Source organism: Apodemus sylvaticus, chromosome 23, assembly GCF_947179515.1.
Source record: "Apodemus sylvaticus chromosome 23, mApoSyl1.1, whole genome shotgun sequence".
In the NCBI taxonomy this organism is placed as follows: Eukaryota; Metazoa; Chordata; class Mammalia; order Rodentia; family Muridae; genus Apodemus; species Apodemus sylvaticus.
In genome coordinates, this window is record NC_067494.1 from 32,488,362 (window position 1) to 32,560,450 (window position 72,089).

Genomic DNA, 72,089 nt, shown 5'->3' on the forward strand with positions numbered 1-72,089 from the left:
GCCCTGATTTTAGTGGGATTGCTTCAAGATTTTCTCCTTTTACTTGATGTTGGCTACTGGTTTGCAATATATTGCTTTCAATTTGTTTAGGTATGGGCCTTGTATTCCTGATCTCTTCAAAACGTTTAAAATGAAGGGGTGCTGAATTTTGCCAAATTCTTTTCAGCATCTAATGAAATGATCATGTGGTATTTTTTCTTTGAGTTTGTTTATGTAGTGGATTGCATTGGTGGATTTCTGTATATTGAACCATCCCTGCATCCCTAGGATGAAACATACTTGATCGTGGTGAATTATAGTTTTGATGTATTCTTGGATTCCATTGTCAAGAATATTATTGAGTATTTTTCCATCAATGTTCATAAGGGAAATTGTTCTGAAGTTCTCTTTCCATGTTTGTTCTTTGTTTTGTTTAGGTATAAGTGTTAGTTTGACTTCATAAAATGAATTGGGTTGTGTCTCGTGTGTTTCTATTTTGTGGAATACTTTAAAGAGCATTGGTATTAGGTCTTCTTTGAAGATCTGGTTGAATTCTTAACTAAACCCATCCTGTCCTGGCCTTTTTTTGGTTGGAAGGCTCTTAATGACTGCTCCTACTTCCTAGGGATATATGGAACTATTTAGATGGTTTATCTGACCCTGTTTTAACATTGGCACTTGGGATGTGTCTAGAAAATAATCCATTCCATCTGGATTTTCCAATTTTGTTGAGTATAAGTGTTTGAGGGGGGATCTGATGATTTTTTGAATTTCCACAGTTTCTGTTGTTATGTCTCCCTTTCCATTTTATTAATTTAGGTAGTACCTCTGTACCCACTGTACTCTTCCTAAGGGTTTATCTCTCTTTTTGATTGTTTTTCAAAGAACCAGCTCCTGGTTGTGTTGATTCTTTGTATGGTTCTTTGTTTTCTTATATGGGTGATTTTGGCCCTGAGTTTGATTATATCCTACTATTTCTTGTATTCTGTTACTGATGCCTGTGTCTATGACTCTTAATTTCTTTCCAAGGTTTTCTATCTCCAGAGTTATCTCCTCTTGTGATTTCATTATTGTCTCTACTTCCATTTGTAGGTCCAGGATGGTTTTGTTCAGTTCCTTCACTTGCTTGTTTGTGTGTTACTGTAATTCTTTAAGGGATTTTTGCATTTCTATTTAAGAGCTACTACCTGTTGACCCATGTTCTCTTGTGTTTCTTTAAGGGATTTTTGTGTTTCCTCTTTAAGGGATTCTACATGTTGACCCACAGAAGGAACAGAAAAGGAGTAGTATTTGGGAGGGCAGGGGTTTTGGTGTTGTTGGGTAGCAGTCTCACTGAGCCCCCAAAACCAGGTCTGGGACTCCAGAGTTGGGAAAAGGTTCTTACCAACTTCTCAGAGTGCAGTGGGTTCTTTAGGATGGATCAGGAGATGGTGTCTTTGCTGTTGTACACCCACCATGAGTCTACACCCTCTTTCAATGTAGAATAAAATATTTGCCATTCAAAAAGTAACTCTTTTTGAAAAGTATTTAGTTAATGTTTTAATTAGGTGAAATAATAATATAAATCATAAGACTTTTCAGAATCTGTTTGTATATGAGTAATGAACCTTTCAAAAACTTTATGTAAATCCACACTGTTATCTTTATTATAATAATCATTGAAACATCTTTACTATTTGTAGAGTAGTTAACAGGAAAGAGTGTATCTTCATAAATACAGGAGAGATGGCATATTTGGATACATTTATAGGATAACATGTCATGTAATATTAAAATGAAAAATGAATGTATGTGCTGATCTATGATTATCTTGAAGATACAGATGGCAGACAACCTGGACAGTGCTTCCTGTTAGTTTTTGTTAAAAGAAATCTTTTTACAAAGACATCAAAAACTCAATGAGGAAATAGTTTTCATCATTTACTTCAAACATTTTTATCTTTTTATAAGAAAAATAAATATAATAAAAACACCCACAGTGGTGTTAAATAGTCATAAAAGCCTATAATATTAGTTTGTGTTACAGTGACTAGGCTGAGTCAGTCAATAGTGATGAGAGTGAAAGGAACAATGATATTTCAGGGAGAATCTACTCAAGCCTCAGTGTTGTCCAAGGCATCTCTCTCTCTCTCTCTCTCTCTCTCTCTCTCTCTCTCTCTCTCTCTCTACTGATGTTCCCTCAGGGCCCAGGGCCCACTCTCCTGGTGTGCTGCTGTCTACACAGAAGCTTGTGCCACAGTCTGAGTCTGCTCTCTCCTCTCTCATTGTCTGTTTTTCATTGAGTCCAGCAGGATTTCTTTAGGCCCAGATCTGTTCATCTTCTGCTAACCTGTCCCTCATGGTACAGATTTCCTCTACTCTATGTCCTGAAGCTCTGAGTTTAACAGAACACCTCTCTGAGTTACACCCAGGTGTGCTCTGTCTGGTTCAGCCTGAATGAGAGTTCCCAAGAACAAATGAAAATTTAACATCTTGAAGATCTATCCTAGGCTCTGGCACCCCTTTCGTAGCAGCAGGAATCTATTTTCAGAACCTACATGGTGACCTATAACTGTCAACTCTAGGTTCAGATCTGATGCCATCTTTTGGCCTCTTCAGACACCAGACTTATACATGATGCACAGATATATATGGAGCGAAAACACCAACACACATAAAAATAAAAGAAATTCTAGACTTGAAGTGGGTCTATATCTGTGATAACCTGAATTTGTTGATGTGGAGAGGAATAGATGTGGGAGTCTTTTGAATTTGGGGCTGGAAACACTACTTAACTTATACTCAGAGAGAAGGGATTTGTTGGATATATAGCATTTAGGGCTGAGTGGTCCAAGGTCTCTCACTGTCTGGCTGTGGGTTGCTAATTCAAACAAGGCATTTGTAAACACAGTCTTTGTGTTCACTGAGCTCGTCATTCCTGGACATGTGGGTGTTGATCATGATCACAGCCCCCACATTCCCCTCACTCTTTTCAGATCCACTCTCACCACCCCCCAACTTTCTGTCTTTGTAAAAATGATATTTTAGTGATGAAGAGATGTTGCAGTAGTTAAGATCACTGAATGCTATTCATGAGTACCTGAGTTCAATTCTTAGCACTCACATTTTAGCTCATAATTATGTGTAACTCCAGTTCTAGGGTCTCAGTTGTCTCTCTGGCTTCTTTCAGCATTGCATGACATGGTGCCCATATGTATGTGCAACCATCAACTGTTCATAACAATAAACACTGAAGATGAAAGCATAAAATAACAAGAAATCTTTAAGCTAGTGAAGCAAAACTTACTACTGTAAAGACTGGATCAGCTGTTTCTTCTTCATGATGGCTCCTTCAGGGCAGGGCATATGACATAGATGTGCCATTTGTATTCTGCAGACACGTTCTCTGCGCTTTGACCAAAACCAGCACATTTCTTCTTCCTTTCTTTCTCTTTTGGTTTTTCAAGACTAGATATCTATGTATAGCCCTGCCTGTGCTGGGACTCTCTTTGTAGATCAGAGAGGATCCTCTAACTGGTACATCTGCCTGTCTCTGCTTCCAGAATGCTGGGATAAAGGGCATGAGCCAGCAAGCCCATCCAACAACACATTTCTAATCAACATATATGAAATAAAACAAAAGGGATATGAATAAATAATGATATGCATACCCAATGTAAAGCAAGAAAGGTTGAGTATGTCTCAGTAGGAATTTAATATGGAACAGAAACAGTAAAGAAATTCAATGGAAACAAAGACCTTTCAAACGTTTACTGAATTTCACAGATCATTATACAGAAAAAGAACAAAAAGAATACTACAAACATGTAATCACAAATGAAATAGAATCCCAAAACCCTTGTAAAGAAATATAATCACAGGAGAATACTCTGAAAGTATTCTGAAATTTTCTAGTAAAAATGGTATAATATTGAAAACACCCGTTCACAGCAACCTGAACACCTGTAAACCAATCACATGAAGACAATTTACAAACATCTGAGTAGAAAGAGATCCCTTTAAAGACATTAAGTCAGCAACTAGACATCTGGGACCTGCTGTAAGAACCTTCTAGTAAGGAAATTGGAGCATGCACATTACTGCTCTAAGAGAATTCAGCAGAGAAAACTGCTCAGATATTTAAAAGAATTAATCAATTACTTTACTTTATATCCTGACTGCAGTTCCCCTCTGTGCTTTGTCCAGTATGTAAATCCCCACCACAGGTGTTTAAGCCAATAGAAACTCTTCATTAGCTGGTCCTGATTATTCAAAATGTTAGGAATCCCAGTGTAAAATGGAGCCTTTCCCAGGGAGAGCTTTTAAATGCAAAAACCATGTTCACTGTAGACATACCTCAGTTAATAGGAAGAGTTAGCCAGAAGCAGAACTAGAAAAGCCAAAAAGTGAAACTATTACAATTAGAGACATTCTCAGAACTGTGGACCTAGGTGGATGAGGTCATTGTTTTCATTCACTCCCATCATGGAGTGAGTTGTGCTAAGGTCTGGGGACCTGCTGTCATCACCACTGACCTCTACTAAACAAACAGTCCTCAATTTCTGATTCCTCTGCTTAGTTGTTGCAGCTTTTCTTTAATGATGCCTCAGATATATAATGCCCATCTCTGTGATGCTGCTAAAAACTGCAAATTAATCTGTGTGAAATAGGCAATTTTGAAGCTCTAATACTTTAGTGGCACACTATTAGAACTTAAAATCCAATGAGCAGTCAGCCATGGTGGCACACACCTTTAAACCTAGTGCTGGCAAGGTAAGGAGGGAATGTCGGTGTTTTTCTGTGAGTTCCAGGCCAGCCTGGTCTACAGGGAGACCCTGCTTCAAAAAACAAAGTGTTTCAACAGTGAACTTTACAGTCTTTAATCTCCACATTCTTAGGATGTGTGAGCACTAGTGCACTTGTGCCCACGTGGAAGTCAGAGGCAACCATCTTTAGTTCATTCTCTTCCCCCCAGCTTCTGAATGTGTACAGAGAAGTTTCTCTGAGCACTGTGGAGAGAAGCACCGACCCAGAACCTGTATCAGAGGGTGTGACTCAGGAGTGACAGCTGCCCAGGACCTTCCAGCTTTCACTGCCAGATTGCCACTGCAGGGGTAGCCAGCCTGTGGGATGGAGTCAGTTCCAAGTTCTCTGCTGCTCCAGTGTGCATGTGGCCATGGCTGGACTACTTAGTGCATATCACACAAAGTATTCTATAATACTAATAATATTAAAAACTATCACCTTATGCTCAGAAGTTGTTTTGTGTCTTTTATATACAGCCATATAGAATAGCATATATGTATAATATGTATATTGTTGGTGGTATAGAGAATGCCACCATGTACAGGCTCCCCCTAGTCTGTCTCACTTTGATTTAGACACTTGTGAGTTATATACACAGGAATAAAGCTTCACACTCCTACTAGAGAGATCTGGACATTCTGTTTTTTTTGTTCTGGGTACGGATACATAACAATGTTTTTATCCAAATCTCTAGATCAAGTAATTCCATGTTATGAGCAAATCATGCAGAGAAAAAGTTGCCCATGATTATATTAGTAGTCATGCCATTGGGCCATCTCACAATGTCTACGTTTATTTTCTAGTTCTGTGAGATGGAATCTTCTTCCCTCTACACATTAAGAACACACATGTGTGTGTGTGTCCCCACAGTTTCCACATCTACAGCATGGGATCCTCCTAAGTAGGAACCTGTTCTGACCATGCACCTGCTGTGTGCCCTTGGTTTTCCTCTACTCTGTGAACAATTCCTCTCCGGTCCAGGATGAGCATGCACAAGCCTTTGCTAGCAGGTGACCCGAACTCTGGGTCTCCTGCCTCCTGTCTCAGTAAGACTCTGCAACTGAGGGACCAGAACAGGACTCCTGGAACTCACTCACTCCTGCTTCCTCAGTCCTCACCCCTCTGTCCCTTCCTCCATGTCCAACATTGTGCCCAGTACCTGTCGTTGTCAATGATTCTCCTCAGAAAACATACAGGAGGAAGCAGCTGAGCATTATCAGCAGAATAGAGGGATTGGACATACACTCCCAGGTTGCAGATTTGTCCACATGTGCAGTAATGATTGGTAAGGCTAAAATGAAAAAAAAAAGTTGAGTCTCTGAATAGGACTCAAATATGGACAAATCTTACCTCAGCTTCGCTATCCTCCGGAAATTCTATAACACACAGGGTTGCAACCACTTTATTGTGCAACAGGTATTTGTGTGGGTCCTCACTTGGAAGGGAAAAACCATGTCCCTGACCTCAACAGACTCATGTAAGAAAGGGAGCAGGGTAATGATGGGGCCTTATCTCTCCTGTTGGCAGAAGAGGAGCTGACCCGTGAGAGGGTGAAGGGAAGAAGAGAGATTGGTTGAGAAGAGGGCAACAGCATTCTAGACTGAGGAGAAGGCAGGGAGTAGGATGCTCAGTCTGTGAGAGTGGAGAGACACGAGGACAGTGACCAGTGTGAACACAGTGAGTGAGACAGGAGAGGATAAGGAGGGAAATCAGAGATGGAAAGAATTCATTAACGCAAAGACTCATGGGGAATACATCACATACACATGTACACACACACGCACAGATAGATACATGGACACAAATGCTCATGCACACAGGAATACACACAGACATACACACAACAGAGACATATACACAACACAGACAGACACACACAGAGAAAGTGAGGGAGATCGAGAGAGAGCAGATAGACCGACGGACAGACTCTCCACATCTGCAGAAAGATTTACCCCCCTCTTCCCAGTTACCTGTAGGCACCAGGTTTTCTTTACACTGCAACATAGACTCCTTAAACTTGTTCTTGAGTTCACCGTGTGAGGTCTGGTTTACGAAGTCATTCATATTTCTGATATCATCCACATCTCTTTTGTCCAGTTGTCTCCGGAATAGATGTGAAGCCTTTTCTTAGTGTCACCATGGAATATGATGCTTCCATTGAGGCGTACCTTCCAGGATCCCCTGAAACATCCATCTTCTGCACACCAGCCACACTTGATGCACTGCAGAGTCTGGGGCTCTGTGCACATTGGAAAGAGATCAGTCTCTGGTGTTGTTTAATCCTATCTGCCTACCTCCCCTTTTCCCATCCTTATCTGGCTTTATCCTCCACATTTTGCCCCTGATAATGGACCTCTTAGGTGGGACTAATACTGGTTCATTTTGTTTGTTCACACAAACAATGAATGTCCCCAACCTGTTACAAATTCTGTTCTTTCCTTCATGGGGCATCTGATATGTTCTTTTACTAATTTTGTAGCAGTGGGGATGGAACCTAGAGCCTCATGCATGCTAGGCAAGAACTCTTCCACTGAGCTACAGTCCCAGCTCTATGAAGCCATTTGAAACTTACCTGTAATTGCCTTATTCTTCCCCTGTATTTGGTACAGCATATCTTGCAAGTGATCAACTTGTCTTTTTAGACTGTGAAACTGTTTTTCACAGATCTCTGTGGCATTGAGTCTGTTCAGAAGAACACCAGTGGCATGACATTTATTATTTCTGCTCAGAAAGAAATGCTATGTCTTCACTTGGCCTTCGACTTCATAGCTCGGCAGTCCAGACACTGAGTTGCTAACACTGAAACTGCAGCAGAGAGTAGCAGTCTCTGTGGAAGAAACATTCAGTGCGGTTAGTGGAAGGAATCAAGGGACTCAGAGATGTTCTCTACCTTGGGATCTTCTGGAAAAGTGACTTGACAGGTTGGAGACCAGAAGGAATCCCTGACCAATCTTCACTGTGCTAAGTCTTGCTCATTCTCTCCTGCTCTTCATCTGGACGATCCACCTGTCTGTTATTATATAATCTTGTTAGCCCTGGCTACTGTCAGTCAAGGTGAGAAATTTAAGGCTGTCTATTCCACATATGTTTACTCTGGAGAGTCTCCAGAAGCTGCCCACATAGATTGTGAGGAGACAGGATGGTGTGTGAGGATGCTGGGTCACAGGGGAGCAGGGCAGGGGTGTTACTGAAGTTGCATGGAGACAGTTTTTCTTATCTGTACTTCCCCATCATCGATTGAACATCTATAACAAGTTTTAACTGTCAGTGTGATCCAGCCTAGAGTCTCCTAAGAAATGGGTCTATTAATCTCATCTAATGAGACTGTTTTTGATGGTGAATGATATAAGAATGCCTATATTAATGTGGACATTATCATTCTCTGGTCAAGTGGTCTCTGGATGGATAGGAAATCTAGCTATTCATGAGCTCGTGATCCAGACTGCAGCTACTATCCTTTTCTGTTCCCTGTTCCACCTTTCCAGCCAGGAAGTAAGTTCCTTGGCCATAGGTAAAGCTCTGTGGAATAGCAAGTGAGCCTGCCTCTGAGATCCTGTCCTGACTTCCCTCCATGGCAGACTACAACTTTGAGGAGGCATCTAATAAATCAGTTTCTCCCTTAAGTTCCTTTTGAGAAGAGTGTCTTATCATAGCAACAGAAGGGAACTAGAACAAGACAATGCCAGCTCTTCTGGACCTAATGTAGCATTCCAAGGATGATTTTCTGGAACTGGTCAGAGGATGGTCCTCACTACAAGAACAGCACCAATAGCAGAGAAAATCTAAGATGGTTAAATATGGTATTTAAAGAGTGGAGATAAAAAAAATCTCAGAGATATTCATGGTCTCAGATGAATGTAAAAGCAAACATTTCTGGGGAAATGTGAAGAGCCCATGCTGCACTGTGAGATGCTGGAGACCCTTGTTCAGAAGCATATTTAGAAAGACCAGAGTGCTGGACAGTGGTGGCACATGCCTTTAATCCCAGCACTTGGGAGGCAGGGGCAGGACGATTTCTTAGTTCGAAGCCAGCCTGGTCTACAAAGTGAGTTACAGGACAGCCAGGGCTACACAGAGAAACCTTGTCTCAACAAACAAAAACAAAAACAGAATGACCAGAGAGAAGGACATTAGCATGGTGAGAAACTCAGGGAGGGTGCTGATTGTTGAAGGCTGGGTGGGGTAGTAAGTATTTGCATCTCTAACCTGAAATCCCAGCAGTGTGGTACAGAAAATCCCATCATGTGCAGTGGTCAGGAGACAGTAACATCAAGGACAGTGGTCCTCTGATGTGTAAAGGGTACAACAACAGATGCCTGACTGATTAAGAGGACTATGGCTAACAGAACACAAGAGACTAAAAATAGATGGATGGTTAGTCCACACATTAGTGGCTGGATTTAAAATATTAAAGACAAAACAGATGGTAAAGAATCTTAGAGCTCCTGTCCTAGGACAACCCCAGGCTCCTGTGCTCATGGTGTGAAACTGAAGCATTGGAGTTAGAAAGGTGAAGCATCAGTTAGGGCACTTGTTGCCCTTGCAGAGGATCCAGGGTGATTCTCAGGAACAACACATGGTGGCTCTCCACTGCCTACAGCTTTAGTTCCAGGAGACCTGATGTCCTCTTTTGGCCTCCAAGGGTACCAGGGACATGTGTGCTGAACATGCATACATGCATACATATACACATACATACATACATACATACATACATACATACATACATACATACAAAACGCTCATATGTATAAATGTAATAAACCTTTTAAACTGAACCACCTCAAAGACAGATCCCAACTGACATCCTAGGCGGGCAGATCAGGTCCCAATAAGCAGAGAGCACTCATCCCCACAGTATGTGAATTCTTTCTCTCTGAGTTGCTTCATTTACTGCTCTGTAACTTGGGTATGAACCCCTACACTCTAATATTAATGTGTGGTGTGTTATTTTGAATGAAACTCTACTCTATAGAGGAATACATTTGCCCGAAGTTGTAGAAGCTGGACGTTTCTACATGTTTGTTTAGGTTTAGGAGGTGTGGCCTTGCTGAAAAAAGTAAGTCACCAGTATGAACTGGCATTGTGTTGTTCTAGTGACATACGTGACAGACATTCCCATTTACTCATTTCTGGACCTTGCTTGAGGTTTAAGATGTTGTCTCCCAGATGGGCATTATCTCACATGGCTCTAATTCCAGCACTTGAGAGGTGGAGTCACGTGGTTTTTTATGGGTTTGAGGCAGGCTGGTCTACATAGTTCTAGATCAACCAGAACTGAACAGTGAGACTTTGCCTCCAAAACAAACGCAAGTAAAAATAGGTAGAGCCTCAACTTGCTACTGGAGCCACCATGTCTGCCTGCTGCAATGCTCCCCTGCTGTGAGATGATATTGTCCTTGTGAATTATAAGTCTTCTCAAACTCTTCCTTTTGTATGTTACCATGGTCATGTGTCTTATCACTGCAGTAGAAAGTAACTAATACCATTATCATATAAGTACTGGAGTGTTTATAGGCCAGAAAATCTGTGTTACACCTGCTACATTGTGTTCTTGATGGTTGAAAGCAGCCAGAGAGAAAGCATCTTTGAAAAGGAAGGGTACACATGCCGCAAGGGACCCATGAGCCAGGTAATCTGTCAGCCTGAGGTGCCAGTGCGAGAAAAATGTCCCTTGGCTGGAGTTCATGGCAGTTCCTAACTGGAGAATGACCTTTCTTGGGCAGAAGACACCATGACCCTCCTGCTGCAGAGAAAATGCTCTCCATTACAAAATGGCCCCTGCCATGGTATTGGACTCTGAGAGAGAGAAGTTTCTGGTTGTAGGCTATCAGGAAAGGCATCATGATCTGAACTCTTTCTCATTTCAGTATTAGGTGAACAGGTCATAGTCAGGCAAGATATACCAGAATGTGACATTGCTGCAGGAACATAAGAAATCACTTGTGTGTTAAGATTGCTGTAGGAGGGAGAGACAAGTACATTTTTCTGACAGAACATCTCCTGCTCCCTAGAAGGCAGTAAATCTTATCTTGATAAAGTGACTAAGGTCAGTTCTCAAGTCAGCTGCCTCCTTTCCCTCAGCAAGAATCTGAGGCATCAAGGAGAGTTTTCTGTGTTCCATGGGAGCCTAGGAATCCACTGGGTAGCAATGGAGAAGTGAAGAGGCCTTAAACCCAGGGCTTCCTCCTGCCATTTCTAGATGACCCAGAAGACACAGGCAGTAGAGAACCCACTGCTGCCTGGGACAGAAGCAGCTTTCACAGACCTCTTGAAGACACTCTGGGGGGATGGGCACCAATACTGGTCCATACAAAAAAACTCTAATCTGGGTTAGAGGACAAATCGCTACACTTTCATCAGCTTGTTGTCTTCTGCCTCTGTCAAAGCAAATGCAGAATTGAGTAGATGATGCGGGGATATACAGCATACCTTGCCTAAAGACAGTGAAGATTCAGTGTCTTCCATTTACACAAAAAAGAACCCTCTCCTGCCTACTGACTCCATTATCTGATGCCATTTACCTAGGAGATATATTTCTTGGGACTAGGACCAAGGGCAGAAGCTTCCATAGGTTCCCACCCAGTACCATTGTCAGGCTCTTCCACAGAGGACAAGACTTTCCACCTCCACATTAGCTGAGGTCTACTCAGGCATCAGCACAGATATGCCTCATGGTGGACGAGGGTCTAAAGGACATTATTCTGTGGATGGACAAGTGGGGAAGGCTAGATGGGCAGGGAAGGGAGCCAAGCAGGCTGATGACTCATGAGCCATGTGGGCATTGAGGCTGAGCCTGCTGTCACTCACACACTGTAATCCCAGCTCTTGGTACCAAAGGAGAGAGGGTTTGTTTCAGATTCTCATGTGGTGATAGAGTGAGGCCTCCAAACATTATAAAACAGAACAAAAGAAGGGAGGAGGAAAAATAGTAAGACTGAGAGTGGTGGTGGCTGCTTTTTCCCTGGAAGTCTCTACTGTTATCTGCTGCACAAATACCATGGGAAGTGGGAAGAAAGGTCAAGTACAAAGAGCTCCCTGAATGGTGGAGGGCTTGGGAGGAATCCCTTGGGATGGCAGTGTCTATAGCACAGGCTGCCTTAGGTCCAGGGACCTGTCTGAGACTGCCTCCTAGTTTTGCACTGCCCTCAAAATACCAATCCTGTTGCCAGGGTTTAGGCTTCCTACAGACCAGATGGTGCTGGAGGCTTCTCCATGTACTCCCTTCTGCTGCCTGAGTTCTTCATTCCTGCCCCGCCCCCACGCTGTAGCTTTTCTCTTAACTTCTTCAATCCACTGAAGCCTGGGTCTGGGAGAGCCAGGGTTCCTAGTCACTGAGGTGCTGGACTGAAGGCTGAAGGAAGCCCTGGAGCTTCTGGTACCCAGGCCTGGGAACTTCTTGACATAAGCCACATCCCTGTTCCTTGCACCAACCCTGCTCCATGTAGGCCCTGGGAACTCACCAGCCAGCAGCATGGTGGATCCACAGCTCAGTAGAATTAAAAGCTTCAGAATCAGAGAATGTTTGCTCTTGGTGACTGCTGCCTTGCCATGTTTTCTTTCCACAAATGCTGTTACTGCTGTTGGCAAGAGAATGGGGAAGTCCTTAGAGTCTCCCTGATGTAGCCCCAGGGCAGATTATGCAAGAGTTCCAGGCACCTGGCTGTGAATTCAGGCTTTCTGTGCTCTGACCAAGCATCCACCCAATCCACTTTTCCTCAAGTTTCTTTGGGGATTGCTTCTGTGCCTTGTGGCTTGGAAACTCAATCCCTGTGAACTGTGGCCCCTCTCACACTGGGTCCTGTGGAGATTACAACTGTGAACCCAGTCCTGAGGACAACATCATTCAAAACTCCCATGCTTCACCCTCGGTCCCTTCTTCATCTCACTCACCTGCAGGGAATCTTGGAAACAGCTTCAGGAAAGGAGAAGAAAGAATTAAGTTGGTGACTTGAACAGGTGCCTCTGAAATGAGGGACCAGTGTTTGAATCATTTATTGGGGCCACACCCACAGCCTTGAGTACTTCATGGAGTTCCCTTGGTCACCAAATCTTTGTTCCAGCCTCTTCCCCAGATTCTTCTCTACCTTCACATCACCCTCAGTCTAGCTCTGCACCCTCCCTTCTCGGATCCCTGGGACCCCCAGCCACTCTTCCTCACTTCCCACCATGCTTCCCTTCCACTGTTTCATTTCTCCTCCATCACAGACTCATTTGCCCTTCCCATCACACCATTCCTTTCTCCCTCCCCTCCTCCCTCTCCCAAACTCCCCACCCCCACTTCATCCCTACCCCCCTACCCATGCCTCACACAGTTACTGTCTTGTGGGGAAGGAAGGCTGGTGCTTTTCTACTTAGCTCTGTGACAGCACAACCTAAGACCTTCTAGAAAGTTCTGCAATCACAGTTTTCTTCCAATTAAAAGCAGTTTCTGAGGTCTGAAAAATGCTCAGAAGTTAAGAGCACCCACTGCCTTTTTAAAGGACCCAGGTTGGACTTCCAGCACTGACAGAGCAGCTCTGTGACTGCTGCTCCTGGTGATTCCAGGCTGGCTTCTGGCCTCTGCACACACTGCATGCACATGTTGTAGAAACAGAAAAAAACACTCATGCAGCTCACGATCTAGGCAGCTTAGTGCCAGCATCAGTGGCATCGTGAAGGGGTCCCTGGGGACCCTGTGAGCCACTGTGGGAACATTCAGATGGGTCCTGGCTAACCACTTCCATCAGCTGCTGGAGGACCAGACAGACCAGTTCGACATCCTGCATGAGGAAAAGCTGCAGAGCTGGCAGCAGTTTCAATGCAAGCCTCACAGTGAGACAGTGGCAGCCACCAGGGCTGGGAACCATGAAGACAGGAACCCAGCTGTGGTCTCAGGACAGAAGCAGGGGGCAGGCGACCACAGGGAGTTGCAGAAGAAGCACAAGAGCCTGGCAGCTTCGGGTGCACAGCAGACAGACAACCCTGGGAGCCCAGAAGTGGGCTCCTAGAAGAGGGGAGCATCAGGGATGGAATGACACTGGGTGGGGGGCAGACATGGTGCTCCACAGAGCAGATGGAAGGTCCTACAGGGAAAACCTACCAGCCCTAATTCTCATACCATTCACCTGTTACTGCTCAATTCTGAGAAAATTCCTGAGTTGTGGATTAGACACTGTGCACCAGGGACAACCAGTCTGAAGCAGAGGAAGTACTGGTTCTCAATGGTGATTTCAGCTACCTCGTGGTCTGTGTGTGCACACATTCTCACTTAGTATGTGTGAGCAGACTTAGCATTCAGGTGGTTGTTGAATATAATTGTGTTATCTAACTCACTAATCAAATGAAAAGGCTTCCTGATACAGTGTATTTCTTTCCTCCCTCAACACTGTGTACTCTGAGCAGACTGACTTGCAACTCAAATTCATTTACTGACTGTGAACATGGGCTGCTCCCTCCCCTGGGCTGAACAGAACACCAATAGCTTATGCTCTAAGATCAAGAATTGACAAATGGGATCTCATAAAACTGCAAAGTTTCTGTAAGGCAAAGGACACTGTCAAAAGGACAAAACGTCAACCAACAGATTGGAAAAGGATCTTCATCAACCCTAAATCTGACAGAGGGCTAATATCTAATATATACAAAGAACTCAAGAAGGTAGAACCCAAAGAACCAAATAACCCCATTAAAAAATGGGGGACCGAGCTAAACAAAGAATTTTCACATGAAGAACTTCGGAGGGCTGAGAAACAGCTTAAGAAATGTTCAACAGCATTAATCATTAGGGAAATGCAAATCAAAAATACCCAGTCAGAATGGCTAAGGTCAAAAACTCAGGAGACAGGAGGTGCTGGAGAGGATGTGGAGAAAGAGGAACACTCCTCCACTGCTGGTGGGATTGTAAGATGGAACTTCCCATGGACCACTTTGGAAATCAGTCTGGAGGTTCCTCAGAAAACTGGGCATGGCACTTCTGGACAACCCTGCTATACCACTCCTGGACATATACCCAGAGGATTCCCCAGCATGTAATTAGGACACATGCTCCACTATGTTCATAGCAGCCCTATTTGTAGTAGCCAGAAGGTGGAAAGAACCCAGGTGTCCCTCAGTGGAGGAATGGGAAAAAAATGTGGTATATTTACACAATGGAGTACTATTCAGCCTTTAGAAACAATGAATTCATGAAATTCATAGACAAATGGATGGAGCTGGAGAACATCATACTAAGTGAGGTAACCCAGTGTCAAAAAATCAATCATGGTATGCACTCATTGATGAATGGATATTAACCTAAAAACTTGGAATACCCAGGAAATAATCCACATATTAAATGATGTCCAAAAAGAACGGAGGAGGGGCCCCTGGTTCTGGAAAGACTCAATGCAACAGTATAGGGGAATACCAGAACATGGAAGTGGGAAGGAGTAGATGGAGGAAGAGAGGGAAGGAAGAGGGCTTATGGGACTTGCAGGGAATGGGGATCCAGAAAAGGGGAAATCATTTGAAATGTAAATAAAGAATACACCCAATTAAAAAAATAAGGAAAAAAAAAAGTACAGCTGGATAATGGCCCTGTTTGTGTGTGTGTGTGTGTGTGTGTGTGTGTGTGTGTTTCTTTTTAGTTTTCAAATGATATTTCACTTCCTGGTTAGCCATCCACCAACCCCCTCATCCCATGCTATTCCCCCTCACCCACTCACCTTTCCCTCTATGAGGGTGCTTCTCCACCCATTCACCCCCTCACACTTCACTCCTCTAGCATCCCCCTACTTCTAGGCATCAAACCTCCCTCCCTTTCCCTTGATGTCAGATAAAGCCATCCTCTGCTACATATGTATCTGGAGTCTTGGATCCCTCCATGACTCTTAGGTTGGTGGATTTGTCCCTGGGAGCTCTGAGTGGTCCAGTTCATTGATATTATTCTTATGATGGGGTTGTAGTACCTTTTGGGTCATTGACTCCTTCCCCTAGCAATAGTCCAGTTTTCATTTCAATATCACATAGGGGATCAGTGAAACTCTTCAATATAATCTCTATAAATAAAGATTTCCTCAAATTTCAGGAAAGATAGAAATATAATTATTTTTAATTAATTTTTGCCATTGTTTTTTTAATTAGAACACTTTCCCCTTCCTTTTACTCCCTCAGGAACTTCCCATGGACACCTCTCTGACCTCTTTCAAATTCATGGACTCTTTTCCTGTCCATTGCTATTATATTAGTATATATAAATTTATATGGACATATGTATTTCCAAGCAGAACCTGCTGAGTCTATGTAATGTCACTCATATGTGCGTTTCTAGGACTGACCAGTTGACTCTGGACAATCAATTTGTGTGTTATTTTCTGTGCAGGGCCACCTCTCCTCCTCAAAGCATTGCTCATTTGCCTGTAGTTCTTTGTGAAGGTGCTCCCTTCACCTCAGCACTTTGGTGTGGACACTGGATTGCTCCTGGTTCAGTTCATATTAAGCCATCTGGTTTGTGAGTCTTCACCTGTATAGCTTCTGATGTAATTCACAGCAAAGTCCCTGATCCACAGGCTCTTAGACTCTTTCTGTTTTTTTGTCTACAATGTGTTCTGAGCCTTAGGTGTAGGAGAGGTCTGTAGATGTACTCATTGGTGATCTGAATATGTAGGCTCATAGGGATTTGCACTGTTAGGAAGTGTGGCATTATTGGAGGAAGTGCGGCTTTGTTGGGGGCAGTGTAACACTGTGGGGGTGAGCACAACACAGTTCTTCAGAGACCTTTCTTCTGGCTGCCTGCAGAAGAGAAAGACTTCTCTGGCTGAACTTAGGTCAAAATGAAGAACTCCCACCCAGTTCCTTCTCCAGCACCATATCAGCCTAGAGACTTTCATGATTCCTACCATGATGATAATAAACTGAACTTCTGAAAATGTAAGACAACCTAGAGGATTGTTTCCTTTATAAGAGTTGCCCTGGTTGTGATGTCCCTTCACAGCAATGGATATCCTAAGTAAAACAGGACTGGACTGCACAATTCTGCATAGGATTAGTTGTGGTTTTCTCTAGTGCTCTCTGTTGTAAAGAGAAGTTTCCTGATGAGGGTTAAAGACTACAATACCTGTATATAAGGACAAAGTTCATAGATTGATGCTAGACATTATTCTGGTTTAGTAAAGTAGTGGTTGTAGATTCTCCTCCAAAAATCATGATTATACTAGCACAGAATAGTTAGCTAGGTTTCCAGAATCAGCCATTGGCTCCCTCTTGTTGAGCAAGACTCAAGTTCATTGAGACATCTACTGGCTACCACCAAGGTATTTGTGCCTCTAATGCACATTCAAGGGTATCATGCCATGCTGGTCACTGTTGTGGCTCATAGTTATGCTGTCTGGTGGGACTGTTGGTTCCTTCACTACTTGGAAACTTGTATGGTACCTTTGGTTCCATCAAAGTCCTCAGTGAGGAGGTTTTCAGGTCAGTTCCAGCTAAAAGGCTTCATGACCCCTGTCCAAACTGTATGGTGTCTTCAGCAATAGAGACCAAACTTCCAATTTTTTACTGGCAACAACAATAGTCTGGATGTTTTGGAAGTCTCTTAGTCAGCCCAACCAACAATTTAAAGAATTCATCTCTTACTTCGGGTTGCATCTGCTGGTATTTAGCATATTGGGGAGAGTGCTATAAACTCAGAGGAGAAAAGCTCCATTATAAACATATACCTGTTTTCATATGCTGAAAGTGTGACTCCTTGTGGCTTTTTCAGCATCCACACTGTCATTTCTCCCTCCCTCCCTCCCTCCTTTTTCTTATTTCCCCATGGTATCAACTTTATCCTGCAATTCTCCTTTACCTCCTTCCCACCTTCTGTGTTTCCTCCTTCCCCTTCCCTATGGCGTACCTGTCGCCTTCCCATTTACCCAACCAGATCAACCTAACAATGTTTACAAACTATTTATTTACTCACTTATTTTTCTCTGATCTTGCCTACATTAATGTATGGGCGCCATGTACATGCAGTGTGTAGAGGATTTAGACATCAGAACTGGAATGACAGAGAGTTGGGGGCCAACTAGAGAATTGTGGGTTTTGAGCCTCCATCCTCTAGATGATCAACCCATTGTTGTAGAATATTCTTTCCAACTGAGACATATCTCAGATCTCATAATCAACTCTCTTAAGATATATTAATAAGCACATAGTTAGGACCTAGTTGTGCACAATCTTCCCTCAGGAACACTTTTTGACCCTCAGCATTTGAAGTCCTCTTATGTCATGGATCTTATTGGACTCAGAATCTCATTATCTGTCTCAGTGCTTAATCACCCTGATAATCAAGGGCATGTCTAGTTCTGGGACACACAATCCTTTCAGCCACCTCATCACACTAATGTAGGAGATTGAGTCTTCTCCCATAGAACAATAGATCACTAGAAACAGTCTGAATTGGGCCCTATCAAGTTTTCCCAAGTTCATTTGCAGTCAAGCTACAAGGCCTGCCACTGTGGAGGCATCTGTCCATGTTAAGATGCTGCATCCACAGAAGCTCAACTGCTCTGCTCTTGGGTGTTGCTTGCAGATTTGTCCAGTCTATCACCATTTCAATTGCTATGACTTGGGTACCATTGACCCTTCCTTACCCACTGACACCAAGTGACCACTGGCTACTCCATGGTTCACATTGAGTTCAGTATGTATCACTGCAGACAGAACTGCTCTCCTGCTCTGATTCCTTGAAGTCCTTTTGATTCTACAGCAGTGACTTTTCTTGTCACCTTTTCTATTTGTGATCTGGGAATTAAAAGGTGGGGCATTGTCTCAAAAATAGTTTCCGAGTATCGTGCTGTAGAGAACTACCCATGGGAACCTGGGCACTAATTTTAGACAGTCTGGCCAACCAGGGCTCAGGGCCCTCATTGCTGGTCCCTGTGCTAGGCTCCTGAGTCCGATCACCTCTACACCCCACCAGGCATCCACACAGGCAGAGCAGTAGAACAACTGAGTGGAACAGCAGAGCCTGTGTGTAATGACTGAGTTTGGGGTCTCCCTCCCAGGCCATGGCTCTTTTTTCAGAACCTGCAGGATCCTGGGGTGACTTGAACTGCCAAGAGACAGCAAAGCCCAAGTAGCTGTTGCAGGGTGCTGACTGCACTGGATACCATGGAACAGAAATCTGGGCTGTGTGTTCAAGCAGATCCTGACACCTACCTTTGCACATGGGACACCCAGTCTCTAATCCACATTCTGAGTTCCCAATTACTTTTCTAAGTCTCTCCTAGGACACTCCAATTCACCTGCCTCTGGTTTCCACTGTGGGAGTCCCTGATCCAAATGCCTTGTAGCACCAAAAAGGAATTTGGTATTCCAAGGTGTGTGCACTCTGCTCTCAGCCCTTCTCCTCCCTGTGTCTGATAGCTTTATGATAAAAGCAGCCTGGAGTTTGCAGCAGTGAAATGACATGACTAGTGATTGTTGCCTCTGAGTCACCACAGTGCCCTCCCCTCATGCATACTGGCTTGGAAACTTGTGGCCAAGAACTCACAGAGAAGTTAATGCTGTCTGCCCTCTTGTTAGTGTTAACTTCTCTTTGGTGATGTGAATGACCCCCCTCCCCATCCCTAACCCCCAGTGAAACACATTTTAAGCACAATTATCTCTGTTGTCTTTGGAGGGTTTTCATTTTCTTCCTTTAATGTAATACATCCTGTGCCCTTTGATCTTTAGGTCAACCTGTTAGCCAAGACTATAATTTGATGTATTTGTCTTCCTCCTTTAGAAAAGAGTTTGTGGTATAGAATGCATGATTATACAAACTATAATTTAAATTGCTTTTATAAAACGAGAGAGTATGTGAGTTTTGTTTTCAGTTCATAAAATCGCCAAAAGGTTATAAATTTGAACTTATGCTGCCCTGAGCTAACACAAACCCATACATACAAACAATGTCACTGGATGATTTCAGTTGTGTATAAAATTCAGGGCTGACTAAGGTCAGAGGATCTTTGGCCACTATAGTTGTAGGTGATGGCGAACCGCAGGTGGGTGCTGAGAATTAATGATCCTCAGACTTCTGTGAGAGCAGCCAGTGCTCCTAAAACAACATGTCATCTCTCCAGGCCTCAATTACAGGTTAAAATGGATTAACTAATAAGTGTATATGATTAAGATTAAAGATGTGCTTTCCAACATTAAATATATGGCTTAGAGTTGGACATTACACTACAAATTAGTTCAAAATCCCTTTCATGTGTGGCCCGGTTTTGGATCTTAGTTAATTCCAAGTGGAACCAAGTTGACAACCAAGAATAGCCACCACAAACATACATACTACAAACACATAAACATATGTGTTTATACACATAGCTGTATACACTGCATATACATGTATATACATGTATATATACATAAAATGCATTTATATATACACATATACACGTGATTTTTTTGAATGCCTTACATACCATAATCTAGCTAGTTCAACCTTGGTGTGAATGTACTGAAATTTCAAGAACCAAAAAATTGTCCAGTTTATGAGGCTGAGTGTCTCAGCTAGTTTTCCATCTATGTGAAAATTCCAAGGAAGTAAATTACAATCCCAGTGAATAAAGGAACATGCTAGCAAGAGTAGAGAGAAGCAGGCAAAGAGAGACCTTCCTTCTTCCATGTTTTCTTTAGGCCTCCATGTTATATATAGGTGACAGCCATCTGGGGACGTAATGCTTTGAACCATTGCACAGTCAGTTTTTGAAATAGCTAGCTTATTAATCAGTGCCAAAACCCTCCAGGCCCTTAAGGCTCTCAAGTGAAGGGCATTCTATTTGGCCTCATATAATACAACCAGCAAGTATGTGACCCTGTCCTACACACTACAGAGATTACTCCAGACTTTGTCAGGCATTACAACATTTGATTATAGCCAGTTTCAACCATGGAAGACATTTCTTTTGGTGTGAGGACACTGGCACTTGTGGTAAATGATCTGAATCTCACAGAGATCATAGAATTAGGCCCCTTCTGGGTAATTCCATATTCGTCAATACGCTCAAAAACTGCCTTCACCAAGGTTCTACAGCAAGGGCAGGGATGACCATTAGTATTTACAAAGACTAGCTCATATTTTCATAGGTACATGACCTGTGTCATGCAATCATTTGATGGGAAAGTCATCAAAATAAATTGTTTTTTTATATTTTCATTTATGTGGAAAATATAAATTAGCCATATCAACCATTGTATCAGCCTCTCTTTCCATTCCTTCTAGATGACTTTCTTTAAGGTTCTCCTGCCTCTGCTTTTACCTGTGTGTGTGTGTGTGTGTGTGTGTGTGTGTGTGTGTGTGTATTGACAAGTGATGAAGCTAGTTCTCAGGGCAGTTGAGAGTTCAGCAGTGCAATGGTGAGCTCAGGGCTGGAGAACAGCATTTCCCATCATTCCACCCCATCTTGCTCTCATATCCAATTCTTCCCCTCCTATCCCGTGTTTCCTGACCCATGGATGGGGTGATATACTTGTTTTGCTTGGGAATTGTGTTTGCCAGTGTTTAGAGACCTTAAAGTAACTATATGAAGATGACAGAAGTCATGAAAGAGGATATAAATAAATCATTTAATGAAATTCAAGAAAAGAAAAGTAGTTGAAGAGAAACAATAAAACTATTCTAGACATAACGATGGAAATAGAACCAATACAGAAAACAGAAACTGAAGGAATTCTGGAAATGGCAGGAAGTACGGAGGTAAACTTCACCAACAGAATAGAAGCCATGGCAGAGAGACTCTCAGGAGTGGACAATTCCACAGGAGAAATGGATACACTGGGCAAAGAAAACACTAAATCTAAAAACTTCCAGACACAGAACAATCATAATTGTTCCTGTTTAAAGGAACGGCAGGGACGCAAATGTAGAAGAGCCTTAGGAAAAGGAGGATCAGAGACAGGTGCAAATTGGAATCAAGCTCAAGGGGAGGCCCCAAGGCCTGACACTATTACTTGAGGCTATGGAGTGGTCACAAAAAAGGGCCTATCATGACTCCCCTCTAAAAGAGCCATCAAGTAGCTGAAAGAGTCAGATGCAGATATTTACATCCAACAAAATGTGCCGACCCCTGTGGTTAAATTAAGGAAAATCTGGAAGAAGCTGAAGAGGAGGCAGACCCTGTAAGAAGACCAGCAGTCTCAACTAACCTGGACCCCTGAGATCTGAGACACTGGATCACCACCAGGCAGTGTACACCAGCTGGTATGAGGTTCCCAACACACATTTAGCCAAGGACTGCCAGGTCTGGACCCAATTAGAGAAGATGTACCTAACCATGAAGAGATTGGTGTCCCCAGGGAGTGGGGAGGTGTGGTAGGGTAGGGCATAGGGCCTGGGAACATTCTCCTGGGGAAGGGGAGACAGGGACAGGGAGGTGTGTGTGGGGGGGGCTATTGGGGAAGATGTAGGATATGGAACAGTAAGAATGTGTACCGGAAGGGGAATGAAATCGGGACTGTAAATAAATAATAAATACAATTTTTAAAAAATGATAGTATACAATTTTGAAGATTATTATATAAATTAAATGGAGCAATGAAATGTGAATTCTTTAGTGTCTAATAAGTATTTGGCAAATGAAGGCCATGATCATCATCATAATCTTTTGAAACTAAAATTTATTTTAATCTTTAAAAAACTAAGAAATAAAGATAGAAAAGAGAGAGGGAGAGAGAGAGAGGGAGTGAGAGAGACTCCTAGTCATCGACTGAGTATCTGGTGCAGAGGCACACATGATATTCTTGCCAATCTGGAATTATTCCTGACCCAAATTTTATAGAAAAACAAACTTCTATCTAAATGAACACCATTACTGGGTCTGCATCTAGGGGAAGGAGTCTAGACAGGCCCAGGGGCAGGGGCAGAAGCCTCCACATGCCCACTAAGCACCATTTAACTGTGTTGTCACCCAGTGAAGGAAGGGCTTAAAGCCCTTTTCTGAGGGGATAGTGAGGCAGGACAGGGAAGGGAGGTGAGCTGGGTGGCAGGTCAACATACACCAAGTGAGTTGTAAAACTTGATGTGGTGCCACAGGCCTTTAATTCTTGTATCTTGGTAAGAATTTCTAGTTAAAGACTATCCTGGCCTTAAAAAACAAATGAACTCTTTTACAAAAAGTCACAGACTTCGGGGAAAGGGATGGGAATGTGTGGACCAGCTGCTGGTTGCCTGTGCTGTAATCTGTTAAAGCACACTGAGAAGTTTAAAAGCAAAAGAGTGTGGTGGCACATGCCTTTAATCCCAGCACTTGGGAGGCAGAGGCAGGTGGATTTCTGAGTTTGAGGCCAGCCAGGTCTACAGAGTGAGTTCCAGGACAGCCAGGAATACACAGAGAAACCCTGTCTCGAAAAAACCAAAAAATTAAAAAAAAAAAAAAATTAAAAAAAAAAATTTAAAAAGCAAAAGGGCCAGAGAACTTCCAAAGAGAGAGCCAGTTTTGGTAAAGAGAGGTAGGGGTGGGGTGAGGACTAGAAGGAACTTGGGACCTAGAATCTTCTGGAAAGGGTCTCTGGGCTGAGGGATCCTGTCCTACCACAGTGTCCCAGGATTCTCCTTGGGTTCCTTTCCCAGGAAGTCACTGGTTAGCTCAAGACAGATACAGGTGAGCTTCCAGATCCTGCCTCCACGCTTACCCCTACCCCAAACCCTATGCCACCCCAGGCCTTGGAAATTCACAAGGTAGCATTTAACACAGACAAATTGTGTTTCTCCTCCCACAGCCCCAGACTCCTATCACCCTGCTGTCCCCATCGGATCTCTGGAACTCACCTTGTCTCCCTAAACACCGACAGACAAACAGACAGACAGACAGACAGACAGCATGCACAGCAGTTCCAAGTGGCAGGAAAAGACCTTGGCAGCAGCAGCCAGCTCCATAGATTCCTCTCTAGACCCTGGTGGCCAAAGGCGCGATTTTAACTGTTTGAAAGGCGGGTTGGCTGGGGTGTCTTGGTCATGTCCTGCTGATGGCCCAGACCACAGAAAGTTTTCGAAACTTGGCTATGAGTTCAGGGCAATTCCTACTCCTTGATGTAGGGAAGTTCCATTATCTAGTTCCTCTTTCTCCACATGTTTTCAGAGCAGCTCTGCAGCCCTTGCAGGCTGGTCCCTGCACCCTGCAGACTGAGGTGTAGCCCTGCTCTTGTAACTAGTCTCACTGCTTTGCGGGGTGGAGTCAGGAAGGAACGCAGCTGCACATGTCATGTGCTCCTTAGCATGTGATGTTCATGAAGCCCGGGAAGATGAAAAGCTCACGAACATGAGAATCGAGTGAAGATCAGGAAAAGGCAAAGAGCAGAAATAGGAGTGCCAGGAAGGTGTTGGCTGGGTGCCAGGTGGGCGGGGTGAGTGATGCGAGGGAGGGCAGGGTGGCAGGACAGGGAGGGCACTGGGCAGGCAGGGTGTGGTGACCTACAGAGAATCAGGAGCTCCAGGCTTCTGAGTGCATGGTGTGCAGATTCCTCAGGAGCACAGTCATGAGTCTTATTCCTGAGTGACTGATCCCCAGGATCAAACCTGGACCTAAGGCAGAGAAGAGAGGCAGTCACCCTGCCTGCAGTGTGCTTGCTTTTGTGGAGCCCCACCCCCACCCCAACACCTCCAGCTTCCTGCTGCCCACCAGGGATCCTTTCAGCACCTCTCTGGCTGTAGCTATCCATCTCCCCACCCCCACTTCCTCTATCTCACAGTTAGTTGTTAGCTTTCCAGTCAGGGAGAGAGAGAGAGAAAGAGAGAGAGAGAAAGAAAGAAAGAAACTTTTGGAGAAGAGATAGGTAGTGTCAGACACAATCCATGAATCAAGTTGTGAGGAGAGTTCTGAGAGCTTTTGAGGAAATTCCAAGAAACTAAGACAAGCCTTCTACCTCGTGTTCCTCCTAAACCTGGGTCTGTTCATGGAATGATCTTCCATGCCTCTCCCAGGTGTAAACAGCAGTAGGTTTGCTCCAGATTACACCTTGCTGCTTACTTGTGTGGCTAAGAAGTGTTTCCAAGCATGGCATCCCTGTGACTGTGTTCAGTCCTGTGAACTTTGCTCATGTGACCTTGCTTAACTCAAGGGTCTGATGCTTTGAATAAAGTTGGCTATTGCCTGAGACTTCAGTCTGCCTCATTTTATGCTCTGTTCCCCCTGCTTAAGGCTGCCACCTAGAGTAACAAGTTCCACCTCAGTGGGACCTGAAATCTGCCACAACCTAGGAGAGTGAGGACCCTGCAGAAGCAGGTGAGTGAGAATAATGGAGCCAGAATCAGGGGAGGCTTTGCCTTACCTCACGCTTGTGCACCATTTCTTAAAGGAAGGAGGAGCGAAACTGTCCAAATAGAAACTGTTAGATGCTCTCATCCTTATGCTGATTTCGTGGTTTCCTCTCTCCTAGGGATAACATTTTTACCATCTTTTGCCAAAGTTCACTCTTTTCGCAAAGTATTTAGCTAATGTTGCAATGAGGTGAAATGATAACATAGATCATATCAGTTTTCAGAGTCTATTTGTATCTGGTTAACGAACCTCCCAAAAACTTTATTGACATCCACAGTTAGTTTTCTCAATATGGTCATTGAAACAATTTTACTTTTTGTAGACTAGCTAACAGGAAAGATGTTATCCTTATAACCACAGGACTGATGGCATTTATAGGATGATGTGTCATGCAATATTAAAATGAAAAGTGATTATATGTACTAATCATAGGAAATCTTGAAGATACAGCTAACAGACTACCTGGACAATATTTCCTGTTACTTTTGCTAAAAGTAATCATTTTACATATACATCTAGATATTATTGATGAAATAGTTTTTATGATTTAATTCAAAAATGTTTATCTCTTTAGAAGAATATTAGGTACAATTAAAACACCCACAATGGTGGGAAATAGTCATGAAAGACTCTAATATTAGATTGGGTTACAAATGACTCTGCTGAGTCAGCCAATAGCTCTACTGAGAGGGAAGGGAACTGAAGAGAGAATGAAATTCTGAGCAAGGTAATTTACCTTGGACCTATTTAGAGTCAGTATGGTTACATGGAGAAACTGCTATGCAGCGAGGTTTATGGGTTTAAATGGTGTTTTAGGAGTACTTTAGTCAAATTTAATCTTCTATAGTTAGAGTTTTCACGAAATTAAAATATACAACACCAATTTTCATATATTATTTCCACGCCTCTCTAGAAAACGAACACCACAAAGAGAATTTCAGGAAGAAACTTCTCAAGGGCACAGTGTCTTCTGTGTCATATCTTCTCTCTCCCTCTCCCTCTCCCCTTTCTCTCTCCCTCTCCCTCTTCCCCCCCCTTCTCTCTCCCTCTTCCTCCCCTCCCCTCCCCCCTCTCTCCTGATATTCCCTCAGGGCCCATGGCCACTCTCCTGGTATGCTGCTGTCTACACAGCTCCTTGTGACACAGCCTGAGTCTGCTCCTCTCCTCTCCTCTCCTCTAATTGACTGTTTTCCATTGAGTTTAGCAGCATTTCTTCAGGCCCAGATCTGTTCACCTTCTGCTAAATAAAAAAGCATTGAAGATGAAAGCATATAAAGTAACAATAAATCTTTAAGCTGATGAAGGAAATCTTACTACCGCAAAGACTGGATCAGGGGTTCCTTCTTCAGGATGGCTCCTGAGCCTCGGGGCAGGGGATATGACATAGATGTGCCATTTGTATTCTGCAGACACACTCTCTGCACTTTCAACACAAACAGGACATTTCTACTTGCTTTCTTTTGTTTTGGTTTTTCAAGACAAGGTGTCTCTGTATACTCCTGCCTGTGCTGAAACTCTGTGTGGACCAGAGAGCTTCCTCTAACTTAGAGATCTGCCTGTCTCTGCCTCCAGAATGCTGGGATTAAGAGCATGAGCCACCAAGCCCATCCAACAGCACATTGCTAATCAACATGTATGAAATAAAAAAGGAAAGGGATATGGATAAATAATGATATGCACACAAAATATAAAGCAATGAGGGTGTGATATGTCTCAGAAAGATTTTAATATGTAATCGAAACAATAAAGTAATTCAATGAAAAAAAATCCTTTCAAAAGTTTACTGGTTTTCACAGATCATTATACAGTCTGACTAAAGAACAAAAAGAAGACTACAACTCTGTAATCACAAATGAAAGAGAAGCTCCCCAAACCCTGTAAAGTAATATAATTACAAGAGAATACTCTGAAAATATTCTGAACATTTCAAGTACAAACTATATAATATACATAGCACCCATTCACAGAAACCTAAACATCTGTAAACCAATCACATGAAGAAAGTTTACAAACATCTGAATAGAAAGAGATCCCTTTACAGAATTAAGTCAGCAATTAGACATCCAGAACCTGTGGTAAGAACCTTCTAGTAAGGAAATTGGAGGATGGACATTACTGTTGTAGGGGAATTCAGCAGACAGACTGCTCAAATATTTTTAAAGATTAATTGATAACTATTTTATATCCTGATTGCAGTTTCCCTCCGTGTTTCCTCCAGTACCTAGCTTCCTACAAAAGGTGTTTCAGCCATTGGAAAATCCTCATTAGCTGGCCCTAATGATTCTGAATGTTTGGGATCCCAGTGTGTAGAATGGAGCTGTATTAGTTTGGGTTCTCTAGAGTCACAGAACATATGGATAGTCTTTATATAGTTAGGGAATTTGTCAAGGATTTACAGTCTATAGTCCAACTCCCCAACAATGATCATCAGCAGCTGTGGATGGAAGTCCAAGGATCTAGCAGTTTCTCAGTCCCACGAGGCAAGCAGGCAAGGAAGAGCAAGAGAGAATCTTCCTTCTTCCAATGTCCTTATATATCTCCAGCAGAGGGTGTAGCCCAGATTAAAGGCTTTAGGTCTCCAACAGTGTGTGTGGCCCAGATTATTGGCCTGTGGGACTCCAGCAGAGGGTGTGGCCCAGATTAAAGGTGTGTGCATCCATGCCTTTAATCCCAAATGATCTTGAACTCAGAGATCTCCTTGTCTTAGTCACTATGCTTCAAGTTCTCCATGCCAAGATCCAGTTCAGAAACTTATATCTCTGAGCCTCCAAATTAGGAGTATAGGTGAGCCTTCCAATTCTAGACTGTAGTTCATTCCTGATATAGTCAAGTTGACAACCAGGAATAGTCACTACGGGAGTCTTGCCCAGGGAGATCTTTTAAGCACAAAAACCATGCTCTAGGCTGACATAACAGGGAGACTTAGCCCAAAGCAGAAGCCAAAAGCAAAGTTGTCACAATTAGAGACTCTCTCAGAACTATGGACTTTGATGCATTAGTTCTTTGTTTTCATTTTGGCTGGAGCTGTCTGTGTGCTGAGTTTTACAGCCTGGACAACACTACCATCATGGAGTCAGTTGTGCTAAGGTTGGAGGACCTGCAGTGGTCATCACTGACCCTCACTAAACAAACAGTTCTCCATATCTGATTCCTAGGCTTAGATGTGACAGGTTTCCTTTAGTGATGCTTCAGAAACATTAATAGTGCCTATCTACTCGATGCTGCTAAACTTTACAAAGGAATCTCGGTGAAACAGACTTTTTAAAGCTCTAATCCTTTAGTATCACACCATTAGAGCTTAAAATCCAGTGAGCAGACAGGCATGGTGGCACACACCTTCAAACCTAATGCTGTCCAGGTAAAGGTAGGTGGGTTCCTGTGAGTTCCAGGCCAGCCTAGTCTAAACAGTGAGACCCTGCTTCAAAATGCAAAGTGTTTCAACAGTGAACTTTACACTCTACAATCTCCACATTCTTAGCATGTGTGAGCACTAGTGCTCTTGTGCAAAAGTGTCATGTGAAGGTCAAAGGCAGCAATCATGATTTCACACTCCTCCCCCCACAGCTTCTGGATGTACACAGAGAAGCTTCTCTGAGCACTGTGGAGAGCAGCACTGACCCAGAACCTGCATCAGAGGGTGTGACTGAGGAGTGACAGTTGCCTGGACCTTCCAACTTTCACTGCCAGATTGACACTGCAGGGGCAGCCAGCCTGTGGGACCCAGCGGGTTCCAAGTTCTCTGCTGCTCCAGTGTGCATGTGGCCATGGCTGGACTACTCAGTGAGTACCATACAAACTAATCTATAAGAGTAATATTATTAACTATCACTTTATGCTATGAAGTAGTTACTTTTATATACAGTCATATAGAATAGCACATATATCTATTTGTTGGTGGTGGTGTAGAGAATGTCACCCTGTACAGGCTCCTCCTACTCTGTCTCAGTCTGACATAGACACTGATGAGTTACATACACAGGAGTTAAGCTTCACACTCCCACTACTGATTTCTAGTTCTTCTGTTTCTTGTGCTTGGTATGGATACATAAATGATTTTATCCTAGTCTCCAGATCAAGAAATTCCATGTTATGGGTGAATCACAGAGATTGGCACAGAGTGGGAAGGCCTGGACACTCTATGTCGGCAGCATGATGTTGCCTGTGCTTGAGGATGACAGAAGGGGCGGCGGCTGCTCCAGATGAGTTCTCATGACTTCCCTGGAGCCTCTTCACACTACAGCAAGGAAACACATCTTATGAAGGGTCTGAGGACAGCCTGGGTCAGTTCCCTGGGTGACCTGTCCCAGTCATCAGCACCCCTAACCCCTGTCCCTGAGGGTCATTCGTTCCCTCCTCCCATTACTCCTGGGCTCTGCCTCCGTGGAGCCTGCACTGTCTTCTTCCTCCACCCCCACATTCTCTTGCTCACTCTCTGGTGGAGATAGTTTTCTTTTCTCCTTAGCTCTGTGACACTGGCATCTAAAAGTCTGTGGAAAGTTCTTCAATCCAATAGCTTCTTCCATTTAAAGCATCTTCTGGGGACTGAAGGGATGCTCAGAGGGTAAGAGCCCAACTGCTCTTTTGGAGGAGCCAGGTTGGATTCCCAGTGCTCACCTGGCAGCTGCCATCCCCAAGGTTTGCTTTTCTTTTCTTTTCTTTTCTTTTCTTTTCTTTTCTTTTCTTTTCTTTTCTTTTCTTTTCTTTTCTTTTCTTTTCTTTGCTTTGCTTTGCTTTGCTTTGCTTTTCTTTTCTTTTTTTCTTTTTTCCTTACTTTACTTTTTTTTTTGAGATATAGTTTCTATGTGTATCCCTCACTGTTCTAGAACTTGCTGTGTAGGCCAGGCTGGCCTAGAACTCAGATATCCCTGCCTCTGCCTCTAGATGCTGGGATTAAGGGTCCCTTCCACCATGCCTGGTGTCTCAAAACCTTCTGTATCAGTGGCTCCAGCAAAATAGACGCAAGCTTCTGGCCTCCATGGGAACTGCACATATATAATGGCATCACACACAGATAAAACACTCATGTACGGTAGTTAAAAATGAATGAACCCTTTTCTTCATGCTCTAGAACAGGCTTCTGCATAGGAAATGTCCAGATTCCTGGCAAAACTTGTTTGAATCACATTTTTAGTCTGCTTTCGCAGCTATACTCTAGGTTCCTAAAGGTGTATATGTGAATGTGTGAGTGTGTGTGTGTGTGTGTGTGTGTGAGTATGAGGGTGTGTGTGTATGAGAAAATAAGTGGGTGTGAGTATGTGTGTGTAAGAGGGTGTGTGTATGAGGGTGAAAGTGTGTGTGTGTGTGTGTGTGTGTGTGTGTGTGTGTGTGTGTGATTATGTGTGCATGCGTGCACACCTATGCACTTACAGGTCAGAGATTAACCTTGTGTGTGGATCCAGTTTCCATGCAGTTTGCTTTAGGACACAGGGTCTTTCACTAGCCTCAGCTCTCTGTGGTGATCATTCGCGCACAGAGAACCCCTGCTCTCCCCAGCTCTTAATCCTAAATGTCCTTGAACTCTGGAGACATTTCCCAAGAGATTACTTTTCCCTTAGAAGTGCCTTTTTGATGACTTGTAACTTCATTTGCACAGGAAATAAATTGTCCACAGCTGGCCCATCAGGCCCATGTATTTATCCACCACTGTTACATCAGGCCCTCAGGACAAATTTGTGAATCTGCTCTCAAGTGCATGTGTTTGTATGTGTGTGGATGTGGTTGTGTGTTGTGTGTTGTGTATGAGTGTGTGTATGAGTGTGTCTGAATTGTGTGTATATGTGTTGGAGTGTCGGGTGAGTGAATATATAAGACAGTGATTAACTTTGGGTGAAGAGTCACTGGTGCCATCTAACTGGTGGGTTATTCCAGGTAAAGAACTTGAGATGCTCAGTGCTTGACTGTACAGGATGAGACACTGATGAGTCTGACAGACCCACTGTGCAGTGCACTCTCCTCACACACTGCCTTGGGACCTTCCTGCAGGGAACTCAGACCATCTGTCTCTCCAGGGTGCTGAGGCTGATCTCCCTGGCTGAGGGGTGCATGTCTGTCCTGTGGAAACACTGCTGAAACATTCTCTCACTTTCTCTGTCCTTTGAGCTTCCTCCTAGACTGCTCAAAGCTGTTTTCAGGTAGTTGCTTATAGGCCATTGGGTTTGTGGGTCCAGCTGTTAGTTCACAAACATCCTTAACACAGTGGTGCACAGATCTACATATGAACAAGTCATTCATACGCAGTCAGTATCTAAAGCTGAAGAACGATGTTGACACTTTGAAGGCTGTCATATTTCAGTATGAACATGGGTGCCCCCCCCCCACCATGGAGAATACTATTAGGAATTTAATAGCAATTACATACAATCAATCAGTGACTTTGATTAGTAAGACAATCAAACAATTATACCAATATTCCTTGTAATCACTGAAGGCAGGATGTTTCCCCTGCAATGTCTTTTCTTTGTTGACAGCTTTACAAACCCAGACCTTCTGCCCCTCAGCTTAGTTTATTTGGAAGTATTTCATTCTTTTTGATGTTACTGACAGCGAAACAGTTCCCTTAATTTTCTGAACATAGGTTATTAGTGTGTGGAAATACACTAGAGTGTGATTATGTTTTGCTTGCTGAGTTTTTAAATTCTATAACTCTGTATTTGATATATTACTCCTGGTTTCGATTTGCAGGGCTCTTCAGCATTTTCTAACTTTACTGTCATGTCATACAGAAGGAGGGACTCCCTAACCTCTTCATTTCCAGTCTAGGTGCATTTCAATTCTTTTTCCTGGGCCAATGACTCTAGCTAGGACACTAATGCCGTGTCAAGTCCAAGCCGTGAGCCTTCCTGGCTCAGCTCTTCAGCTTTAACTATGCTGTGAGCTGTGTTACATAAAGTCATGTAAGTAAGTGTGTGTGTGGGGGGGGGGGAGACATGCTTCGCATACTTACTTCACTGACAGATTTCATCAGAGTGTGCTGAGTTTTGATCATTTCCTGTTTCTGCATTTGTTGAGGGCTCATGGAACTCTGCCCTTCATTTTCTCCATGTGGTGCACCACATTTGCTGACTTGGGTCCCGCTGACCCTTCCTTGACCATGGATGTCTTAGTGAGGGCAGGGACTCCAAGGATAAAGGACCAGTGTCTGCTCTGAATTGTTTCTCCTTCTCTGGTTTTCTTTTCTAGTGTATCCATGCTTCCTACTTTTGGATTTTCTTGTCTTACCTTTTTATCTTTTATTTATCTTGCATTTGTTTTTAGAGTTTACATTAAGATAGTTGACTGGAAGCCTTATTTACTTTGAATATAAGCATTGATTATCAGAGATATCTAACAGACAACACAGGGTATGCAGACATAGCCCGAGGCTAACATCCCTTGGGTCTCAGCCTGTCAGGCTTTTCCCTGTACCCAGGGCCTGGGCAGCTCTGTGGGCCTTCTGTGTCCCAACCCTGTCAGGGGGCATTTGCCTGCAGAGTGATCAACCCTTGGAAAAGGTCCCTGAAGCAGCCACCATCTTTGCTCCCTGACAAGCAAACAAGCAGCACCAAGTTCACAGAGACAACCATAGTATAGCATTCCTTGAAGGATGACACACCAGGGCTGCAACTGCACCCAAGAGTAGGACAGCACATCAGCAATCTGTACCAGGGGAAACCCTGTCATCTAGCGGTGTGGAAATAGCCTTACAGGTTCTCAAGTTGTTCAAGTAACAGCCAGTGACAATAAGACCATCTAACACCAGAGTTAACCAGATTGCAAAAGGCAAATGTAGAAATGTTAGTAACAGAAATCAGGGCAATATAGCAGCATCTGAATCCAATTCTTCAACAACAGGAAGTCCTGGATACCCGAACACGCCAGAAAAACAAGATTTGGATTTAAAATCACTGGTCATGATGCTGTTAGAGGAACACAAGAAGGACACAAATAAATCTCTTAAGGAAATACAGGGGAACATGAATAAGTTAGAAGCCCTTACAATGGAAACAAAAAAAAATCACTGGAAGAAATTCAGGAGAATATGGCTCAACAGATAGAAGCAAATAAAGAGGACATGCAAAAATCACTTAAAGAAATGCAGGAGAAATTGAGTCAACAGGCAGAAGTCATGAAAGAGGAAACACAAAAATCTCTTAAAGAATTACAGGAAAACACAAACAAACAAGTGAAAGAACTAAGCAAAACCATCCAGGATCTAAAAACAGAAGTAGAAACAACTAAGAAATCACAAAGAGAGACAACTTTGGAGATAGAAAATTTTGGGAAGAAATCAGGGGCCATAGAATCAAATATCAACAACAGAATACAAGATGTAAAAGAAAGAATCTCAGATGCCGAAGACACCAGAGAAACCACGGACTGCCTCAACAGTCAAAGAAAAGAAAAAACGCAAGAAGCTTGTGACCCAAAACCTCCAGGAAATCCAGGACACAATGAGAAGACCAAACCTAAGGATTATAGGTATAGATGAGACTTATGATTTACAACTTAAAGGGCCAGCCAATATCTTCAACAAAATTATGCAAGAAAACTTCCCTAACCTAAAGAGAGAAATTCCCATGAATATACAAGAAGCCTATAGAACTCCAAATAGACTGGACCAGAACAGAAATACCTTCCGTCACATAATAATCAAAACCCCAAATTATTAAACAAAGAAAGAATATTAAAGGCAGTAACAGAAAAAGGGCAAGTAACATATAAAGGAAGACCTATCAGAATTATACCACACTTCTTACCAGAGACCATGAAAGCTAGAAGATCCTGGGCAGATCTCATGCAGATTCTAAGAGAACACAAATGTCAGCCAAGACTACTATACCCAGCAAAACACTCAATCAAAATAGATGGAGAAACCAAGATATTCCATGACAAAACCAAATGTACACAATATCTTTCTACAAACCCAGCTCATCAAACCTGGAGGGACACTCTCCAGCTAGTGTGGTCAGACAAGATTGCAGATAAGAGCACTCTACCTCTCTACCTCTTGAAGGGTGAGAGAACTGGTGCCAACCATTGACCTGTCCCTTAGAACCCTCTCTCACCTACTCCCTGCCTGGCGTGATCACTAGAACCAGCAAGCAGCAGCTCCCAGGCCTTCTTTGCTGGCAACAAGCGATGCACTTCTGGTAACTGGTCCAAAGACAACACAGAACCATCTGCTCTGGGTCTCTTCATCAGTGTTCCTGTTACTCTACAGTCCCAGGGGAGCAGGGTGTGGCTTCAAAGAACATCAGTGCTTGCCAATGACAGGTTGTCCTCTTCCAGAGGGATTTTGTAGGAGTTAGAGTTCACAGACTCTGATTCATTGCTCCTGGGCCATGGTCAGGGAAGAAGGGTTCACATCAAATGGACACAGTGACTTACCTGCAGGCCCTAGGGGTCAGAACACTGCAAGACCAGTGCCTCCCAAAACCTCTGTGGCAGAGTCCCAGGCATCCGCAGGGACTTGAGTTCCTCTCATGTTTTGTTTCAGTGGAAAAAAGCAGTGGGTGGGAGAGGCAGGAGAATTCAATTCAGTGGAACCCAGGACCTAGGTCTTTGGAAAAGCCCAAATGCAATAGCCAATCAGGGGTTTCATCATTCAGGAGAGGCAACAGGAACTCTAGCCTGGCAGCCATGCTGGAGGGCTGTAAGGGATTATTTAAGGTGGGAGGAGATTCAGATGGACTACACTTGTTTGTTTGTTTGTTTGTTTGTTTGTTTGTTTGTTTGTTTAAAAGCTTCATTAATGTATGCACTGGGACCCTGATAGAAGAAAAGACTAAACTTACAGAGACTCTTTGGACCAGCAGGCAGGAATCAAACCAGATCTGATAGGCAAGCACTCATTGCTAAGAGCAGGTTTGCTTCTGACACAGGACACTTGTCAGGGAAGTCAGGCCATTGTCCTTTCCAGCCCCACCCCCACTACCAACTTTTTTTTTCACTGAGTCTCATGGCTGACTGGCCTTGAACTCACATAGATTCTCTTGCCTTTGCATTCCTAGTGCCTGCATTAAAGGTATGAGCAGCACAGCATAGCTCCTACCCCTGATATTTTGAAAATTAAAATTAAAAGCCTGACTTTATAACAAGCCAGGTCTTAGAACTACAGATGGACAGAAATCCAAGGTCTTCCCCATGCACCCTCATTTTACAGATGGGAGACCCACTCCTTAGAGCACATTTATGGACATCCCCCTCCATCACAGGGGAAGTGGGGTAGGCTCAGATTAAAAACACAGTTGAAGACAGCTGCAAACTAGAGTGCTATTGAAAGGATAGAAAATACAGCCTAACTCCAATGACCCCAAGAAGTCAGAAGTTTAAAATGCTATCTCACTATGTTAGAAACTAGGTAAAAGTTCACATTCCTGAGCCTGCACTTTGTTTAGACCTAGCATAAAGGCCTTGAATAGGTGATCATAGCCCCATAAGGTAACTGGAAATGGGCTAAGCTTATTTTGCTTCTGTATACTTAAGCCATTACCCCTATGCAGGAGTTCACATAGCTATAGATATTCAAGAAAATAGGAAACTAATTGGTCCATTGGCTCCGATAATTTAAACTGATGGGCCTAAAAACTATGGATTGGTACAAATCGATTGACTCGCATTTCTCGGGGTCTCCATGCTAATAAATGATTGGTTTGTCATTCACGGGCTTTGTCGTAAACTTATAAAAGCTGTTGCAATTTGGCACCCGTGATCCACAGTCCTCTAACCCTGAGATTTGTTCGGCTGTGGAACCCAGAATTCTGGAATAAAGAAATCCTCATGTTATTGCATCGAGACCATTTCTCATGAGTGATTTGGGTGTCGCCTTCCGGGGTGTGGGGCACTGGGACACCCTCAGTTTTTGGGGGGGTCTTACACTGTGCTTGCTTCTGGAGCTCACAGGCCTAAGAGCTAGAGTTCTCTCCTGACATGGAGACTTGCCATTTGCTAGGTGACATCCAACAGGGTGGGAAGATGAAAAGCTTCCACAAGATCAGGAGACATCTTCATGCTATGCCTTTCACAGAGGTGGAGAGGGCTGGGGCCTGTGTGAGTGAATCTTCCTGCTACCAGGGAGAAAGGAGAAAAAAAATCAATTGACCAGGAAGGCCCCCATTCTCCATGCTAGGCTGGGCCTGTTGAGCATAGAGTATGGACAGGTTTCTGTCACCATTTTTTTCATGCTAGGGTGAACCCAGTGCTTTGAGCATGCTAGGTACAGCTGTGCTTCTAAGTGGCTACATCTCAGCCTTCCTGAATGGTAATAAACAAAAGAAACCCTGACCAATTTGGACCAGTTAGAAAAGGAAAAAGGGTTTATTCAAATTTGTCCATTTATCCAACAGGCATCATCATGGGCTATGTGAGCCACCCCCCTTCCTTTAATCATTGTCTTTATTTTTTGAGACAGGGTCTCATGTATCCCAGGCTAGCCTAGAAAATGAATTTTGTGGAGGGCTGGGATTACAGGTGTGCATGTTGAAGCGTGGTTTGCACTGTGCTAGGGATCAGATTGAGACCAGCGTTTTCTGCACAGTAACCTAGAGCTTTAACTGAGCAGGTGCCTCAACCTCAGTCAGTGAATCTTTCTGGTAATAAAACAGCATCCCCGAAGGTCTCGTGAGTTTGAGGTTTTGAATGTTACCCATAATGATCCCACATATAAGGATTGGCTCCTCTTCAATGGTAACCCCACCCCCGTGCTGTGATGGCATTGCTTTCCATGCTTCAGTCCCTGAACATATAGAAGCAAACCATTGCAGATTACAACTAAAGGGCCCTAGCCAGGTCAACTGACAATCAGTCACAGGTCAAGGACTATGTGTAGGCCAAGAAATATATACCAGGGGAATGCTCTCAACTCTGTAAACAGAACATTCCCTGGAATAAAAGTAATGGGTACATTTTAGTCCCTCCTGAAGTCTGATAGGCCTGCTCTACTATCATAACTCCATTCATCCAAATGGAAGCACTTAATGCTTCCTCTGACTTTTGTGTTCTGGTTCAATTGGTTCCCAGAGCAACTAACTTGTAGAGAGCCCAGGGCTTGTATTTCGATGCTAATTAAACTCCTGGGAGGGGATGCAGAGGTGTAGTTAATCATGCACACATGTGCCTTGTGAACCTTCTCCCCACTTAACTTTTCAATTAAAGGCTAGAGCCAATGATTGGGTAGGAGGAAGGAGGAGGACCTGAGAGTTACTGGGAGGAGAAAAGGATCAATGAGGAAGGGGGAGGAACTATGGAGGATTGTCAAAGACAAGGAAGAGAAGCTCCTGTCCTGGAGAAACCCCAAGTGATATGGGATGATGTAGATGAGAATAGAGTCGTTTACTGGGAGATCCTCCCAATATAAGCTTACAGCTTGTAGTGATACTGTTTGACTTGAGATTTCTTTTACTGGGCAATTAGGTTGGAAAAATTCAGCAAAACCCTTCTTTCAATTCTAAAGTGAAAATTGCACATCACTAAGAGTTAGTCATAAAGTTATGGATGTACATGAAAGAGCTTGCAATGGTGCCTGCATGGGGTTTTCAACCTGACAAAGTTGTGACCCAAAGCTACAGCAAATACTCTTACTTAGTGGTACTCATTCCCTAAGCTTGGTGTGCTGGATAGCTTTAGGCTGACTAGAAAGAAGCTACAGTTTTTTGAGAGAAGGGAGGTTCAATTCAGAAAATACCTCCATAAAATCAGGATGTGGTACTTGCTTCAGCAGCGCATAAACTAAAATGTAACAATAAGGAAAAGAATAGCATGACCCCTGGAAAAGGATGACATGGAAATCCACAAAGCATACCATGATTTTACCAAATAATCACCAGAGGCAGGGAGAGGTAGAGACCTGATTAGGAGAGAGGAGTGGGAGGGAAAAAGGGAGACAGAATCATATATGTGGAGAGGCAGGAGAAAAACCTAGAAGGCCAGGAGAATGACCAGAGTGATAGGACTGAGGATTCTGATTGGAGGCAGACTAGAGGGTACTCCTAGTGTAATATATGTTGGCAAACATCATACACACACACACACACACACACACATACACACACATACACACACACACTATGCACATGCCTATATGTTTGTATGTATACGTGCACAAACACACATATATAATCACACATGTGCACACATAACACATGAACAGGCACGAAGGCACAGACAAACACATGTGCCACACATCTGCTCACTGAGAGCTTCTGAGACAGAATCTATATGAGGTAAAGAGTGCAGTTTAGAGAAGGGTGCTTCCTAAAGAGATTGGTGACATAAAGAAGCCAAGTGCTTAATACTGGGACAAGTGGAAAGATGGTGTAAGGACAGCTCAGGAATCTGAGAGCCATCAGTGACAGGTAGACACAGGAATGGCTTCAGTGCCAGTGAGATGAGGTTCTCTAGGCACTGGGAATCTACCAGGTATGATAGGGCTCAGAGTTGGCCTTGTTAGGTGATGTCACAGGCAGAGCACATCTGGTCTGTGTCACTAGAGATTGTCCTCTCACAGAAAACATCTTTTCTCTCTCCCAACACACATTCTCCTTCTACCCAGATCTGACTTGTTCACTAAAGGACACTTGCCTGCAATCAGACATAAGGGAATCACACTGTTCAGTGGATCTAAGGGGAAAATGTTACAACAGTGAGAGTGAACACCTTGTCTCATGCAATTATTACCCTGTGGGTCAGGATGGACCTGTGGCTCCTCACAACCCTGGGAACCAACCCATGCTTCATCTGCATGTGGAATTCCCAGGGTTACCATGCTTGCCTCTGTAGAAGTGGGTCAAGCTGATGGTACCTAATGTTCTCCATGGTACTTCTGAGAATGCTTGCTGGGTCCAGAAGAAAGTCCATACTTAGGTTCTATACTTCCCCCTTCAGGTACCTGAAATCTTGGTCCCTTCAAAGGCACTTTTAATGATTTGGTGAATTGGGGCCTGAACTTTGTCTTCCTGGGGCTTTTGAACACCAGAACATCGCAGGGCCAATTTTCCTATGTAAAGAAGATGCAGGGACATCTCCAAGTTTGTCTTACACAAACATCGATTTAATTCTCAGAGTTATGACAAACATATCAAGAAGCCTTATATCTTCTACTAAGAGTGAGGCAGGAACATGCACGTGGTGGAGGTGTCTGATGTGAACCTGGGTAGACAGAGGGGCTCCTGTCACTACCAGCTTTGGACAGGCTTTCAGCCCCTGCTCTGAATAGTGATGACTTTGCGATGGCCTCGGACAACCTGGGATATCTTCATTTGCTTCCTTCCTCCTGGCTGGAATCAGGGCACTGATTGAAGCTAACAGACCCAGAACATGATGACTTTCCACTAGGCTCCTCCTGAGGTCCATGTCTACACTTGTGTCCTCTCCAACACTGTGGCTGTAGGATGGTAGCATCGGGCATCCTCTGGTGATCTTCTAAAATGCAACAACACATGTGTGAGGGACTGAGAAACTCAGCTGCACAGGGCATCTCTCCAGCTGTGGTTACCCTGCTCCACACTGCTCCCCAAGCTGCCACCTCCTCTGAACCTTCCTCCCCCCATCTCCTAGTTCCCACTCCATCCAATCCTCCCCTCCCTCAGAATCTCCTCCTCTTCCTTCACCTACTTCCTCTTCCTAGCATGGTCAGTACCTTCCTGTTGTCTCCTTCTAGTGCAATGTGCCAGATACTCATTATAGATGCCTTATGGCATGCTAGATCTGTTTAAACATCATCCCACAGTGTCTAGACCTAGAATCCCCATGCATCATATCATATACATAGACAGAAGTATAATATTCCAGTTGACAGAGACATGATCACTGGGCAATGATTGTGCACACGTTTAATCCCAGCAGTTGGGAGGCAGAGGCAGGAGGATTTCTGAATTCGAGGCGAGTCTGGTCTACAAAGTGAGTTTCAGGACAGCCAGGGCTACACAGGGAAACCCTGTCTTGAAAAAAGCAAAAAAACCAAAAAAAAAAAAAACATAAAAACAAAACAAACAAACAAACAAAACAATCCCGACACAGACACAAATAAAATAGATACATTCTTGTTCACAAATATATCTGGGCTGGGCCTGAAGTTTTTCTTAACAGGCCTTCCCAGTGTTTCATTTTTGTGGGAAGTCTTTTCTGCCTCAGACGAGATCTGTATTGCATTGGAATACAGAAATACAGACTCAGGAGGGTTCTTCCCATCTTCCTGGCCCACCACGTAAACCCTCTGGGTAAGCCCCTGCAGGGTTCTGACATATCCTTTGCTGAGGTGGTGGGGTGGTCTGCTGTGCTTTCATTGCTCTGGCTATTCTTGGCTCCAAAGTGTATGGAGGAAATGCAGGGCACACTACTAGAACTTATGTGGGCTTGGCACATTGTGGGTGTTCTCTGGAGTGTCCTGCAGGGAAGGACACCAGGCCAACTGACACTTCTTGCTCTTCTCTCTCTAGGGACAGACATTTCACTAGTGGATGATGACCAGAGTAATGCTCGTTGTTTTTCTCTCCAACTTAGTTCAATTTTGAAAAGTATCAGGATCATCAGGGGAAGGTAAAGGTGTCCTCAGTGGATTCATGGTCTTAGAACGGGTCAGGCTGTCACATTCATGAACAGCCTGTTGTTTCAGGAAACAATAACAGGCCATGGCCTGGTTGTATTTTTTCTGAAATAAAGAATCTTTTATGTCTTGTTCTCTGAATCCAAGGTGTCCCATCGCTTTTATAATGGCCAGGTCTGGCCTGAGTGGGGGCAGTTCCTCACAAGGATGTGTGAACACCTGGGGATCTTCTGTGATCTAAGGATGCCTCATAAGTTCAGAGACTTTTGGGTTTGCTGTCAGTAAAAGCCTAATCAAGTCCTGGAGTTCTCTTGATAGGGGAGAGTGGACAGGATACTTCCCTGACCCAACCTGTCTTTGCAGCTCTAATTAAAGTTGGGAGCATCAAATGGAATTCTGCTAGTGCTCATAAAATACAGGACAACTCCCAGGGTCCAAACATCAATCTTGGGGCCATCGTATGGTTTGCCAAGGAGGAGCTCAGGTGCAAATGGGAAAGTCCCACACTGATAGCTCAGCTGCTCTTCTGGCTTCACTTGGGTCAATAATTTTTATTCGTCCATTGATGTCTATCATGATTTTGCCTGGTTTCAAGTCCCTATGAACTATACCTTGGTCATGGCAATAGCTCATGGCACTTAACATTTGTTTGAATATATCCCAGGTGTCATCCTCCTGCATGTGGCCAGCCTCTCGTATATGGTGGTAAAGTGATTTACGCTCACACAACTCCATGATGAGGTATACTCTCTTCTCTGTCTCAATTACTTGGAAGAGAGAGATGATGTTGGGGTGATTCAAAGTCATCATGATCTCCACCTCTGATGTGATAGGATGGAACCAGCGTTCTCTCTTATGAATCATTTTGACAGCAAACGGGGTGCCTGTGAGGCAGTGGTACGCCAGCTTGACATTGGAACAGCTTTCATGGCCGATGGTCTTTACAATTACATACTGAGAGTGGAAACTCTCTGTGCCAAAAAGGTTGGACTCAGGTCTGAGGTTTTCTGATTCTTCACTCCCAAACTCATTTGGGGCAACAAAGTATAAATGCTACCTAAAAGGTAGGGAAAAAAAAAGGAAGATATGCATCTCATCTTCAGGGGTGTACCCTAATGAATGCAGCTGTCTCATACATTGTTGCCTGTCTTTGGATCTATTTCCCCTAGCTAGGCTGCCTTTCCTGGCCTCAGCGGTAGAGGAGAGGCTTAGTCCTACTAGGACTAGATGTCCAGGCACAGGATGGTACCCAAGAGTCAGCCTACCTTTCTCTGAGAAGGAGAGGTAATATAGCAGGAGGGGCATGTGAGGTGGTGTTGGATTCCATAGCTGCCTGCAGCTATTACGAAGTGTGTTGCTGGAACAGAAACTGAGGGATGGATAGGGAAGGGACAAAAAGAAAAAGGGCTAAGACAATATTCATTGATCAAAACCGGAAACTTTAATGGTACCAGACCTTTTAACAGTTTGGGCAAACCCTTCCCCCCTAGACTCCAGGCTGAGTTCTGGTGGAAGTTGTCTAGCTTCTCTTGGAGGTTGTTGTCTTGAATGCTCTGGCAGCTGGGTGGGTCACCTGCTTAATTCAGGAATTCCTGGAGGAACAATGAACTTAACCTTTACTTCAAGCACTCCACCCTAGGTGGAGCAGGATCCTGGCTATCTGGGAGAAGTTAACCTTGACCATAGTCAAGTACATTCTTAGCACTCCACCCAAGGATAAAAATTCCTGCTTTAACCTACTTCCCTATTATGTCCTAATGGCAGATTCCTGCCCAAAGCCAGGGATTGTCCTTGACTAATGTCAAACTCAAACCATGTGCATGACTGCCCCAATATGGCTCTGTACAAGGTGGAACTAGGAGGAGAGGAGTGAGGGGGGGCTATGATTGGGTTGGAGGGTTTTGGGAAGCCATTAGAGATCCCCACTTCAGCCCGGAGGACTGACAGGGCAAAGGTCCTGAGTAAAACAAAGAAGAGCCTCTCCCATGATTGCTGGTGGAAGGAAGTCCTGAGATAACTGTTGGGTGCTCCAGACTATGCAAGCATCAGATGTCTCCACCTGAGGAACCTTATCTCTTCCTGCAGAAACTGCTAAGATTGCCCCTCCTTCCTTTATTCTTGCCTTGAGAAGAGCTCTTCCTCTGAGAGCCTAAAACCTGTGTACCCCGGAACATTAAACTAGCCTCGACAATTGAACCCCCTTTGCCTGGCTTCCTTCTTCCCCCCACTTTAACCCTCAGGTAGCACCTCTTCAGGATACTGGAATAACTGGACCTGCTGGATGGGTCCTAGTGACCCGAAGTAAGGTCAACTACTGGACAACTGAGGAGAAAACCTGGGGAAAGTTGGACCCCACAGACCTCATCGCTCGTGAGTCGCTGGAGGGGCAGGTGAGTGGCCGAACAATTGTCGTCTGAATGTCATGGGGAAACAACTATCAAAATAAGCTTTTTTTTTTTAATAGAAGAAATCAAGCAGTCACTGAGGGAGGGAGGAATAAGAGTTAAGAAAAAAGATTTAATTATGTTCTTTTGTTTTATTGATAAAAAATGCCCTTGGTTGGTTTTAAGTGGACCTGACATTCACCCGCTAACGTGGAATAGGGTTGGTAAAGAGATTAATAGGATTTTGAAAACAGGTGAACCAGTGTCTGATGCATTTTTTAGTTACTGGGGCCTTATACGGGACATAATAATAGATGCTGAGAATGGAGGAGAAAGTGCCTGTCTGTTAGCTGTTGCTGGCAACTTTCTGCAAGCCTCAAGACTGCCGTCATGCAAAAGCGAAGGTGGCAAGGGTGAGCTGTGCTCTCCATGTCCCTCTGTGATTATAGATATGCCTGAGGACAGGGAGGTCCATCCTCCCAAGGTTACGAAATCCCTAGAGGATCCCAAAATTCCTAGAAGTATATACCCTTCTCTTAAGGAGTTTTCAAAAGGGCAAAATGAAACTTCAGACAAGGGCAGCCTGTGCTGCTTCTCAGACTCAAAATTAGACCCAGCCTCCGAGGCTGAGTTAGAGGAGGAAGCTGCCAGGTACAAAGAGGAAAGGTATGGTGATGCAAGCCGAGAACCTCAAGTCTTTTTCACACAAAGACCCAGATTTGCTTGGCCGCCACCATACCTACCTCAGATGCTGTTGGTCCCTCCTGCTCCTCTGCCAATCGCAGTGGTTGAAGGATTAACTCAAACAAAAGCTATGCTCCAGGCGCAAATTATTGGGCTCAGGCAGGTCTTACATTTGCAACAAGAATTAGGAGACCTTTCTTTAGAAATTCAGAACTTACAAGAAACTATGAGAAGAGGACAAGATTCCCCTAACAGAAGACCGCCCTGGAAGAAACATTAGCCTAAACTAACCTTCCCAGTCATGAATAAAGCCCGTGATAGGCAAACCAAAGATGAACCCGAGCCAGACAGCACCAGTCTTAATCAAGGGGGAGACAGAGATGAGGACCAAGAAACTGAGGGAGGACAAGACTATGATAAGGTTGCTGAGGACTCTGAGGGAGAAGAATCTGACCAAGGGGACTATGAGACCTTGTGCCCCATGTACAAAAAACTTAAATTTAAGAGCATTAAGGAATTACATTCAGGTGTAAAACAATTACGGCATGAATGCACCCTTTACCATGTCCATTTTAGAAGGGCTCTCGGGGTATGGATATCTTATACCTAGTGAATGGATTAAAGTGGTGCAATCCATCCTCAGCAGAGGACCATACTTAACTTGGAAATCAGAATTCATTGACAGAGCAGAGAACCTTGCTGCTAGAAATAGAAAAAAACCTTGAGTAAAACTGCCTCCTGGACAACAGATAAGCTGTGTGGAAGGGGTGCATTCACTTCCGAGGAAAAGCAACGGGGGCTATCCCCTGGTATCCTTGCTCAGACAGTGCAAGCCACCTTGTCTGCTTGGAGAGTGGTCCCTGCCGCAGGGGCAGTCACTACCCCCTTAACCAAAATAATTCAGGGAGCCCAAGGGCCCTATGCTTAATTTGTGGGGAGATTGCAGGAAGCGGCAGAAAGGATCCTAGGTCAAAATGAAAATGAAGGGCTTCTTGTTAGACAGCTCACCCTTGAGAACACCAACCCTGCATGCAGAGTAGCGCTACAGGGCAAAACTAAAGACCTTGATATCTCAGGAATAATTAAGCTCTGTAATGAGGTGGACCCCTTTACACAGCAGGTATCTAAATCCATTAGTTTGGCTATTGGGGCTGTCTTTCAAAAGACAGGAGACCCCAATCACCCCAGGAGCAAGACATGCTTTCAATGTGGACAGCCTGCTCATTTTGCAAGAGAATGCAGGGCTCCTAGGCAGACACCAGATCCTGCCCTTGGCTAAGGAACCATAAAACCTGCCCCTCCGGGAATCTGTCCCCTCTGTAAAAGAGGCAGACACTGGACTAACAAATGCCATTCTAGGACCGACGCCCATGGTCAAGCCCTTACAGCGTTCCTGGGAAACGGGCTGAGGGCCCAACATTGGGGCCCTTACTCTTAGGCCACAGCATACCCCCAAATACAGGAGCAGACACCAGTGCCAATGCCTTATCTAGGGCAACACCAGGAAGTGCAGGATTAGACCTATGTTCATCTATCACCCGGGTTATAACCCCCGAGGAAGGGACTGTTATTATAGAATCTAGAAAGTTTGGGGCCCCACCTTCTGGTATGTTTTTCTTGATAATTGGACGAGCTTCAAGCTCCCTTTAAGGCCTTATTATACTCCCTTCTATAATAGATGCTGACTGTTCAGGAGAGATCAAGTTTCTTGCCCCTGCCACAAGGGGCCCAGTAACACTCAGAGCTGGACAACACATTGCACAAGCATTGCTCCGTCCTTTAATAGGACATTTTCCCCACAAAGGAGAAAGGTGTGGCTCTTCCTCCCCTGGTTCTTCTGATATCTACTGAATTCAGAAGCTGACCGAGGAGAGGCCCATGATGACGCTATGGCTAGAAGGCAAACAGTTTCATGGCCTATTGGATACTGGGGCCAACACAACAGTGCTTTCCTCCAAGCACTAGCCTTCAGCTTGGCTTCTTGAGGCCACGGCTACACATTTAAAGGGAATAGGACAGTCACAAGATACATTACAAAGTTCAAGGCTTCTAGGTTAGAGGGATAAGGAAAAGAATACAAGAACAGTTAGGCCATTTGTAGTACCTGGACTCCCTGTTAACCTTTGGGGGAGAGATATTCTGTCCCAAATGGAAATGATGATGTGCAGTCCTAATGAAATTATTACAAATCAAGTGTTAAAAATGGGGTTCCTCCCTGGAAAAGGATTGGGCAAATGTGAACAAGGAATAACAGAACCCCTGGCTCCCACCCCTAATACAGATAGGAAAGGCTTGGATGCGGACCTTTTTCATAAAGACTGCTGATCCCCCTGCACTACAGGGTGATAAAATATCTTGGAAATCAAACGACCCAGTCTGGATCGATCAGTGGTCCATGCCTAATGAAAAGGTTCAGGCTGCCCTAAGTTTGGTGCAGGAACAATTATGTTTGCCCTGGAGGCCACCGAGAACAATCCTTAGGACAGAAATGTGGTTGCCATGACAAATACTTTTGTGCCTCTTGGGGCTGTGAGACCACAGCTGATATCTATTGGAATCCCTCTTCTTCTTGGGACCTCATTCAGGTCCTGGTGTAATACCTTTACAAATAACCTCTACAGGCCAGGGAGAGAAATTTGCCTGAGAAGCTTCATGAGGAGCTGAGTGGGGCCTATGTACCTATAGAGCAGGCAGACACCCATGTCTTTCCTTTAAAATGCAGTTGGAAAAGACATCACCCTATATATATCAAGCCTCCATTGGACTTAATCATCAATTACTTAATTTTGCCCCCTCATCACTCAGAGAAGCCCCAGAGCCTAGGAATCCATCAGCCACACGGGCTTCACAAAATTCTTCCTTGACTACTTTGTTCCAACCCAGCATCCCCCCGGGGCTCCGTGCAGTCATCTCAGTAATTCTTTCCACCCTTAGTGCATCTGCCTCTGCTTTGCTTCTTAAGGAACAGGAAGCTAATTCATCTAAATATGTAGAATGCTGGATATGTTTTTTGGCCTCTCCTCCATTCTACGAGGGTGTTGCTCTTTTTGGAAATTTTACATATACCAATGATTCTGAGGGTTTAAATGAAAATTTCTTAGGATTCACCCTCACAGAGGTATCCAGGGTAGGAAGCTGTGTTCTGGGAAAACATATGCTCCCCCCTCAACAATTGTTAGAGATATGCAACCATACCGTAACTATTGACAATCATTATGCGTATTTGCTAGCCCCAAATTATACCTATTTGGCGTGTTCCTCAGGATTGACTACCTGTATTATAATACCTGAATTCATACAGCATCACGATTATTGCGTGCTAGTACAAATACTTCCAGCGTTCATGAACCAAGAGACCTTTTAAACTTCTGGGATGATAACATTGAGATGCCCCATAGTGGGAAGAGAGAACCTATTACGGTTATCACCCTTGCTGTTATTCTAGGATTAAGGGCAGCCGGAACAGGAACAGGCATCGCCTCACTTGTTACCTCTCAACAGAATCTACAACAATATCATTTACTTAGTGCTGCCATTGATAAGGACCTGGGTGAACTCAGAGATGGTTTAGCCAATTTAAAAGACTACTGTTGCCTCCTTATCAGAAGTAGTATTACAGTTTAGGAGAGGTCTTGATTTGCTCTTCTTGCTGCAGGGAGGATTTTGCGCAGCCTTAAGGGAAGAATGCTGTGTTTATGTAGACAAGACAGGACTGGTAGATAACAGTCTGAGGAGAGTAAAAGAGAGTCTAGAGAAAAGCATAAGCGAACGAGAACAACAGGAGTCTTGGTATAAAAATTGGTTCTCCACGTCCCTGTGGTTTTCCACCCTACTACCTTCTATTCTAGGACCTTTCTTAGGGTTATTACTGTTAATCTCCTTTGGTCCCTGGGCTTTTCAATGATTAACCCGCTTCATTAAATCACGAATAGATTCTACCCTACCCAAGAATTATGTCTCCGTACAGTATCATCGGCTAGACACAGGAGAAATGCTGGACCCGGGGGACAAGACAGCTCCCAGAAACAACCGCAGCACCTGACACAGATCGCTCAATTTCAATAAACTCCTTTTGTGAGACTCTGTTTGGCTCCCACTTATTCATCCCTGGGCTTGTCTGAAGGGGGAGCTGACCCAAGGTAGCCGTCTTAAGGACGGGCAACTTCCTCCATCCCCTGACCAACCTAAGACATGGGGCCTTGAGGATGACAAGGTAACCCTACGACGGGTAAGGCTGAGGGATAAGAGAGGTCGATCCTAAGACAAGAGACGGCTACACATTTTCGGTCTGGCCCCCTTGCCCAGTATTTCTGCCCAGACCTTTCCACTTTTAATATAAGGAAAGGGAGGAAATGTGGGAAGCCATTAGAGATCCTCACTTTGGCCCGGAGGGCTGACAGGGCAAAGGTCCTGAGTAAAAAAAGAAGAGCCTCTCCCATGATTGCTGGTGGAAGGACGTCCTGAGATAACTGCAGGGTGCTCCAGACTATGCAAACATCAGATGTCTCCACCTGAGGACGCTTATCTCTTCCCACTGAAACTGATAAGATTGCCCCTCCCTCCTTTTTTCTTGCCTTGAGAAGAGCTCTTCCTTTGAGAGCTTAAAACCTGTGTACCCCAAAACATTAAACGAAGCCTCAACAATTGAACCCCCCTTTGCCTGTCTTCCTTCTTTCTCCCCTACCCTTATGACCCTCAGGTAGCATCTCTTCGGGTCTCTGGAATATTTGGACCTGCTGGACGGGTCATAAGGTGAATAAATAAATACATAAATAATCTTTACAAAAAAATAAGGTAGGTATCTTAGCTTAGAAACAATGGCCAAGCTAACTAAACGCCTCAACACTATCCCTTACACAGGTGTTCTCATACCTTCCACACATGCACCTAAAACACACTCGTGCACATGCACACTCTCTCTCACACACAACACTTTCACACACACTCTCACACACACCAACACAAACACACAGGTGCACTCAAACGCACCCACAGGTATCCCTACACAAACACACAAATAGGTACTCACACACAAGTAAACTTAAAACACAACACACACATTCTATATACATACAAACACACACACACACACACACTCAAGTAACACTCCTCCCAAACACACATTGATCTAGTCACGAATACATAAGCTCACACACAAACAAATCAAAAGCAAAATCCATATGCTAGCTGGATGGCAGCATACTCCCTCCTCATGAGGTCAGAGCAGGACCTGTCCTGACAGGGCTGGGAGGGACTCCAAGGCAATGGCCTAGGTGGGCTATGGAGACTGACATTAGGCTTTTAGAAATCAAAGCAGGTAGGATGTTTTGCTGTCCTTAGGACTCTGGTTATAATGATTGCTGCACCTTCTGCTTTAAAGTCCTCATGCCTACACTCTGGGTGTCACCATGCATTCAAACTAATGTGTCCCAGATGATGTTACAGCTTAACAACAACAACAACAAAAAAAAAAACAATGTTCTACTTGTTAAGATCTAGGTGGCAAAGATCCTTTCCCATTTTTTTGGTTACTGTTTTGTCCACTTGACAGTGTCCTTTGCCTTACAAAAACTTTGTAATTTTATGATGTCCCATTTGTCCATTCTTGATCTTAGAGAATAAGCCATTGCTGTTCTATTCAGGAACTTTTCCCCTCTGCCCATGTCCTCAAGGGTCTTCCCCAGTTTCTTTTCTATTAGTTTCAGTGTGTCTCGTTTTATGAGGAGATCCTTGATCCACTTGGAGTTGAGCTTAGTACAAGGAGATTAGAATGGATCATTTTTATTCTTCTGCAAGCTGACCTCCAGTTGAGCCAGTACCATTTGTTGAAAAGGCTATCTTTTTTTCCACTGGATGGGTTCAGCTCCTTTGTCAAAGATCAAGTGACCATAGGTGTGTGGGTTCATTTCTGGGTCTTCAGTCCTATTCCATTGATCTACCTGTCTGTCACTGTACCAATACCATGCAGTTTTTAACATTATTGCTCTGTAGTACTGCCTGAGATCTGGGATACTGATTCCCCCAGAAGTTCATTTACTGTTGAGAATAGTTTTAGCTATCCTGGGTTTTTTGTTATTCCAGATGAATTTGAGAAGTTTTACCAACCCTGTATCTGACAGAGGACAAATATCAAATATATACAAAGAACTCACAAAGTTAGACTCCAGAGAGCCAAATAACCCTATTAAAAATGGGGTACAGAGCTAAACAAAGAATTTTCACCTGAAGAACTTCAAATGGCTGAGAAGCACCTTAAAAAATGTTCAGCATCTTTAGTCACTAGGGAAATGCAAATCAAAACAACCCTGAAATTTCACCTTATACCCTTCAGAATGGCTAAGATTAAAAACTCAGGAGACAGGTGTTGGTGAGGATGTGGAGAAAGAGGAACACTCCTCCACTGCTGGTGGGAATGCAAGTTGGTACAACCACTCTGGGAATCAGTATGGCTGTTCCTCAGAAAACTAGGCATAACACTTCCAGATGACCCTGCAATATCACTTCTGGGCATATACCCAGAAGATTCCCCTGCATGTAATAAGGACACATGCTCCACTATGTTCATAACAGCCCTATTTATAATAGCCAGAACCTGGAAAGAACCCAGAAGTCCCTCAATGGAGGAATGGATACAGAAAATGTGGTATATTTACACAATAGAATACTACTCAGCAATTAAAACCTATTCACAAAAGAACACACATGGAATATTGTCACTGATAAGTGGATATTAGCTCAGAATCTCTGAATACCTAAGATACAATTCACATATCAAATGACTCTCAAGAAGGAGGAAAGAGAGGTCCCTGGTCCTGAAAATGCTTGTTCCAGCATTGTAGGGGAATACCAGGACAGAGAAGTAGGAGGGGGTTGATAGGGGAATGTGTGGAGGGAAGAGGGCTTAGGGTACTTATCCCTGGGAAAGGGAAAATTATATTGAATGTAAACAAAGAATATTGAAAATAAAAATTATTAAAAAAAGAAAATAGACAATCTGTAACAGAATGCAAAGGTTCATTTTTTTTTCAAATAAATAGTAGACATTAAGAAATAAAAATATATAAATAAAAAATTAAAAATGACCTAGGTGGCACCAGCCATTCTGACATTACCATAGCCATTTCATTTTAGACCTGCACCCAGCCATCTTACATTATTACAGAGGACCTTTCTTGCGCCTGGCTAACCATTAACTGCACATCCCAATAAGTTCTATGTTCTGGTGTTCTGACCCTTGCCCTTCTTTAGGGACAACCATAACTAAGGTCAGTTAGAATTGCTTCCTATAGTTAGCAAGAATAAGCTTGAACCTGAACCAACCACCCAGCTGCCTGGCAAGATTCCCTGCATGTGTGTATGAGCTTTTATGGTTGCTTTTATAAGCATTTTCTGGGAAGCAGTCAGGGTTGCAGTCTCAACTCCCGAGTCTGACCTGCATCCTTGAGTGACCAGTACCAGGGTATGTGTCCAATAAACTATCCCTGCATGACCGTGGTGGATGAGTGGCTTGTGGGCTGTTTCCTGAACCCCAACACTGCTCATGAAATGTAATAAGGCAGCTTATTTACAAACATTAGAATGACAGATGCATTTCTCATAATGTCCAAGGTGTCTGATTCTCATCCAAAACCTGGGAGGAGTCTTGGAAATAGACAAGTGGTTAGAACACGTGCCCTGCAACGTGGGAGGGCCTGAATGTGAATGCTTGTGAACGATAAGCACTTAAACACCTGCAGTCGTAGAGCACATACACCTAGGAAGTAGGAAAAGCAAGACAGACAGCAAAATGCCTGGGAGTTGTGGGCCAGGTAGCCTGGCATATACAGTATTGAGCCACAAACCTAGTTTCACACAAGGAAGTAGCTAAGGTCTGACACAAACGTCCTCCAACGTCTACACATATGGTGAGCATATCAATGAACATACACATAATAGCTTGTTTCATTCTCCCTTGTCTCTGTCTGTCTCTATCTCTCTGTCTCTCTCTTATACACACGCACACACAAACACATTCACACACTATTACAACATCCACACACATATACACACTTTCTCACACACATTCATACATTACACAAACACACACTCTCACACTATTACATACTCATATTCTCACACATACATACACACATGCTTACACACATTCACACACTATTAAAAACACTCACACAAACTCACTCTCACACATTCACACACAGAGAGATACACAGAATGGGTGAGTATACCCAGTATTATATATAAAACAACAAAACAAGCACTCTTTATGAACTATGGTTCCCTAATAAAACTTTTCTTCAAACATAAGGAAGAAACTCACTAACTCCCACAAATGAAGACTGAGTTAAGGGAGTTCAGAGTCTCACCAAGAAATAAAGAGACCTGTGCACAATCACAAAATTCAATTTGAACTTGGCTTCTTCCAAGATGTGAGAGAGGCCAAGTCACATGACTCTAAACAGCAGTGCCACCAAGGCTCATGTGCACAGAGATGTCCTTCTCTGACACCAGTACCTGGAGAAATTGGTCAGGGCTGCAAGAACCACAGTAATACATGCCATTTATATAGGAGTGGTGGGATTTTAGCATTTTTCAGTGTGATATCCATGCTAACACAGAAAAAAAAACCTAGAACAACAGAAAGAGAAATTCAAGGGTTTTGATGTTGTTGTTGTTGTTGTTGTTGTTGTTCTTTTTTGTTTTGGGTTTTTTTTTTTTTTTTACTAAAATCCCAGCCAAAGGCAAAAGAAAATATTCAGGTAGCAGAGACAAAGCTGTAGAGCTAATGAACACAGCAAATGCTTTCTCAGTGGCTAGTACATTCTCTCTCTCTCTCTCTCTCTCTCTCTCTCTCTCTCTCTCTCTCTCTCTCTCTGCCTGTCTACATCAGTGTGCACCCACCCAGATCTGTGGGGAGTGTCCTAAGTTCATGGAGAATCATGGAGAATCCAGTGTGTTCTTAGGTGTCCTTGTTCTGGTGTCCCTACTTGGTGTCACCATAATCATTTGGACAATATTAATATTATGCAGAACAGCTAGTACCCATAATTCTGCCCTCAACACACCCAAGGGCAAAGGAGAGAATTATATGCATTATAATAGATAATATGGATTTTACAGATAAGAGCTACAGAGCAACTTAAAAGAGTTCTGGTGTTGCAGATCCAATCCTGAGCCTGGTGCCTATTAGACAAGCACTGCCCTGTTGCTTCACACCCTAGACCCAGAGCTTTTGAACTCAGTCTTATATACTCCCTGTAAAGTGTCCTGTGTTCTGTGTTGCAGTGGGAAACAAAAAGTCCTGAGTTTCAGCTGTGAATGGACAGACCCTCAGCTCCAGGCAGACTCCCTGCGCAGCTGCTTGAAGACTGCTGTAATCTTCTTAGTCCTTGAAACAAACCAGACGGGGATATGGGACTCTGGGCAGAAAAGAATTTCAGAAATAGCCAGACTGAAGAGGAACCGGGATTAATTACAGACATTATTAGAAAGGTGAACAAGAGAATAAAGGCATGGGTGAAGTTCCATGAGAAAGACTAGCCTGAAACGGGAAATATTAAAATCGACTGCTCATCCAATGGTCTTTGCCCGGGTAACTCTCCGAGAACGCGCCAGACCACGCCTCTGCTCTAGTGCCAGCAAGGCTGTCAACCAGAGGCTCAGAGCTCACACCTGGCTTCAGGTCTCCTAGCTGGAAGGAAGCAGGTTCCATAATCTGCCAACCAAACCTCTTTCCAGGTTCCACTCAGCTAACTACCATGCAGGATTCCCATGTGTTGTTCCTCCTAAGTAAAGCCTCTGTGCTCTGGATGAACTTCAGGGCAAGAAAAGTTCAACAAAGCCAGGATGCAGATGACGATTGTGAAGGATGCAGGGTGATAGCAGACTGCCTTTGAAAACAAGTAGCCTAGACACACAGAGAATGATCTCTCTCTGACCTCAGCTTCTCTATGGTGTCCACATTTAGTGGCTGAGTAGCATCACCTATGTCACCTGAACACTCTGAAATAGCCACCATTTCCTGTTCTCTGCCACCCATCTGCCCTACAGGTAGATGGGCACAGAACAGAAAGGTTGGCAAACATGAGAAGATCATTCCTGGCCTGTTCTACATTCTGTGTGCCTCTATTCCCTGTCAGTCCAGGAAACATTACAAGGGACTTGCAGAAAAAGAGAGACCCTGAGAAGGCAAAGAAAATTACATATGTACTGGAAGGACACTGGAGTTGAGTAGAAGCAAGAACACAGAAGACAGCAGGGAGGTTGAGGTCATCTTAAAACCAGCTTCTGAGCCAGGGACATGGCTTCTGAAGAGCTCTGAGTGCACTGCTGTGACAGGAGGGAGGGGGACAGGGAGGGAAGGCAGAGGGGAGGGGAGGGGCCAAGGGGAGAGGGTTGGGAGAGAAGGGAGTAGAGGGGAGAAGGATGGGAGAGAGGGGAGGGGGAGAAAAGAGAGGGGGAGAAAGGAGAAGGGGAGGAAAGGGGGATAGAGGAAGGAGGATGGGGAGGAGAGGAGGATGAGGAGAGGGCAGGGGAGGGGGAAGGAAAGGGGAGTAGAGGGAATTGTAGAAAAGGGATGGGGATGGGGAGGGTCAGGAGGGGAGATGGAAGAAGGGGAAGGAAGGAAGGAGAGAGGAATGGAGAAAGGCAGAACAAGAGGAATGAGAGAAAAAATGAGAGAAGGAAGGAGAAAGGGGGAGAGAACAGAAAGGAGGAAAGGACATTCCTGTCCCATGTGAAGCTTTGTAGGGCTTTAAGCAGATGGCAAATATTGTGTGTGATTGTCTTTCCTTTCGTTCACCTCATCTTTCATTTTGTTTTAGGTTTTCTTCTTTCTTTCTTTCTTCTTTTTATTCTTTTTTTTTTTTTTTTTTTTTTTTTTTTTTTTGAGACAGGATCTCAGTCTCTAACTCAGGTTTGTCTTAAAATCAACGTGATTCTCCAGTCTCAGTTTCCTAAATGCTAGTGTGTTTAGAGTTATTGCTATTTTATGAAGGTTTGCCTATGTATGAGTGTGCACCACACGTGTACCCTCAGAGCCCAGTACAGGGCATGGGGTTCCCCAGAACTAAAGTTACAGGACCTTGTGAGCTGCCCTATTGGTGTTGCACTTAGCACCCAGACAGGTGATCTGCAAAATCAGCCAGCACTCATAACTCCTGAGTTGGGAATATCTCCAGCATTGCTCCCTGTGTTCTTATCCTTTTTAACATTATGTGTTAAACACAAGACATTGTGTTTTAACGGTTAGCATCTGTTTTCATCTGAGAAATGAACAGGGATTCTTAAACATACTGCTGGAGCTTCCTGACCTTAGGGCAGATGCTGTCATTTTGAGACAATGAATAGGAGGACCGTGTGATGGCGGTGACCAGGTGATACTCAATGACCTCGGCTCTGTGGTCAGTAGCTCTCTCAAGCTTTGTCTAAGGCCCGTCTTGTGGGAACCCCCTAGGTAAGCCCTGGGTACCCCAACTTCAGCTGCAATTGCTTCCTTTCTCTTTCCCAGCCACTGAGCGATTTCACCATTGCTATTGCTGGACAGAAACCTCCTTCAGGGAGTGACTGTGTCTATTCAGAAAGCTATATACCCGGAAAAAATTCTCATGTGTCAGACAGGAGCCATGATTTTGAACTAAGTTATGTAGAACTTCACTCAATATCAAAACAGCTAGGCTGGGGCTTGGGTTTCTTTTTATAGATTCTAGAAAGCTACACAGATGTTCACTGGGTACGGAAACACAGCTCAAATCCAAGGCCAGTTGCGTCTGTTTTGCCTATAATATGAGACCTGTGCTGCTCAATGATGCTCTGAAATATCACCTGCTTATTGCCCAGTCATGTATATTCACCTAGGCTGGTGACGGGTGTTCTTAGGCCTCTGTCAGAGGCACTGCCATGTCTGGGTGTCTCCCAGGGGCTCACAGGCTGAGAGACTGTTCTCCATGGTGGTGGCTTTGATGTGGTGAGAGCTTTGGGACTACAGCAATGATGAGGGATCGTGGGGTCATTACCTACAGAAGGGACTAGATTTCATAGGCCCAAGCTCTCTCTATCCAACAGCTGTTATAAAAGAACATTGCCAATCACCACCACTTCTTTGGCTTCCTGATAAGTGACTGCTCTGGTATGTGCTTCTGCCATTATGATGACATCAGAGGCTCATAGGAACCAAGCTAGGATGACACCATGACCCTAAATTTCTGAAACAGTCAGATAAATAGACCCCAATGGTTCACATATTATCCAGACTTGAATATTGGGCTATAACAACAAAAATTGGACAATTACAGAGATTGACCACAGTAAATATCACCTTGGCTCACTAGGAAGGACTTATTTTTTCCACATATTAATATCTGCATATTGTTACTGGCTGACAAGGGTTTAACACATAGTCTTCTCTTTCTTCCCTACTGCTACCCCTCTCTCATTTGGACCAAGGCAAAAAAAATTACATCAAGGGGCAGGGACACCCCATCCAGGGATGAGGAGTCTGGAAGAGAGAACACAGGGAACACAGGGTGTTAGAGCGCCTTCCACAGGAGCTGGACAGGCGGGGGAGGTGCAGATTTGCTCAGCAAGCAGTTTTTCTTCCCACTCTGTGCCGCAGTTTCTGCCCCATACTCTTGCCTTCTACACTGGGGTAATCTGGTTTTTTTCCGGGCTGGGGTGGGAAGTAAAGGTGGCTTTGACCAGGTTCAGCTCGCATCGTTACCCCAGCCCACCCCACCCCACCCCGAGTACAATTGGTAACTGGCTCAGTGCTCACCTTCCTCTGGCCCCAAGCCACTGTTGGTGCTGTCCAGGGACTCGCAGTCCCAGCTCTCCATGCTCCCAAAGCCCCAGGCATATCAGGGACTGGAGTCAGGATCAGAACCAAGAGGAAGAGGAGGACTAGAAAGGATCCCAAAGGCTAGGCATGGCGGGGTGAGGTGCCAGGACGCTGACTGCTGAGATTTGGATGAAGGAGCACAGAAGCTGTTGAAGGATAAGAGGGACAAGGATTTGGCATCAGTGTGGGCATTGTACAGGATCAAAGGCTCTGGGGGCCCAACAGCCAAGGTTGCTTCCTGCTGTACACACCTGGAGAGACACTCTCCAGCTAGCTTGGTCAGACAAGATTGCAGACAAGAGTGCTCTGCATCTCGAAGGGTGAGTGAACTGGTGCCAACCCCCAATCTCTGCCCGGACCTGTCCCTTTGAACCCTCTCTCACCCTGGCCCTGGCCCCAAGGAACCCCAGAAAGCTCTGGCCCATTCCCTCTCTGCTAGCCTTGGCCACACCCAATTTTTGGCAGCTTTCAGCTGCTGCCAAGGTCCCTGAGGGCGCTTGCTACAGGGGACGATCAAGGAAAGACTTATTTATTATAGGGTCACAACCCTGGGGGAGGTGACTGCCCATGACAAGACTGGGAAAGAGTTTGGGGGACCTGGTGCAGTGTTGAGCAAGGGAGAAAGTTATTCCCAGTTTCTGGGAGCCCAAGTGCCCAAAAATATACCATGCACACACCTGGATGCAGGTCAGACCCTGGCGAGGCAGCAGACCTTACTCCATTGTCTCATGAGCATCAGTCCTCCAATCATTGCTGGAACCATGCATGCACTTTTGGTAACTGGTCCAAAGACAAGACAACTCAGAACCATCTTCTCCGGGTCTCCTCATCAGTGTGCCTGTTACTCTACAGCCCCAGGGGAGTAGAGTGTGGGTTCAAAAGGACATCAGTGCTTCCAATATGAGGTTGTCCTCTTCCAGAATGTTTGGGTAGGAGCTAGAGTTCACAGACTCCTATTCATTCCTCCTGGCCTCTGGTCAGGGAAAAGGGGTCACATCAAATGGACACAGTGACTCAGCTGCAGGCCCTAGGGGACAGAACACTGCAGGGCTGGTGCCTCCCAAACCCTCTGTGGCAGAGCCCTAGGCATCCACAGGGTCTTAGAGCTCCTCTCAAGCTTTGTGTTAGTGGGAAAAAAGCAGGGGGGCGGGGGCGCAGGAGAATTCAACTCACTGGAACCCAGGACTGAGGTGTTTAGAAAAGTCCAATGCAATAGCCCTCAGGGGTTTCATCATTCAGGAGAGGCAACAGGAAATCTACCTGGCAGCATTGCTGGAGGGCTGAAAGGGATTATTTAAGGTGGGAGGAGATTCAGATGGACTAGACTTATTAGTTTCTTTTTTGTTTTAAAAAAATCTTTATTAATATAGGATCCTGGGACCCTGATTAAAGAAAACACTAAACTTACAGAGACTCTGTGGCCAGGAGGACAGAAACCAAACCAGATCAGGCAGGCAAGCATCACATCTCTACAGGGCAGGTTTGCTTCTGACACAGGACACTTGCCTGGGAAGTCAGACCACTGTCCTTTCCAGCCCCATGCCCACAGTCCAATTTCATCTTTTTGAATAAGTCTCATGGCTGGCTGGCCTAGAACTCACAGAGATTCTCCTGCCTTTGCCTTCCTAGTGCCTTCATGAAAGTCATAAGCCAGACAGCATAGCTCCTACCCCTGATATTTGTAAAATTAAACTTACAAGCCTGACTTTTAAACCAGTCAGGTCTTAGAACTACAGATGGACAGGAATCAAAGGTCTCCCCCATGCACCCTCATTTTACAGAGCACATTTATGGACATCCCCCTCCCCCACAGGGGTAGTGGGGTAGGCTCAGATTAGAGACCCAGTTGAAGACAGCTGCAAACTAGAGTGCTGTGCTTGCCTCTGGAGCTCCTGGACCTAAGAGCTAGAGTTCTCTCCTGACATGGAGACTTGCCACTTGCTAGGGGACATCCAACAGGGTGGTGAGATGAAATGCTTCCACAAGAGCAGCAGACATCATCATGCTGTATCTTTCACAGAGGTGCAGAGGGCTGGGGCCTGTGTGAGTGAATCTTCCTGCTGTCAGGGAGAAAGGAGAAAAAGAATCAGTTGACCAGGAAGACCCCCATTCTTCCTGCTAGGCTGGGCCTGATGAGCATAGATATGGACAGGTTTCTGTCACCATTTTTTTTTCATGCTAGGAGTGAACGTAGTGCTTCGGGCATGCTAGGAACAGCTCTGCTTCTAAGTTGCTACATCCCAGACTCCTTCTCCCTCCTCCCTTTCCTCTTTCTTTACCTTTTTGATAGAAGAAAAAACAGTACTTCAAAGAAAATATGACATAAAGCCCTCCATCCCCCCCAAAAAGGCTTTATTTAATCTGAATGGTAATAAATGAATGAAACCCTGATCAGTTTGGACCAGTTTGGGAATTAAAAAGTTTATTCAAATTTGTCCATTTATCCAACAGGCACCATCATGGGCTATGTAAGCCGTCTAGCTTTCTTTAGTCAGTGTCTTTATTTTTTGAGATAGGGTCACATGTATCCCAGGCTTGCCAGAGCTTAAAATACCTCTTGAATTTTTTGGAAGTCTGGGATCACAGGCGTGCATGGTGAATTGTGGTTTGCACTGTGCTCGGGATCAGATTGAGTCAAGTGTTTTCTGCACAGTAAGCAAGAATTCTAACTGAGCAGGTGCCTCAGCCTCAGTCAATGAGTCCATCTGCTAATAAAACAGCCACCCCCAGGGTCTCTGAGTTTGAGGCCAGTCTAGTCTACAGAGCAATTCCAGAACTGCCAATGCCACACAAACCCTATCCAGAAAACTTAACTAATTAAAAATAATAAAATAAATACAATTAAATTTAAAAATTAACAAAACCATAACCCCTGTTTTCCCCTGAAACAGGAAAGGGTTGTGTTCCCAGATATTGGATAATTTTGTAGGGTTTTTTTCCTTATCCCAGAGAAATCTATCCAGAACCTGCTATATTGATGGAGACAATACCAGACCAACACACATGAAGCTCTGGGTTCCCCACAAGGAAACACCCCACAGAAACAGGTATGTGGCACACATGTACTCTGAGCACTTGGTGAAAGGAGCAGGAAGATCAGACATTCAGGTTCATATCAGATCCCACAGAGAATGCAAGACCTTGTTTTGACAAAAAAAAATTCTGAGCTTCTGTGCTTGAGGGCTGACTCAGCAGTGACAAGTATTTAACTGGCTTACAGGGGACCCAAGTTCTATCCAAAGGACGCATGACTGGCAGCTCACAACTCCAGTTCTGCAGATATCTGACGATGTACACATGGCATTTAACATAATAGAAGTACATTTACATTTTTTTAAAAAAGAAAATTACATCAATGTAACTATTCACATGACTGAGTCAAGTTTTTAGACCATGATTTGATATATGAAATAGATAAAAGTGTAAAGAGTATTTTTGCCAGGCAGTGGTGAGACCAGCCTTAATTCCTAGCACTAGGAAAGCAGAGGCTGGCAAATCTCTGAGTTTAAGGACAGCCTGGTCTACAGAACGAGCTCCATGAAAGCCAGAGGTGCATAGAAAAACGATGTCTAGAAACAAAAAGAAACAAAACAAAACAAAACAAAATAAAATAAAATAAAATAAAATAAAAATTTTTTCATACACCAGTAAAAAGCATTCTAGAACTTAATGTTCTTTCCAGAGAGGGTACTGTACCAACAGGACTGTGTGATTGTTCTGTGAAAAAATACCAACTACCTCAGACAGACAGACAGACAGACGGACGGACAGATGGACAGATGGACTGGCGGATGGACAGACAGAGGGACGGACGGACAGACAGACAGACAGACAGACAGACAGACAGACAGACAGACAGGAGTATAGGGAAATTGAGAGATGATTTCCTTTTTCCTGTTGGGTCATTAGAAGAAGGCTTGTCATCCCTGTATATGATCTGTTCCTTCCCTGGATCTGTCACTTGAAAACTTTCACAGAGATTTACATGTGTGTATCGGTTGTGCTGTCTAGCAACAGTTCTGGGCCTTTGGTTGAGATGTTCTCTTGGTAACGAGCAGGAACATGGGAAAAGAATGGGCCTTGTCCCCTCAGAAGCTCCACATTTCAGTGAACGCCCTTCAGTCATGGCTCATGCTCCTGGAACTTAGTACTCAGTTTCTGCATGGAGACCACTGCTGTGTCTGTCTCCCACGGGGGAACTCTGCTTGCTTCATTGTCTTTTAGTGTTCATGCAAGGGGGTGTTTTCCTGTGGTTACCTTCATCTGGTGCTCTAATATTTTACAGTTGCTTCTCCCTCAGGCATTTCAGTTGTACTCGGTGAGGAAATGAGTTTCCCATCTTTCCCTACAAGTTAGTGTACACTTCTCCTGAGTCCTCCAGAGTCAACCCATCAGCTTCAGATGAGTACTGAGACTAATTCTTGGCTGTATTCTCTATGATTGCCTTAACTTTACCTTTCCACATTAGTGCCGCAACATTAGGAACACGACTGTCAGATTTAGAAAGTGTTCTCTGAGCTTCCACCAATGTCTCTGTGGTTTCAGGGCTGTTATGTTGAATTAGAAGGTTCCTGGCATTTTTACCCTTCTGTTTGCTGACATCCACTGGAGGAAGAGTTCTCAGAACACATCAGGTATTTCTAGCATGTGACCCATAGTATGAGGCTCCAAAGAATTTTCAAGCTAATAAATTCCACTATTGAAGACATTTTGTTCTTGTCTATTTGCTGGAGGCCTGGGTTAGCAGAAACTGTCTAAGACATCTGATCAGTTATTCTACCTAGGTTTTATGGGACTGTGTTTAACTCTGTTTTAAAAACCTGCTGGTCATTTTCGCACATATTAAAATTTGTTCTAATTTTCTTATCAAGATCATTGCATGTCCTCAGGTGGGCTATGCAGTAAAACAGCTTGTGGGAAGTCACCCCAGCTCCTATAAGTACCTTCTCACGGGACTCCTCTTAGCAACCCCCCCCCCCAAAAAAAGACGCAAGATGAATATTTGCACAGTTGCTACATTGGTCTGTCATTAAGTTCTATTTCAGGGGTGTGTGTGAGTGTGTGTAGTTGTGTTACAAATCTGTTATTCTTGGGAGGTACCTTCCCCATTTGTGACTCAGGTGCTCAAATGCGACTTTCCAGTCCTTCCCTTTTCTAACTCTTAGCTCGAAATCAGGTTATAGGAGTCTGGCTTCACAAGAAAGCCTTGATTGAGATCAGACCCAGTTGAGGAGTCCCCAAGAGGGTGCCTTGAATATGAACCTGGGTGCAGGGTCCAAAGCTGACCAATACCTGGCTCACCATCAGCACCGGAGTTACTTCTCCAGCTTGCCCACAGAGTGTAGACAGCTTGTCCTCTAGGCTCTGACTGGCTCCACTCCACTGCCCCTGATGCTCTACTTGGTGGTCACCCCATGGCACTGGCATGTCTAAAGTGCTAGAGTCTTCGGCTCTAGAGGCACTCTCACTGTCCAGGGCTCTCTTCATGGACTCCAACCCTGTCACACAGTGCCAAGCCTCAGGTGCTCTCCATCACCCCTTCACATCTTCAAAACCACCACCTTCAGACTGGCTGTTACACTAACTAGTTCAGATACCAACACGAGGTCCAACCTGACCGTGTATAGAGCTCAGGTTCTTTGTACTGACACTCAGGGAACACTTTCCAGATGATCTCACCTCAGCGATGCTGCTCTCTCCTGATGACTGCTAAAGATCACCATTCCCTTACTTCCCAATCCATTCTTCCCTATGCTGTGAGGTGTTTCCTGCATCTTGGACAAGGAAATGTGGATGTTTGGTCCAGTAAATACTTTGACCTGCATGCCTTGGGCTCTTCCTCCTGGGACAACATTTTGGTGGTCTGATTGGGAACCTCTCCTCTTGTCTCCTTTGGCCCATCGTTCCTCTGTGCCTAGTGGCAGTTGATGCAACAGGCCCTGAGTAGCTGAAGATTTCTGTCTGGGAAGGGTTTGAAGTGAGAGCCTGACTGGGGTTCTGAAAATGATTAGCTCTTGATCCCACCAGAGAAGTCTGAAAGTCACTTCTTAGCTTGTGCCCTGACATGTCATGACCCCTGACTAACAAAGATGATTTAGAGCTCCAGGTCCCCAAACCTCCTCTGAGACAGACCCATATCTAGGGTTGACAGCCATTATTGCATGGAGCATGGAGGGTAATGAGACAGAGAAAGTAAATGGGCAGTCCTAACTGGCTGTGGCAAAATACCTTTGCAATTATTCTGAGGATGGAGAGAAGCTCAGTGTCCCTGCATGTGACATGATGGGAGGGCGTGCAAGTGAGGTGCTCACAAGTTTCCTCCAGTCCATTCTCATGGTCTGAGCAGAAGATAGCTGATTGAACTTGAAGCCAGACTCTCAACAGGTCAGTTTTAATTGCTAGAAAGATGCTCAGTGGGTAACTGGCACTTGCCATGCTGACATGGGAAGCAGAATTCCCATCCCTAGTACCCACTGGGACACCTATTGCCAGTCCTCCAAAGAACAACCCTACCAAGGACCAAATGAAACCTCAGCCTTCTCCTTATGTCTTTGGGTACAACATTTCCTCTTGACATATAGGAAAACGCAGATAATAAAGAATGTGAAAATGAGTCCCACCAGGATAAATACTGCCTTATGAGAAAATTGCCTGTTAGGTGGAAACTGGGTGGGTGATGTAAGCTGAGTAATATTCAGGGACCTTGTTGTTGACCCTTAAAGTACGATAGGAAAGTTCTCGATAAAGTTTGAAAACACACCTCCATCAGCACCTTCTCCCCACCAGCAGCCATGAGGCACTCACATATAAGAACTATTTTACAAAGTCCTGAGTAGAGAGAGAAGTGGGAGTTGTATTTATGATGTCTTGACACAGCTTATTTCATTACAATAAAAAGTTGATGTCTATCAAACTATCACAAAATTTGATAAATGTACTGTGGATATCACTTTCTGGATGTTGGGAAATTAGTGATTTTTAATGGTGTCAGAGTAAGATAATAAATCCTTTAGGAGTGATGGTGGAGCTGGTGGGAGGACAGCTCTACCTGAGGATGAGGAGGCTGGAATTGTACAGTGATGCACACAGGCTTGGGGCTCATTAGCAGGCCATGTAGAGCCTGGACCACTGGGTTATAGGGAATGAGAGGGAAGGAGGAGTCCCTGTGATCATCACTGTCTTTCCAGACAGGAACACTACCAGACTTCACTCAGTCTATCGAATTAGAATAACTAACTGCCTTCTGATAATCTAGGTAATATCTACTTGGCTTTTACTTGTGCCGCTCTAAGATTTCATTGAGTTTCTCAATGCCTTCTGCTATGGAGAAATTCAGATGTTTCATTAATTTCACATCTTTCATTCAATCATGATAGCCCCTGTCACAACATTAGTCAGTCTCCAGATCATATTCATTGCGTCCAAGATGAAGAAGTCCTTTTCACTGATGTTGAATAGCCAGGAGGCACCAATAATTTCTCCTTGGCTGTGCTGACAAACCATGGCCTGTTTGCCACTCCTACTCCTGTGGAGTCTCTGTGACATGGCAAAAGTCGTGTTTTCAAACTTGAGGTGTGTGTTCCTTTGAACTTAGCCTCCTGGAGGTCCCTGGCATCTTGCTTCTGCAGGCTGTTCCAGTGCATTGATCAAAGTCTGTGGATTTGGGTTCTGTGCATTGTCTTTGATGATTTTTATGACTCTTCAGATGCACACATGTCACAAGGGAGATTTAGCTTACAAGTACATTTAGTGACTAATATCAAGTACTGTAGTATAAAATATGTCAGACAGCATCTATGTTCCCGGGTATGAAAATCTAGCTGAACACACAGGGGAAATAGGACACATAGAGCATTCAACATGGACCTGGTATGCAGAAAAGACCCTGGAGTAATGCTGCAGCCTGGCATGGAAAGAGAGCTGCCAGCTGTGAGCTCGACGCTCATCCCTGTTCCCACTGGGCCCCTTCACACAACACTGTTGGCATCAGATCTCAGGTTCTCCCATGCTAAACCACACACCTAATCCATTCTCAAGGAGAGACCTCTGTCTGTCTGTGATCTGCTTGAAGTCCCAATCTCTCTCCCATTCTTTAGGTCCTTTTACCTAGCATATTTTCACTAATAGCTAAAGAGTACACAGTACTCTAGAGCTATCCTATTATACAGAATTCACAAGGAAGCAGACAAGCCCTAATGGAGCATATACACATTTAGTGTCCTTTGTTTGTGTGAGCACTGCAATCTAAAAGTAAATAATATTTTATGAAAGGAAACCTTTAAAAGTATAGTATATAATTAAACTTAAAATGCAAAAGAAATGTTTAAAAATTGTTTTTCCTCTCTCCCTCCCCCAAACTTCAGGTGTGAAGTACACTGATGCAGGTTTGGGACCCCATTCCTGTTCCCTTCAGCCAGCTTCCTCTTTCTTCCCTTCTCTGCCTCTGCCACATGTTTTCTCCCTACCTCACCCCTACCTTACTTGCCTTATGCTAACACTCTAAGGCTTGAGTTTCTCCATGAGTGGCTGGGATTCCTTCTCACTGAGTAGGCCCCACCAGCAGATGTGGTGGGGAAGACCGGGAGCCCTCTGAAACCCAAGACTAATTTTGTGGCTGTGAACTAAAGTCACAAATTGCCACTTAGGTGGATCAGGATGAAATATGCATTAATGTTCTGTAAGAAAAGCCACTTAGAAGTTTAAGTAAAGAAAATTGATGAGGAACATCGAGTAACGAAGGTGACTTGAAGAAAGTATTCCTGACTTCAAATATTTGCACCAATAAAAATGATGATGAGGATGATGATGAGGAGGAGGAGGAGGAAGAAGAGGAGGATTGCAAATGTCTTAGAAGGAAGTATTATACACTAATCTCCAGATTTTAGTAAGGAAATCATTTTTATAACATCTTAAAAAATGCCCCAGTAATGCAGATTAGACAAGGTCTCTAAGATGCTTGGGACTCATCAAGTAGACTCAACAGGCTTACCAGTGACTCAGATCTTATTTATTTTTATTTTCTGTGTATCAGTATTTGTCTGGGTGGCTGTGTACCATGTGCATGCAGTGCCTTGGTGGCCTGTAGGTGTCAAAAGTTCCCTGGAAATAAAGTTGTACCCAGTTGCCTCTGCCTTGCTAGTGCTGACAAGAAAGAACACAGCACCATGCCCAGCCTTTTACAGGAGGTCCAAGGATTAGCTGAAGGTCTCACAGTTGTGAAGCAGGCAGTGTAAACTCAGCATTCTCCTCATGCTTTGGACACAGGTCTTTTAGTCATCAGCAAAGTGCCAGAATTCTGTGGAGTTTGCCTATCTCTTACAGGAACAACTGGCAGGAATCTGGTCAGAAACTTGTCCATACTGCATAAAATACAAAATCTAGAACCTCCAAAACTCGTAGTAAGGGGTTTGTGTAAAAAGGCTCATAGAAGTATACATGTCAACAGGGATGTATAATGAAATTGGGAGTGTGGCTTTGTTGGAGTAATTGTAGGCAATTAGGAGCAAGTAGATTGCTGGAGCTAGCCTGAAATTTGAAAAACCAGTTTGCAACCCAGAGTTTCTATCTTCTCCTGGTCTTTATGTAGGAATGTAGAACTCTCAGCTACATATCTGCCTGTGTGCTGCCATGCTCCCCAGCCTGATGTGGGGAAAGGCTAAACCTCTAAAATGGTAAGCAAGCCCAAATCAAATTATTACTGGGTCTTCCTTAGGACACTAACTGTATCAGGGTTTTGCTTCTGTCTATAGACACCATGACCAAGGCAACTCTGTGAAGGAGAGCATTTAATTGGGGCTGGCTTACAGGTTCAGAGGTTCAGTCCATTGCCATCAAGGTGAAAGCATGGGAGTGTCCAGGCAGACATGGTGCAGGAGTTGCTGACAGCTCTACATCTTTATCCAAAGGATGCCAGGTGCAGACTGTCTTAAGGCAGCTAGGAGAAGGATCTCAAAGCCCACCTTCATAGTGACACACTTCCTCCAACCAGGCCACACCTGCTCCAACAAGGCCAAGCTCCTTACTCCTGGACACAGATCTAAAAAGGCCTCTCCACAACTGCTTAGGGATCCTGGGCCAAGTACACGGACTCAGAAAGGACTTTTCCAATCATCCAGTCCTAGACACTGAGGTCCTTGGGACACAGATGGTAGCAGCTTTGTACAAGACAGAGCTATGTTGGGGAAGCAGTTTGCCTGATTCTGGACCTGCTTGGGCTTCCGTCCAACAAACTGGAACTTCAGCCCAAACAGCAGAGCTAATTGCCCTGACCAAGGCCCTCAACCTGAGCAGGGACCAGAATGCCAATATTTATACTAATAGCAGATATGCCTTTGCCCCGGCACATATCCACGGGGCCATGTATCAGGACAGCAGCTGCTTATGCCTGAGGGAATGACTATTAAAAACAAGCAAGAAACTAGGCTTATTACAAGCCCACTGGCTGCCCCCAAAGTTAGAAATTATTCTCTGGCCTGGCCACCAGAGGGCAGTAACAGCCGAAGCCAAGGGCAATCAGAGGGCAGATGAGGCAGAAAGGCCATGTTTAGTCCCACACCAGACCTGACCCTCTGGTGCCAGATCCTGGGCCTCCCTCGCTACAAGAGAAGCCTGAGCATGCTCAAGAATACAAAAAGCACATGAAACTCAGATACCAATGACTACAAATCAGAGACTGGTGGATGACCAACCGGGACTGTAAATTAATCCTGTCACCTTGCTCAGAACCTGCTCAGACACACTCACCAGACCAGTCGCCTGGGTATGAGGAAAATGGAGGACCTCTTTAGACATGAGAGGGGAATAGGACAGACCATGCCTTGAAGGAGCAGGAGGGTGAGATGGCCAAAATGTAGGTGCAAAGGGAACTCAGCCCCATGGGAGGGGCTGTTGAGATGGAATCAGGGCAGCAAAGGCAAAATACAGATTTAGTAAGGACTAACTGAGGAATATAGTGTATTATTCCTCAATATAGTTATAGTGTGAGGGAAGTGTGTTAGCAATGTGGAAGTTTAGGAGTGACCCAGCCATTGAGTTATCTAGACATATTAAAAATAATCTAGTGTGTGTATGTTCATGTGTGTGTGTGTGTGTGTGTGTGTGTGTGTGTGTGTTTTACATTCTTGTATCCAGAACACTTGGGTAGGTGGCAATATGTATGCACGTGGCAAAATGTATGCCTGTGTACCTGCTTGGGAGCATAGAATACTTTTAATATTTACTGTATCATTTGCTTCTCAAGTTACACAGGGAATGGCCAAGACCATTTGTGGAAGACTGGAAATTGCATTGTGCTTATAGGCCCCCAAAAAGAACAGTTGCATAGGATGAATAGAACTCTGAAAGAGAACCTTATCAAATTAATCATGGAGACTTGCAGGGACTGGGAGGCTCTCCTCCCCTTCACCCTCAAAATGGTCAGGAACATGCCCCTATATCTTGGGACTGACCCCCTTTGAGATCATGTATGGGAGACTCCTTCCCATGATTCCCAAGTAAAATCAGACATATTAGCTTAAATGACTGATAGACATTTATTTGATTCCCTCAGTGCCTTAGCTTATACCTAGAAGGAACACTAGCCACACCTGAGAGACAGCTCTGAGGCTGCTCCTCTTCCTACTCCTCATAATTACCTACAGGTGACTGGGTACTTGTAAATAGACAACAGAAACAGAGTCTTTAACACCCCCACCCCTCCCAGTAATAATCGTATGTAGTTGTGCTAACTACACCCACTTCACTTAAGACAAACAGAATTGCCATCTGCCCCACCACACCCAAGCTTGCCTCAAATACCCTCCTTCAGACCCAGAGGACTTCATAACCATATGGTAGGTGGTCAAGGACAAAAACAGTCCTCTGAAACTCAAATTGCAAAGTTTGTTGTTCTAATAGCCTTGCCTTTAACCAATAGCTGCTCCTTCTCTAACACCCCTCACCAGCCTTACGTCCTAACTGGGATGATCTATAATGCCCCTGTGGGTGACATCCTTCAGCAGGTGCATAGGGTGGCCCCCACAGGCACCTGGTATCCCAACCTCATCTTCGACCTCTAGGACCCTGTGGTCTAGCACCCACCTAAAGGAACATTATTAACATGTCTGTCCAGGCCATAGAATTGAAGTGGCAATATTAGGAGGGGTGGCCATGTTGGAGTACGTGTGCAACTGTGGGTGTGGGCTTTAATACCCCAGGCCTAACTGTCTGGAAATGAGTCTTCACTAGCAGCCTTCAGATGAAGATGTAGAACTCTTAGCTGTTCCTGTATCATGCCTGCCAAGATGCAACCAAGCTCCCACCTTGGTGATAATGGACTGAAGCTCTGAACCTGTGAGCCAGCACCAATTAAATGTTTACCTTTTTAAGACTGCCATTGTCATGGGGTCTGTGTACAGCAGTAAAATCCTAACAAAAACAGAAGTTGGCACTGGGAGTGCGGTATTGCTGTGATAGTCCTGATCATGCTTTTGTTTAGAAGAACATGGATTTGAGGACTTTGGATTTGGAACGTAGAGGAATGCGTTAAATGGAGCTAAATGGGCCATCCTAGTAGCAGTATGGAAGCTGTTGTTGCTGAGAGTAATTTGAACTGTGCATACCTGGCCCAAGAGGTTTCAGAGGAGAAGAATTTCAGTTTGTAGTGCAGAGGTTGTTTTGTGGTATTTGGGTGCAGAATGTGGCTTCTTGCCCTTAGCTGAAGATTCTACCTAAGGCTAAGATAGAGATTTATCAAGGAAGTCTCAAAATAGCCCATCATAGACTTTGTTCTATAGTTCAATCACATGAAAAGCATTTTGAGTAAGTGTAGCAAGTTTAGAAAGGAAAAACATAAAATACATGGTTCAAGTATTAAAGGGGCACCAAGACATGAAATGGAGCCAAATTCTGTGATATAGGAGATAGCAGATTAAGGAAATAGGACTTAGGTGCAAGAGCCTACACAGCTAAATTTTAGATTCAGGCTTACACACACCTTTAATCTCAGGAGACAGGCAGGCAGATCTCTGAGTTCAGGGTCAATCTACAGCACAAGATCCAGGAGAGCCAAGCTAAGGCAGAGAGGTAGTTGGAAAACAGAAAGCTGGTAACAGAATAAGGGGCAACCATGCTGCAGCGCCAAAAAGCAGCAGAACATGCCAGCTTCAGCCATGTGGCTCTGGCTTTGGAGTCCAGCATAAAAGAGACTGCTGAGAAAATTGATGCTGGTTAGCTGGAGCTAAGAAATTGGTGGTTATTAAGAAGAGACCAGCATCACTGAGGTGAAATGTTGTGGGAAGCATATTATGAGAGCAAAAACCAGCTGTGTTCCAGAGATAGCCAAGGTTGTACCACATGCTGAAGCTGTACTTGGTAATGTATAAGAATCACTCAGGTAGTACTGGTTTTGAAGGCATGAAGAGGTCATGTAGAGCAGCTAAGGTTTGGGACTGTGAGAGACCATGGAAGGCCACTGGTGAAGGTGCAGCCACAGTTGCAGCTGATGGCCCAGGACTGAATGGGTCATGCAAAGGAGTTGGAGCTTGGCACCATGAAGAAAGCCTATAAGAGGCTACTGGTGAAGCCTAGTTTCGGCAGAAGGCCCCAGTGTATTGGAGATACCAGTACCATGGGATGCTCAGCAGACACAGCAGCAGCAACAGAGTAGATCAACCTGAGCTTAAATGCTACCGAGGGCAGAGCTGGAGAAGTGATTCCAGCCCCTTGGATGAGCCCAGAAGATAATGTGTGGGTACAAGACATTAAAACAAGAAGCTATAACATCAAGTTGCTTTGGAGAACCCAAGATGTTTGAGATGCCTGAGCTTTAGGCATTCTGCTGAGGGAAGCTGCGAACAGGGAGTGAAACTAACCCAGGAGAAATAAGTTTGTTGCAGTCAACAAAGGTGAATAAGGAATTGGAGATATGAAGACAGCTTTGACATCAGACATGGAGGTGGAGAATTTGTAGTTTACCTAGTTGGTTTCCTTTCTTGCTTTGGGAATTATAGTTAAATGGTGGCATATATCTCAGAACAGACCTTGAATTTTGGACTTTTATCATTGTTGAGTCTGCTATAGACTCTGGGGTCTCTGGAAGTTGGACTAAATATATTTTGCATAATGCTGATTAAGTGTGGCCCCCATTGACTCATAAGTTTGAACAAGCCTATGGGGGTCAGAGAGTGAAATGTCATAGTTTGTAAGTGCTTGGGCCAAGAAAGTGGCAATATCAGGGGGTGTGGCTGTGTTGGAATGGGTATGGCACTGTGGGTATGGGTTTTGATACCCTAGTCCTAGATGCCTGTATGTGAGTCTTCCACTAGCAGCCTTCAGATGAAGATGTAGAATTCTTAGCTCTGCCTCTACCATGCCAACTTAGATGACACCATGCTCTCATCTTCATGATAATGGACTAAACCTATAAACCTGTAAGCCAGCCCCAAGTACATGTTGTCCTTTATAAGACATGCCATGGTCATGGTGTCTGTTCACAGCAGAAAATCCTAACTAAGACATGGCCTAACAAACTCCAGTGAGGAGATCTACAGGAGACATGTACAGTGAGGAGATCTACAGGAGACATCTACAGTGAGGACATCTACAGGAGACATCTACAGTGAAGACATTTACAAGAGACATCTACAGTGAGGACATCTACAGGAGACATCTACAGTGAGGACATCTACAGTTATGACATCTACAGGAGACATCTACAGTGAGGACAACTACAGGAGACATCTACAGTGAGGACATCTACAGTGAGGACATCTACAGTGAGGACATGTACAGTGAGGACATCTACAGCGAGGACATCTACAGTGATGAAATCTACAGTGACGACAACTACAGGAGTCATCTACAGTGAGGACATCTACAGAAGACTTCTACAGTGAGGACATCTATAGGAGACATCTACCGTGAGGACATGTACAGTGAGGACATGTACAGTGAGGACATCTACAGTGATGACATCTGCAGGAGACATCTACAGTGAGGACTTCTACAGGAGTCATATAGTGAGGACATCTACAGTGAGGACATCTACAGACTTCTACAGTGAGGACATCTACAGGAGGCATCTACAGTGAGGACATCCACAGTGAGGATATGTACAGTGAGGACATCTACAGTGATGACATCTGCAGGAGACATCTACAGTGAGGACATCTACAGGGAGGACATCTACAGTGAGGACATGTACAGTGAAGACATCTACAGTGAGGACATCTACAGTGAAGACTTCTACAGATGAAAGGCAGAGCTCACTAGCACAGGAAAGACTCACAACTCAACACCATCTTCAGGTGATCAAAACTGCTTCTAATGTAGAAAAACAACCACAACCCACCAAAGGGACCCTGATCTTTAGAGGAAATTAATGAGAAAATGGAAGCAAGAAAGAGAAAAGGCGCTTGTTTTACCAAAGTGAAGTTCATCAATTTTGAATGATGAGAATTTCTTCCAGATGACTAACCAAGATCCTACCTTTAGACAGAGCCTCTTTGTGAAAACACCATTGAGAGGCCACATCTGACAAAACCCAGGTATGCTACCTGCAGATCTTCTCTTCCCTGTTTGTTCCCCCATATCCAATGCTCCAGTCTCAGCACCAGCTCTTTCAGTAGAGCACCCATGACATCTCTCCGTCTCCCAACCCCCAGCTCCCTTCTCCAGGT

The 72,089-nt window shown here is 44.2% G+C and overlaps 1 non-coding gene and 2 pseudogenes across 1 annotated transcript; 1 reads left to right on the top strand and 2 right to left on the bottom strand.

The window, feature by feature from the left end:
• Positions 1–5,945: 5,945 nt before the first annotated feature.
• On the bottom strand, positions 5,946–28,779 carry LOC127674207 (UL16-binding protein 2-like; annotated as a pseudogene).
• A 332-nt stretch (positions 28,780–29,111) lies between these two features.
• On the bottom strand, positions 29,112–56,431 carry LOC127674208 (sperm motility kinase 4A-like; annotated as a pseudogene).
• On the top strand, positions 37,695–37,800 carry LOC127674281 (U6 spliceosomal RNA). The gene has a single exon (XR_007975332.1). It is a non-coding gene; the product is annotated as a U6 spliceosomal RNA (small nuclear RNA).
• Positions 56,432–72,089: the final 15,658 nt, after the last annotated feature.